Here is a 62,496-nt window from a genome sequence, read left to right as displayed (position 1 = left end):
ATGATGTGAGTTTAACACAGTTTTAATGATATACGTGTAACCAAGTTATAATGATATACGTGTAACAAAGTTATAATGATATACGTGTAATAAAATTATAATGATATACGTGTAACACAGATTTAATGATATACGTGTAACAGAGTTTTATTGATATACTTGTAACAAAGTTGTAATGATATACGTGTAACAAAGTTTTAATGATATACGTGTAACACAGTTTTAATGATATACGTGTAAAAACGTTATAATGATATACGTGTAACAAAGTTATAATGAAAAACGTGTAACACAGTTTTAATGATATACGTGTAATAAAGTTTTAATGATATATGTGTAGCATAGTTTTAATGATATACGTGTAACTAAGTGAAAATGATATACGTGTAACACAGTTTAAATGATATATACGTGCACATACAACTAAGTCATTGGTCCAAATGTAATATCAATATAATGCTAATGTTATATAAACACCCTTGTCAGTTATTTTACCTTAATATCCATACAGTGTTGTTTTCACATTAGCTCATCTTCTTTTCATATCTTTTGAAAAATATGGTGTAATAAGAATATGTTGTGTATTTAATTATTATAATAATATTTTATAATATTAATGTGATAACGTGTATGGTTACTTTGTAATGCGTGATATATTAAACTCCGTATTTTTTTAGATATGATTGAACAGAACATGTTTGTGTAGTCATTTAAAGGATTGATTTAATCCTTATTGTCATTAGCATTTGTTTATGCGAATGAATTGTATCTTAATGTCATCCAATAATGAATTGTCGTCGTTGATAAGGACTTTGTAACAGTCAGATTTTTTTTAGGTGCATGCCTAACAAACTGTGATCACATTCAATCATTCATATATAATTGGTCTTTAGAAACGAGTGTTTAATTTATAAGGTGCAAACATTTTATTAAATTATGAAACTTAGTAAAAACAAAAACTTCTGCAACATGTTACATGCAGGACTGGTGCCTTTATCAGAAATTTTTGCATTGACTTAATCGATAATTATTGATGCATTAAATTCCATTAAAATAGTTATTTTCTTTATGTATTAAGCAATATAACTTTGCTTGACGTCTACAAATATTTATGCAACAAGCCACGCGACGAAAAGTACTATGATATGCAATTGTAATCATTGCGTAACGTGGTCTAATGCAAATACGTAATATAAAAAGAGCGCATGACTGTTTCATGTACACTTGTAACTTAAACGTAGAATCATCGTAAGTTTCATGATCGTTTGTTCGCAGTTTAGCAGGATAAAAAACGTGGGTGTCCCCTGTGTTCAAATTCACGATGTATGACCAGTTTTTATTTGACGGGTATTGGAATGCTTTTTCTGCGTTTATAAGAACTGTATACGATTTTCGTGTGATGCTTTTGTTGATGTTTATGACTTATGTTGGCAAGTGAATGCACATTCGTACGGAGACTGCGGTCGCTTCATGGTTATAAAAAAGGTTGAACCGTTTTATGATTTACCGTATGGAGAATTGTTGAGGCCGACTTGATTCCGAGTGGAGACATTTTCTGCAAGGTTATCACACTACATTCCTATGATACGCAAGCAGACAACGTTCGGGGCACCATATAATATATTTACCGGCTCTACTGGCTAACGATGTTATAAAATACATATAAATAACAAACTATCAGAGACTTATGTACCCGTTTAAACCGTTAGATCTGATTGTAAAATAGAAACTTGAAACTTGAAACTTATTTATGTGATTAAACGCCTATTTTTATGCGTGCATATTCAATAACGTTGTACATGTAAATATAACATAAAATTCATAAAAGTTATGATGTAAAAAGCTGACACCATATAAATATAGGCAGTAACTAAAATCTGATAAACACTTTGAAATAACCAAACTAAATAAATAAAACAAAACACTACTTAAATTAAGTAAATAAATGACTGGAACTATCATATTTTTTCCGATTTAGAACTAGCTTTGCACACATATTTTGAATTCTCTGCATCACGCCGGGTATGCGAATACTTCGTTGACGGATGGCACTTCATTAACAGAGAACAACAAAAGCCACGCGCGAGAGGTGAGTTCTTCAGCTTTTTTGTATTTATGTTCTGTTTATTTGGTTTTTAGACACAGAACATTGTTTGGGTGATTAATGGTATAGCACTTCGTATTGCGAAGAAAGAAATTCGCGGAAAAACGGTGAATTATTAAAAAACGATAAAATTCCATCGATAATCAGCATGAATTGAATGATCAGTACATATTTCAACAAAATAAACATACTTGGAAATAAATCAAGAACGTGCTTACTATTCGAAATAAAAGATCAATATATCCAGTAATGTTACAACATGTTACATTTTAGTTTACTAATGTATTTGAGAAAATTCAAATGTTTTAAGAGTCGCATGCACATTTTTCATCTGCACTTCGTTTACCGATCATCTAAAAAACAATGGCACTTCGTTTCCCGACATCTAGACACTTTTTTTACAGATATAACACACTCGTTTTTTGTGAATCGCTGTGGAATACTGATAAAGTAAGCAGGCAATAAATAAAAATGTATGTACTTAGTACGCAAATAAATCAAAGCGCCCTAGGCGCTGAAGGCCTGGGGCTAGATTTAGGATGCTTGGTAAGAAGTGTAGTGACTAAACTGAAGTAAATGAGTTTTGGACGAAAATAAAGTAAATCCAATCATGAACCACAAAGTTAGAGCATGGTCCAGCCTTGTCAGTATGGACTAAACAGGCGAAATTGAGCAAGTATTGTAAGTTTGAAGAGGATATCTTTGATAGTCTTTGCGGAAATTGACATTACAGACAACTAAACAAACGCGGACGCCGTCTACCTTTGTTCTATAAGTCGAGCTAAAAAGGGAGATATTAATTAAGTTGTGTGACTGGTAGACTATTTTCAGTCAATATAATGACAATGATGGCATTTTGAAAGGTAAGTGCTAATGATAATGAAATGTTTGAAAATGGTTTTGAGATCAATCTGAAGGCAGGGCAAAGTTACCAATACCATCGTAATATATGAACAAGTACTTAGTGCTGAGATCAATTTAATGAACACAATGTTTCAACAACCTGTAGAACATGGAAGATAATTGTTTTTAGCATCAAAGCTTAATATAACTTGACATAATGAACTAACTAATAATCTAGCTCTACAAAATGATTTTAAAATGTTTGGAACAAGAATGGTATCATGCAATTTTCGTTCTTTTGTGTGAGTATTAACATATTTGCTGTAAATGTACAAGGGCTAAAAAACAAAGATAACTGCACAAAAAGTTTCAAATGGTTGGACAAAAAAAGGTTATATAAGTCTTTTTTATACAGGAAAGTCACCTAAAACATACCTAAGAAAAAACATTGAAAAGTGGTTGGGACGGAGATATTTATCTTAGCGGACAACATACCAATAAACAATGCATCGCTTGTCTGAGTAAAAGTAAAAGTCATAGAGGAATAACAGTGGATTACTTGAACGTAATAATGATGGGCAGACAAGCAAGTATAGATATAACAAGGGCTGTTTGTAAAACATGTATGCCCCCCATATGGGCTGTCCGTTGTAGTGGCAGCCATTGTGTGAATACGTTTTTTGTCACTGTTACCTTGACCTTTGACCTAGTTACCTGAAAATCAATAGGGGTCATCTGCGAGTCGCGATCAATGTACCTATGAAGTGTCATGATCCTGACAAAAGCGTTCTTGAGTTATCATTTGAAAATCATTTCACTATTTCGGGTCACCGTGACCTTGACCTTGTGACCTCGAAATCAATAGGGGTCATCTGGGAGTCATGATCAATCTACCTGTGAAGTTTCATGATCCTAGGCATATGCGTTCTTGAGTTATCATCCAAAAAACATTTTAGTATTTCGGGTGACCTTGACCTTGTGACCTCAAAATCAATAGGGGTCGTCTTCAAGTCATGATCAATCTACCCATGAAGTTTCATGATCCTAGGCATATGCATTCTTGAGTTATCATTCAAAAACCATTTTACTCTTTCGGGTCACCGTGACCTTTGACTGACCTAGTGACCTCAAAATCAATAGGGGTCATCTGCGAGTCATGATCTATGTACCTATGAAGTTTCATGATCCTAGGCCCAAGCGTTTTTGAGTTATCGTCTAAGACAACCACCTGGTGGACGGACGGACTGACCGACATGAGGAAAGCAATATACCCTCTCTTCTTCGAAGAGGGGAATAAAAATACACGGAACACAATTAACATTAATGAACGTTTATGGTCCGAACATAGATAGTCGGAGAGGATTTCAATATTGTTTTTAACCCATTATTAGAGATAGAAGAAATGGAAATCTTTAAAGTACCTTGGGCTATTTCAGGTTGTATTTCATGCAGTTAAAGTTCAACTACAGAGTGATCAGTCATAAATCCTGGTTTTATGTTGCATGTGTCGATAATGTTGCAAATAGACTCGCATATTAAAAAAAATCTTACTCCAAAATATTGCTGGTTTTGTGTTTGAGTGGCAGGTGAATTTTCTTTCATTATGATTAACTGTATGCCATATGTTTATGAAATTGTAGTTTTCAATTATGCTATTCAAAATGTTCCTTTTTTTTATAAAAGTAAATAATAGCTTTTGAAAAATGCACAATATGAAACACAAATATAACAGGTAATAACCAATACAATTTAAGATAACAAAGACGCAAATCCAAACACCTTATAGGAAATAATTAAAGGCAAGATACTTAACACAACAATAAGATGCACGTCATTTAAAACAAGAGGGCCGTTAGGCCCTAAGGCATAGTACTTCGAGCACGGGCACAGCATGTTGAACACAATAAAAACAATACAAAATACTGTGCAAACATTTTAAAACGTAGAAACAAACACAAAACTATACACTGACTAGTAGTTAATGGCAAAGACGTAACAAATCAAAGTCAAATGATAGAAGAAGCTTATTTTTCGAAACACTAAACGAAAGAAACTGCCACGACCAATGGCGGCCATGTTTTTTATTCAACTGGAACCATTTTCGAACTCATTTAAGATTTTATAGGGAAACATGTTGTGAGGATCTAAAAATGTGACTTCTAGAGTGTTATGAAGGTTTTACTGTAGCCATTTAAGGAAAAACTGCCACGCCACCTGGCAGCCATGTTTTTCAACCAATTAGTCCATATTCGAACTCGATCAAAATATCATTAGAAAAAATGTTATGACTAAGTCATGAAGATTGGACAATAAATTTGACTTCTACAGTGTGAACAAGTTTTACTATAGCCTTAATAGGTAAACTGCCCCGCCCCCTGGCGGCCATGTTTTTCTTCCAACGGAATCATTTTTGAAATTGTCAAAGATTTTATTGGAACACATGTTCTGACCAAGTTTCATGATGATTGGACAAAAAATGTAACTTCTACAGTCTTAAACAAGGTTTTACAATAGCCATATTAGGAAAACTGCCACGCCCCTTGGCACCCAGGTTTTTCAACAATAAGAAGCATTTTCGAACTTGTCCAAGATATTAATGGGACACATGTTCTGACCAAGTTTCACGAAGATTGGACAATAAATATGACCTCTTAAGTGTTAACAAGGTAAATGTTGACGCTGCACGACAGACGACACACAAAAGGCAATCACAAAAGCTCACCATGAGCACGTTGTGCTCAGGTAAGCTAAAAAAAAAAAGAAACACACAAACTTGAAAATGAAGCCATAAAAGTCATTGAAGCACTTGAAATACTGTGCAAACATTTTAAAACGTAGTAGCAAACTCAAAACTATACACAGACTAGTAGTTAATGGCAAAGACATAACATATAAAAGTCAAATTATAGGAGAAGCCTATTTTGCGGAAAACTATAAACGAAAGAATGTTGAAAAAAACAACCTGTTTAATATAACACATTATGCTTTAAAGGAAAAGATAACAATGATGTGAAGGATTACAAACTGAATATGAATATTGACAAGCTCGTTTAAAAATGCCAAATAACAAAAGTCCGGAATCTGATGGCATCACTATTGAGTGTTATAAAATATTTTGGAACAATATTTAAACACATTTAACATTTTCACTAAATTATTCATATAACAACGGAGGAGTAACCACTCAAAAAGCAAAGTGCTATTGATAATGAAATGTTTATAAATTGTACCGAGATCAATCTAAATAAAGGCAGGGCAGAGTTACCAATACCATCGAAAAAAATGAACAAGTATTTAGTGCTGAGATCAATTTAATGAATACAATGCATTAACAACTTGTAGAACATGGAAGTTGATGGTTTTAAACATCAAAGCTTAATATAACTTTGCATAATGAAGTATTAACTAACAAGGGCTGTTTGTAAAACATGCATCCCCCCATACGGGCTTTCCGTTGTAGTGGCAGCCATTGTGTGAATACGATTTTTGTCACTGTGACCTTGACCTTTGACCTGAAAATCAATACGGGTCATCTGCGGGTCACGATTAATGTACCTATGAAGTGTCATGATTCTAGGCAAAAGCGTTCTCGAGTTATCATACGAAAATCATTTTCCTATTTCGGGTGACCGTGACCTTGGACCTTGTGACCTCAAAATCAATAGGGGTCATCTGCAAGTCATGATCAATCTACCTGTGAAGTTTCATGATCCTAGGCGTAAACGTTCTTGAGTTATCATCCTAAACCATTTTACTATTTCGGGTCACCGTGACCTTGACCTTTGACCTAGTGACCTCAAAATCAATAGGGGTCATCTGCGAGTCATGATCAATCTACCCATGAAGTTTCATGATCCTAGGCGTATGCGTTCTTGAGTTATCATCCGGAAACCATTTTACTATTTCGGGTCACCGTGACCTTGACCTTCGACCTAGTGACCTCAAAATCAATAGGGGTCATCTGCAAGTCATGATCAATCTACCCATGAAGTTTCATGATCCTAGGCGTATGCGTTCTTGAGTTATCATTCAAAAACCATTTTACTATTTCTGGTCACCGTGACCTTGACCTTTGACCTAGTGACCTCAAAATCAATAGGGGTCATCTGCAAGTCATGATCAATGTACCTATGAAGTTTCATGATCCTAGGCCCAAGGGTTCTCGAGTTATCGTCTGACAACCACGTGGTGGACAGACAGACCGACCGACCGACATGAGCAAAGCAATATACCCCCTCTTCTTCGAAGGGGGGCATAATAATCTAGTTCTACAAAATGATTTTTAAATGTTTGGAACAAGAATAGCATCATGTAATTCTCTGTCTTTTGTATGAGTATTAACATATGTACTGTAAATGTAAAAGGGCTAAATAACAAAGGAAAACGCACTTAAATTTTCGAATGGTTAAGATGTAAAATAGTCTTTTATAGGAAAATCACCTTTTACATATTAGCAGTTGGAAATAACACCCTCTTAATAAATAGACATCATGCTTTAATTGAGGAGGAACACAAATTAATTTGATGTGCCTGCACTTCAAGCTTGTTAAGTGAACAATCAATCGTGTCACATGTTATCTCACATGATGACTCGAATAAAAAGCCTCAGACAATGAACAGGAGCAAAATACAAGTGTACAATTTCGAGTATTTATAGTCTCATTCTTTAATCAACCATAATCTAATCGAGTAGTAAAAGTGCACTTTTGCTTTTCATAGATAAACTTTCAACAGGACTTTTCGGCACTACAACAATGGATCATGTAAATTTTCTTGCTGATCACATGAATAAACTAACCATTTATAAGAATGGACAACTGTATGTCAGGTATTAAATATAACATGCTACCAAACAAATTTATTGACTGTGGATTGCAGTCAACATCCTAAAATATGCACCAAGTTATTTAATATGTTACAAGTATTCTTATGGATCAAATAAGAGAAACCAATAGCATACATGATGAATTAGAAGAATTTAAGTTAGGAGTTCCTGATTTAATCAATGGAAAGTCGTGTACTCAATGAATGATTTTCTGTTTACAAGATCAAGCTTGTTTTTAATTTTAAAACTTCTAATTTTATAACTGAAAGATCCTTTGCATTTATACAAGGTCGAGTCTTTTCCTGTACCTATAAATGCTACATCTCATGATCTGTAGATGAAACTCAAATATTAAATCTCCCTGCTTTCTTATTGATAACTAATGAGTGGTATAGACCCAATTAAACTGAATGTGTAGGGTTCAGCCTCAAGTATTGTAAAAATAATTTTGCCTAATTACTTCTTCATGTTGTATGTTGGCAATCTTTGCAAATGACAAAATCAAGCAAGTATATGCGTAATTTCAGGTATGTTAAAAATGCCATTATACCTACAGCAAACACACGTTCACTATATTTAAAACACTATGAATACATGTATGCATATTCAGGTGACATTAAATTAACAAAACCAAATTATTTTTTGGCCCATTAAAAGTTTTTAAGACTGGTTACTTGAAAAAGAACAAGGGCTGTTTGTAAAAATGCATGCCCCCCATATGGGCTGTCAGTTGTAACGGCAGCCATTGTGTGAATACGTTTTTTGTCATTGTGGTGGTGGTGGAGGTGGTGATGGTTTCATGATACCAGGCGTAAGCCTTCTTGAGTTATCATCTGGAAAGCATTTTCCTATTTCCAGTAAACCACTTTACTGCCTCGTTTCACTGTGACCTTTGACCTAGTGACCTGAAAATCAATGAGTCATCTGCCAGTTATGATCAATGCCCCTATGAAGTTTCATGATCCCAGGGGTAAGCGTTCTTGAGTTATCATTCGGAAAACATTTTGCTATTTCCAGTTAACCATTTTACTGTTTCAGGTCACTGTGACCTTGACCTTTGACCTATAGACCTGAAAATCAGTAGGGGTCAGATGCTGGTCATGATCAATGTCTCTATTAAGTTTCATGATCCTAGTGTAAGCATTCTGGAGTCACATTTAGAAACCATTTTCTTATTTCAAGTCACTATGACCTTCACCGGTGTCCATTGACCTCAAAATCAATAGTTGGTCATCTGCCAGTCATGATCAATGTACGTATGAAGTTTCATGATCCTAGGCCTAAGCGTTCTTGAGTTATCATCAGACAATCATGTGGTGGACGGACGGACAGACCAACACACCAACATGTGCAAAGCAATATCCCCCTTCTTTTGAGGGGGGCATAACTAGGAGAAGTAGGAGCTTGTTGTAAAAAGTATGAAAAAGTAGTAGATTTATATAAAAAAAACACTATGAAAAACAAGGTAAACTAGGAATGCTGAATAATGTCATGTATATGTATAACAGATTACTGAAGTATCACTGAAAGTACTTCTGATCCTTTTAATTGCAGCCTTAAGTTTGTTTTTCTCTCTGCAAAGAAAGATTCTGGATCCAAGTCTTCATCAAGTTCTTGTGGAAGGGCAGCCATTAATAATTGTGAAGGTATTGCCCTCACAGAGTCATCACTGAGGAGAAGTTCTGTAACGTCATCTTGTACACAGGCACCTATTACTGTAACCGTCACATGTACAGTTGGTTGTTCGACTTTCTGGAAAAATAAGGAAATACTTCATATGGCAATACAAACATTACCTTTCAGGGAAAAGGCAGCATAAGACATTAATCCTAACCATAAGCGTTCTTGAGTTATCATTCGGAAACAATTTTAGTATTTCGGGTCACCTTGACCTTTGAACTAGTGACCTAAAAATCAATAGGGGTCATCTGCAAGTCATAATCTATCTACCTATGAAGTTTCATGATCCTAGGAATAAGCGTTCTTCAGTTATCATTTGGAAACCATTTTACTATTCGGGTCACCGTGACCTTGACCTTTGACCTAGTGACCTGCAAATCAATAAGGGTCATCTGCGAGTCATGATCAATGTACCTATGAAGTTTCATGATCCTAGGCATAAGCGTTCTTGAGATATCATTTGAAAATCATTTTACTATTTCAGGTCACCGTGACCTTTGACCTAGTGACCTGAAAATCAATAGGGGTCATCTGCCAGCCATTATCAATCTACCTACGAAGTTTCATGATTCTATGCATAAGCGTTCTTGAGTTATCATCTGGAAAGCATTTTACTATTTTGGGTCACCGGACCTTGACCTTTGACCTGGTGACCTGAAAATCAATAGGGGTCATCTGCGAGTCATGATCAATCTACCTTTCATGTTTCATGATCCTAGGCCTACGCGTTTTTTAGTTATCATCCGGAAACCATTTTACTATTTCGGGTCACCGTGACCTTGACCTTTGACCTAGTGACCTCAAAAACAATAGGGGTCATCTGCGAGTCATGATCAATGTACCTATGAAGTTTCATGATCCTAGGCCCAAGCGTTCTTGAGTTATCGTCTGACAACCACCTGGTGGACGGACCGACAGACCGACCGACATGAGCAAAGCAATATACCCCCTCTTCTTCGAAGGGGGGCATAAAAAAAACTCAGATGCACAACTTCACATAGTGAGCAATAATGCTAAAAAGATTCAAGACAGTGACTGTAGGTCTTTTCTTTCTTGAAGTGTCAAGACTGTAGGTCTTATACTTTAATAGATATGAGCAAACTTTTTTAAAGTATAATTTTACTAAGTTGAGAGCCATTACTCTGCTTTAAGATATTGAAAGCAAATGGAAAACCACAGGTGCACAAATTTACGTGTTAAGCAATAATCTTATTAAGTTTCAAGGGTGAAGGTCTTATACTTGTGTAGATATGCATATCACAAACTTTACTCAGACGCACAGAAGAACAGCAAACAGACGGACAAGGGTTTTTCTTATGGGGGGGGGGCACAAAAATAGGCAACTTGTCATGGTGTTCTGCCCACCATAAGTGCATCTTAGCTAAATTATTTGAAAAATCCTTAAAGTATGCAGTCACAATATTTACTTACAGTAACTGAAGTTGTGTAGGTAGAATTGAAGCTGGTTTCAGTTGTGTACTTTGTTTGGTAAGTGTGTATTGTCAAATCAGTGATTTTGACGTAATCCCCAGTTCTGACGTCTTTGTTGGTGTTTCTCCACAAAGCCACTTTTACTCTGTCCACCGTTGCATCCTGTATGTAAATTGATCTCATCTTTGTCGGACTTTTCGACTTTCCTACCAGGATGTCACGCTCTTCTTCATCCTGTATAACATGATTACATACATATTGAGTTAATGGCAAAATGACAACAGCTGTCAGTAATGGTGTGCATGACTTGAAGGATATACAACATGCTGACCAATATTCCTGTTAAGTTGCATGTCTTTAGCTCAAGCATTTTGGAGGTTCACGCGACGCAGCATATTCGGACAGACACACCCACAGACAAGTTTCATTAAGAATGGACAATAAATGTAGCCACTAGAGTGTAAACAAGGTAAATGTTGACGCTGCATGATGCACGACAAACAAATGGCGATCACAATAGCTCACCATGAGTATGTTGTGCTCAGATGAGCTAAAAATGGAGTGTAAAAGGGTTAAGATTAGTCATTACGAGCTCTTTTAATGGAGAGTTAATTGTATAAGGCCTAACAAAAATTATGTTTATTTCCTGTTACCGATCGACCGTCAGAGTTTACCCGTGACTGCAATTCTTTTATAAAAAAATCGCGAGTGGACAACAACGATATTGTTTGACACTATTTGGTCCCTATGTAGATCTTAAAAGGCCTGAAGTTTAAACCACGCCGCTATCTTTGAAAATGGCCGTCTGCTCAAGCGTAGTGGCTTAACAAGAAGGCAGAGCTGCCATTATCTTCCACCATTTTTGAATTAAGGGTAGGGGAAAAAATCCAATGACAAGGCAGAGTCATGTTTATATCTAATACAACCAGACTTGTTATAAAATGTTAATACATTTTAAACATTATTTCAAATTATTGTGATTTAATTTCCGGTAGTATTTTTTATTATTTAATTATAAAAACCAATCGTTCCCTCGATGCGAAGCTTGACAGCTCTGCATTCATTTAAATGTAAATATTTCTGTGTTTTATTAAATGAAATCGTAACCTCCAGTGTGAAACAGTACTTTATTATCTCAAGAAGGTCAGTATGTGTTATATCTTGATTTGTTTTGTGCGGTAACCTCCAGTGTGAAACAGTACTTGATTATCACAAGATGGTCAGTATCTGTAATATCTGTAATATCTTGATTTGTTTTGTTTGTAACTTTCATTTAAATTATTTGAATCTTGTTGGTACAATATGAGTACGAACATCAAAAAATTCCGAACATTTTCGAACCAAATATAAAAAAATATCCAAACTTACTGACCCTCATTGTTTTAAGCGTGTAACCGGAAACATACATGTTTTTGTGTTCGGTGTAAGGTTAATGTGCTAGTTGCAAATACATAAAATCACCATCCAAAATATGGCAGATGACTATTTTGTAACCATGTTTAAACAGGTTTAACATGTTGGTGCATATTCCAGAAAACTTTTCAGCAGGTGCACGTTTCGTTGCTAAGAAAATGATAAACAAAATTCGTCCGCTATGTTTATTCATTTAGTCCATCAAAACGCGGGGTTTTTGGGGGCGGAAGCCCCCGATACCAAGGAAATCGGAAAGAAAGGATTTTACTTACTTCTCACCAAAATGATCAAGATACAAGAGGTTTTACGCCTTTGTACAGCTGATCAACCGTGTCTTTGATTGTCGCAGTCGGCAGTCCATCGAGCCAGTGTCAACTTCTTATAAAATTATAATCGAAAAGTGGACACTAGTCACACTCTTTTTACACATTTCGCCGTAATCCAATACATTCAAATTACACAACCAAAAACCCCAACCGTCGTCACGTTTGCAGACATTTAAAAGAAAAAAAATACAAAAATTGCTAACAGTTGTATGTTGTTTTGTGTTTCATTAAAAGTAAACCAATCAAATGCCACTAATTGGTCACGTGATTAGAAACGCAGAACTTCGTCATCAAAATGGAATTTCATTCATAAAACGGAAGTGAGATTCTCGCATGAATATGCAAACAATAATAAAAACTATGCCGTATCCAATGCTTAGGAATTTTGCTTCAATAATATTTTTTACACGTTTTATGACACTGTCATGTTATATAGTGATGTTATGTATTCATAATACGAGTAATTGAGAACTTCTTTGCAGGGACCTATTTGTTTGTATAGGTCCCTCTTCTTTGATTGCGTATGAATGACCGCCAAGTGGTAAATCGGACTTTTCCAAATTCATTCATTCGCGGTTGTTTTGGCAGCCAGCCAAGTCAGCTCACTTCAAAAAACGGTTTAACTACTTTGGCCTAGGGGCTTCGCCCCAGGCCAAAAACGAATTACCGAAGCATGTTCTTATCCCTTTGAAATATGATTATGATTTGGTATAAATGTGAAAGATAAATGTTAAACAAATTGGATATGTCTAATGAGTAAAATCTATATGACCATAAATTTTCGTTCTAAACGGTTAATCTAAAGCATTTATCTTTATGTCCAAATGAAGGTACTAAGGCTATTTACTTATATATTAGATAGCATGTCATGAATAATCACTCTACATAAACTGCCTCTCAGAGATTAACATCAGAAGCGATGCAGGTCCGAAATTCTATTGGAACTTTTTGGCTCAATGCCAGTAAACGAAAATAGCAATAAAAGAACGGGCGGGGTCGATTTAATCACACGACAGTGGTGTAAAAAGTTATGCATATCCGTCTTTGTTTTTAAAATATACACAACTGCATATGAAGTTGCATATAAGTGACACAATTATTTATTACAGGATGAGTGAATCGGATCTTATGAATGTCGCCGACGGTTCGTTGTGGGACATTAGTTTAGAAGAAGAATTGTGTACAAGCGAACGGTTCTCGTGTGGAATTTGTGAGGCCAGTTATGCTAGGAAAGCCTACTTGAAGCGTCATTTGAAGACACATGACTTAGTTTTGACCCCGCATGGCCCATGTTTGAACTTTGCCTATACATCATCAAGATACAACTTCTGACCAAGTTTGGTGAATATCTGATGAATACTACTTGAATTAGAGAGCGGACACCATGCTGAATGTTTAAAACGCACTAAGTGAACCCGTGACCTAGTTTTTGACCCGTCATGACCAATATTCAAACTTGACATAGACATCATCTAGATACCACTTCTGACCAAGTTTGGTGAAGATCGGATGAAAACCGAGAGAGCGGACACTTAATACGGACCGACCGACCGACAGACAGACAAGTTCTATCCTATATAGCACCCTAAACTTCGTTTGCGGGGGTATACTAAGTACTGACTCCATAATATGACATTTACACATTTTATGTACGCATTCCTTTTTTTCCAGAATCAGTTGTTTTTACGATTTAATTTTACCCGTGTTTCTTTAAACTCAACCAATACAGTGATTTAGGGTCAGGTGAATCGCACTTCGAGCAAACGTTAGCGTTGCGTAAAGGGAAGTGCTCCCTATAAGCAGGGCTCAAAATTAAGGGAGTTTTACCATTCTCTTTTTAAATTTGTTGCTACGCATAAGTATCGTCTTGATGATTCGATTCAAATAAGCACAACCGACATAGGATTTTATGAAGAACAAATGTGTCTTTGCCTCATAAAGATCCCTTCACTACCGTTATCCAGAGCCCTGCTATAAGTAAAATGAAACAGGATTGTGTTGATCCGCATTATCCGTTATATTTTCATTTCTCTGAATCTCAAATAACCAATAAAAAACAAGTTCATTATGTACACATTTATTTAATAATAAATATTATCTTATTTGAAAATTGCAATTATAAAAAACATAGTATAAAATAAAAGTAATGTGATTTTTGAAAAATATATTTTCAAAATGTTTCGTATGGATAGCCATAATATAAATAAATGCATTTAAGGTAGAAGATAAAACTCAGTTATTAGAGTGCCCGCTTTGTTGAAAGTCTCCGTAAGCTGAAGTGCCCTTTATCGGTAAACAAAGTGCCTGCAACTTTATGCATGCCACCTATTACAACATGCACTATCTTTGTTAATATTTCATTGAATACCATCCAAATTTCAGTATTTGAAGCACAGTGATTACTCTACATGCTGGAATAGCAAACAATTTCTTGAAATAATTCTAAGTAGTTTTATTTTGTTAAAATGTTTACTGATCATCCAGTTTATGCTGTTTTCAGATCGAATTTTCTATTTTTTGGGCAAAACGGTACCATTCTTCCGTGAAATTGTGTATTCCCAATACAAAAGGATACACCATTTATCAACTCTACCATGTGTTTTGTCTTAAAAACTAATCTTTAGGATATAACTTTAAATAAAACAGAGGAACTTACCTCTCGCGCGTGGCGTTTGTTGTTCTCTGTTAGTGAAGTGCCATCCGTCAACGAAGTATTTGCATACCCGGCGTGTGCATTTTATTAAGATAACACTGGGCGGCTCCATACAATAAAACGTTACAGTAATCTAGATGTGAAACAGCTATTGATAAGACGAGAATCTCTGTGGCTTCACTTGTTAAACATTTTCGAATGCTTTTAATTTTAAAATAATTAAGCATGGCTGTTCTGCATTTTCGCGTTATATGCTCCTTAAAATTAAGTGTTTAATCTAGAAAGGTACCAAGATAGCGTATAAACTTTTGTTTTGGAATTGCATCATTTATAATGACAACCGACCCAGTCACACACTTGTCAAGTTGTTTCCGAATACCAAACATTATAAATTCCGTTTTTGAGTTATTAATTTTGAGCTTATTCCCATTCAGCCAGTTGTTAATGGTTATTGCGCAATCTTGAAGATCTTGTTTTGCTTTGCGTTCCATTGATGGTGTTGGAGTAAAGCGTATATTTGCAGTGTGGTCATCAGCGAATCCATACACAGAAATATGCGGCGGAATGACATCGAGGAGCGTTCCTGCGTATATATATATATAAATATAACCAAGGCCCGAGACAGCTTCCTTGTGGTACAGAACACTGTAACTGGCGTGGAGCTGACATCGTTGATTCGATTTTGACACGGTAACTTCGCGGTCGTATATACGAGTCCAACCAGTTTAATGCGGTGGCACAGACGCCATATTGACTGTTAAGGACGTCCAGTAGAATGTTGTGGTCCACTGTGTCGAAAGCAGCGCTCAAATCGATGGCTATTAAGGCGGCGACTTCCTGTTTCTCCATGCCATCCAGAAGGTCATTGATAAGTCGCAGCAGGGCTGACTCACATGAGTGATGTCGCCGATATGCCGACTGGTTTTTCGGTAAAAGTTTATAACTATCGGTGTGGATAATAAGCCTGAAGAGAGCAGCTTTTTCAATCAATTTGGATAACAATGAGAGATTGTTTACTGGTCTATAGTTCGAGAGTTCATGTTCGAGACCATTTTTCTTGATCAATGGTCGTCTTACCGCTTGCTTCCATTTCAGCGGAAAGACTCCTTGTTGTAATGAAAGATTCACTAACCTGGTCAAAAGAGGGAGTATGTCGTTTAAATGTGATTTAAGAACAAATAGCAAGGCTTCTTAAGATTAAAACGCTTCTGTAAAGACTTACATACATGATATTAGTATTGACTGCTGTGAAATTTGGTCATGTGCATTAAAAAGATAAATTGCCTTTCACCACAACGCACATTTTACGCTATGCTGTTATCGAATCCAGCTGCAATGCATATAAAGTAACATTGATGGAGGAAACTGTTACAAATACAGAGCATTGTTTCAGTCACAAAGTATGATTCAAATCAATATTAACATATTTAAATATACATGTTATAATAGCGTATGGCAAAAATACAGATTTCCAGATTTTAAATGATGTTATCAGTGAATAAAAGTAACTATAATCTGCATACATGTTAATCTGATCTGCTTTAAAACACAATTTACGATATCGCTTTTAGGTCGATTTTGTGAATTAAATAACAAGTTCTATTAAGGCACGTACGTTCTGAAGTAATCAAATGGTGACATTAAGGGGCAGTTATGGCCCCTAATATGTCAACAAAATTTCTAGCGAGGATCGTAGCCATACTTTGTTGTTTTGAATAACAACATTAGCAAGGATTTATCACAAACCAAAAGGACTGCCCAGGTAAGCACGATTGACTGAAGCAAATAGATACATTGGTATGGATGGAGGACAAAATACATCTCTTGTTTTAAGAAATTGCTGAGATATTAATTTTCAATACTTTAGATTGAAAGATTTATAAGTCTGCATCAGTATAAGATGTTCATGAAAATCACGCTTATCGATACAACAAACGTTTCCGTAACGTTGAGTGTTCAGTAGTTAGATACAAAATGTTTTGTAGAAAAACTAACTATAATATGTGCAATAATATTTTGTTTTTACAAAGCAAAACTATTTGTGTTTATATCAGACGCGTTAGCTGCAGTCGTGATTTGGAAATAACTACGACGTAACAAAAGAAACGCCAAGCTCATATATAACAGATTCTGGCTGTAAGCCAAACACATCATGTTGTGCTTAAACGTTTACCTTTAACTTTGTATTGCGCAATATAATGCTTAGCAACATTTAATACATGATACAGCGTTCAAGTAATTTGATATGGACGACCAAGTGTTTGAATTACATGTTTATTCGCTGCTGGCTAGGCTAAAAGGTAGAATGTGAAAGTGGCGTATCGGTAGTAAGTCGACTACAAAATGTGCAATACAATAATGCCAGGGGCGTAGCGCGGCCATATAACGGTTACTCGAAGTATAAAAAATAGTAATTATTATTGAACAGTAATTTTGTAAAAGAAATACATTCCAGACAATTAATGTCGTTTCTAAGAGGACAAAAACAAAGCGCGTAGCCCAACGGCTATACATTATTTTAGTATTAAGTGTCAATATTAAAATAGTTGTTCTCAGTTTTGTTAAATCGTTTATCCCAAATGTAGTATTTAAGACATTATATCCGCATTTGTTTTTGCAACGACATAAAACGTCGAAACTAAGTGCAAAGCGCAAATTTCAACAATCTTTCTATTTTAGTTGGAAACTTAATACTGTTTGATTAATGTGTTCAAATATGGTGGATTTAACAAGCCTCCATATTGTTTGAAACATATAAAAAAAATAACTCATGTACAACTCATAGAGGGCAATCAAAGAATATGCAGACTTCAAAGTGTACTACTACTTTATCTTCAATATTTTTAGATATAGTGTCCTAAGTTATCTTTATATGTGCGAACATAATTTCGCGATTACTTAAAGCATTCATATTCAAGGTAAAATTGAATAAATATAGTTATTGTTGGTTTTTGTTTGTTTTTAATATGTAGATCATAACTAAGCCGTATTAAAGAGCTTCAAATAATATATCATATTACATGTGTTCATAACGCTATATGTCGTGAAGAGAAAATCTTAAAATATATTTTTTATCGGGAAAATTCTTTTTTTGTTAACAGTGTCGCCAAGAGTTAAGCTTTAGATAAGGCCTAGATCTACGGTCAATGTATACATTTCATGACCTCTCTCGTGGCTCGCGTTCAAGGGCTAACACACGATATTTTGCGCGATACACGAAGCGACACACGATATTTTGCGCGATACACGAAGCGACACACGATATTTCGCGCAATACACGAAGCGACACACGATATTTTGCGCGACGCACGAAGCGTAGCGCGATATATACCACGATATGTCGCCTTTGGGCTACCTACACAAGGGCAATATTTCGTGGTACATTCTCGAGCGTTGCTTCGTGTGTCGCGCAAAATATCGTGCGTCGTTTTGAGTATAGCGCAAAATATCGTGCGTCGCTTTGAGTATCGCGCAAAATATCGTGTATCGCTTCGTGTGTCGTGTGTCGCCCTTGATGAAAGAAGAGCGAGATTATAGATGGCACTACCCGGATTCCGTAAATAATAGCAATTATAATATATATAGCATTAATAAATAGTAATGTGATTGTTGAAAACGAACAACGCCATTGTTTATATTTACACATGTTTTTGTAATTAGGTTATACATAGATTCCCAATGTGTCGCATTTGACTATGCATTTCAGATAGAAGATTAAATCGGTTATCAGAGTGCCCAATTTGTTAAAAGTCTCTGTTATTCGAAGTATCCTTTATCGGGAATCAAATTGTCTGCAACTTCATGAATAACATCTATTAAAACATGCTCTATCTTCGTTTATATATCATTAAATACTATCAAAATTTGTGTTGAAATGTTTACTATTCATCAAGTTTATGCTGTTTTCCGACCGAATTTTCTTTTTGTGCGTGCAAAAATCTACCTTTTTTTCCGTTAAATACTTTCTTTCCAATACAAAAGGATACACCATTTATCAACTCGACCACGTGCCTTGTTTAAAAAACTAATTCTTAGGATATAACTTAAATAGACTGAGGAACTTACCTCTTGCGAGTGGATTTTGTTTTTCTCCGTTATCGAAGTGCCATCAGATATCGTAGTATCCACATTACCAGCGTGATTTTAATGATATACAAAATATGTTTGAGACCTTAATACAGGATAAATATTGCATCCCATTTTAGACACAAACAAGAGCTGTGTTTGTGAAACACAGTGCTTCCTACTGCGCTTTGAAGCCATATATTTGACCTTTGACCTTGAAGGATGACATTGACCTTGACCTTTCACCACTCAAAATTGCGCAGCTCCATGAGATACACATGCATGCCAAATATCAAGCTGCTATATTCAATATTGCAAAAGTTATGACCAAGGTTAAAGTTTTGGGACAGACAGACAGACAGACAGACAGACAGACAGAGAGACAGACAGACAGACAGACAGACAGACAGACAGACAGACGGACAGACAGACAGACAGACAGACAGACAGACAGACAGACAGACAGACAGACAGACAGACATACAGACAGACAGACAGACAGACAGACAAACAGACAGACAGACAGACAGACAGACAGACAGACAGACAGACAGACAGGCCAAACACAATATACCCCCGATCATTCGATCCGGGGGCATAACAACTAATGCATTTAAATAACATACTATATTGTATGTGAAAACAAGTCATGATTTGTTAATTATTTTAACGGTGATAATTCATATATTTTTTTTACAGTTATCTTATATAATCAGTATAGCAATTCAGTATAATGAGTTCGTATATTGAAGGAAGTGAAGTGATTTTCATTGCGAAAGGAACACGCCAAAAAGAATCAACATACAATGCACATTTTAAAACGTCGACGTCAACGTTTGACGTTATTGATTGTTCTGTATATTAAATCAGGTATTTTATTATGACAAGAGATGATATATCAGTATTGTTATGTGTGACATGTCAGTGGTTTTATGTGTTACATGTCAATGTTGTTATGTATGACATGTATTTGTTGTCATGTATGACAAGTCAGTGATGTCATGCCTAACATGTCATTGTTGTTATGTGCGACATGTCTGTGTTGTCATGTTTGACATGTCAGTATTGTCATTTATGACCTGTCAGTGTTGTCATGTATTACATATCAGTGTTGTCATGTGGCATGTCCGTGTTGTTCTGTGTGACAAATGGGGTATTTTATTAGGAAATTTAAGTGTTGTCATGTATGACATGTCAGTGTTGTCATGTGTGAAAAGTCAGTGCTTAAGGTTCGTTAATATATTGGTACATAGGATTCTCGATGATTTCAATGTAAGATCATATTTGTTTGCATGATTTAAGCATATTTTATGCAGGGAAATCATGTTGATCTATCAGTTTTCTTTTACAACCGATGAAATTAATAAGTTAATTCATTCATGTTATTTTCAAGCACTTTATTCGCACTTATGAATTCTTTGAGTTTTACAAGTTGATGCTCTTTAAAAGCCTACAAACTATTAAATAACTCCCCAATATCCCGGTGTGAATTAAAAATGGTTATATTCCAGAGGGAGCGAACGAGATTTATTTCACTTATTATTTCAACTTTCATAACAAAACGTGTTAAGTTAAACATGAACGAACTTAAACGCTTTTACGTGCAATTTAATCTATGTAAATAAAGATAGACACATGCCAAAACTCGTGACTGTAATTTTATAATCGCCAGCAAGCCAGCCAGATCTTATCATTTCTCAAGCAGACTTTTCAAGTTCCAGGAAAACACGTGAGTAAACAGCTGCCGTTTCGATAAGAAATGAAGAAACCTTTCATTATGTAATGTTCTCTGTTCGGTGGCTAAACGTTCTAGGAATACCTGGAAATGTGGAAAGCAGCGCAATTGATTGTGTTTGTAAGTATCGTGATTGTTCAAAATATAAAATGCTTCTGAATAACGAAAACAACATACGAAAACAGAAAAGTATTCAATTTAAAAAGACATATTATTCGTTGATTCTTAAATAATTCAAATTGTATGGCTTTTCTTTTCTGAAATAAGATTTGAAAACAATATGAGAGAAACAACAAACTATTTGTATGAATTTTTCGTTTACAGCAACGACTCGATTTTGTTTTTCGTGAACCTTTTAAAGGGATCTTTTAACGCTTTGGTAAATTGACAAAATTGAAAAAAGTTGTTTCAGATTCGTAAGTTTTCGTTTTAGTTATGATATTTGTGAGGAAACAGTAAAACTGAACATTAACCATGCTCTAATATAGCCATTATATGCATCTTTTGACGATTTTAAAACCTAAAAATTATAAAGCGTTGCAACGCGAAACGATTGAATAATTTGCAGAGTTCTGTTCTTGTCGTTAAATTTTGTGAAACTACGAAGATTACTTATATAAGGTATAAAATAAGTCACGAGTGTGTACTCGGCGGAATAGCTCAGTAGGCTAAAGCGTTTTTACTTCAGGACTCTGGCAGGACTCCAGGGGTCACTGGTTCGAAACCTACTCCGGGAAATGTTCTTTTCCTTTTTTTATTTTTTTTCTTGATTTTTTACTGGAGCTTTTACAATCCAATGTTTACATTTATCAATATAAAGCATTTAATGAATAAGTTAAAAAAAATGCCAAAATCTGTGAAAAGGCCCCTTTAAATAACTGCTGAATAAAACTGTAAATGGCATTGGATGCTTTATATATGGCTGATAAATATAATGCTGTGCATGTCACCATATAGAGGGTTCTGTTGAAAGACATGGTGATCAATTTACTCTATTTTTTATTATTTTAATAATTATTATAATATACAGTTAACATACTTGAACATTTTGCAAATGACATAATAGTTATTATCCACACCAATACGCCACACAATTGAAAACACGTATTCAATTAGTTCAAATATATAGTTCAGCGACATTAATGCTTATAGTAAAGAATCGCATAACAGCAGTAATTGACTGCTACGATATCAATATGACGTTATTTTGTTACGCTATGTTTACGAAGTAGACGTTTTACATGCGTTAAGTGTTTTATCATACCACCGCATTGATATCTGCCTGATATAACGTTGCCTGATACATAGAGAAAACTAGGTCGCCGAATAAAGCGAAGTTTATTTTGGGAAGCTCAGAAAATCTGAACAACTAACCTTGGCGAGTGGTTCAGATTTTCGGGCCGAGCTAAATAAAACTTTGCATTATTCGGCACCGACTTATTTTTTGATTTATGCCAGCAATTTTCTTACTCGTCAATTATTTCTTTAAAAATAGAATAGGAAAATAGAACTACACGGAAAATCCCAAAGTTATTTTAAGCAAACATTGTTTTATTATTTTATTTGTGCCGAGCCTGATATATTAAAAAAAGATCAGGCACTAACCTGTGTTTCAGTTTTTCATACCTCTACGTCCCCGATTTTAAAGAAATAACGAAAAAAAAAACTAAAAAAACTGAAGCTTTAGCTAGAAAGAATATGACTTTTGTCGTTTGATGTGTATTTAATGACGTCATGAGCACGCGCACTTACAATTTGTAAAAATGTTTTTTGCTGTTTGTGTTGCATTTTGTGTTTAAAATATATTACATGTAGGTATCCAATTGTTTGTCTTGTTGAATCTGATTCGATTGCACTAAAAATAATTACTTTATTGTTGATTCCGAGTAATACGACCATCGTCCACACATGACTGATATGTATTTTACAACTATGAAGCGCGCGTGCTCATGACGTCATTATAAACACGTCAAACGACAAAAGTCATATGCCTGACCGGTAAAACTTCAGGTTTTTAGCGATATTTTACAGTATTTCTTTAAAATCGGGGACGTTGAGGTATGATAAAGAGGATATTTGTTGGATTCGGTGGATTATCGATTTTAATTCACGAGTGATCATAGAAAATAATATTTTCACGAGTGGCGCAGCCACGAGTGAAAATATATATTTTCTATGATCACGAGTGAATTAAAATCGATAATCCATCGAATCCAACAAATTTTCTTTTTATTTTATGCTTTATTTCACAGTTTATATACATTGTTAAAGAGTTTAACTAAAGAATTTCGTTGGGAACATGACGTCATTTCGTCAAAAAAAATGACGTCATTTAACATAAACAGTGAAAATTATCGATAATTTTCACTGATAATTTTCATTGTTTGAAACAGTGAAATTATCAGTTTTAATTCACTGATATTTCTCTATAAACCACCGGAAAGCATAAAATAAAAACAGATATGCGTACCAGATACTATCATCTCGGCAGAGTACAATAGTATAAAAAACATAATACCTTCTTGTATATATATATATATATATATATATATATATATATATATATATATATATATATATATATATATATATATATATATATATATATATATATATATGTATATATATATAAAGAATATTTTTGAAAGTACTAGTCGCATTATTACAGTTGCTTAAGCTTTTTTACGATAATTATCACAAAAGTAATGAAAAGGAGTACTGTGTTTCAGGCTCTGATATTTGATCAGGGACAATCAGCAATTGACGATGTGTTCCGACAAGTAATGGAGAAAAATGACGGTAAAAAATATTCAGGTACACAATTATATAAATTATATACACAAACATATTGTTCATGTAAATAGTATTGGACAATTTATCAATAATTCACATGATGTTACTTGACTTTGAACTGAGATCAAATGTACTATTTCCTTTCAAATGTAATTAAATTCCTGTCATATCAAATTTTGAATTAGACTACTTAATATTATTATGTTCTTGAACTTTGTAAAATAAATAAATGCTATTGATAAATGTTCACTTATATCAATATGTTTATGATGCGACTGAAATACCGAGACCCGATAGCAACACATTTTGTTTTGTTAGGACACAGATTGAGAACACAAATATACTCATCCCAGTTTTTGTAATATCCAATAATACATGAGGATTAATGTGAAAATGAAAACAAAATTGAATGGGAACAAAGCATCATTAAAATACACAAATATTACATCGAATCCTTTTGAATAATTTATATTGATTTAAAATCAAGCAGTGTAGGTTCTAACGCGCTTATTAATGAAATGTAAAGCTGGAGTTTATTACCGATGCACTACCTTCAGTGCTTGGCTAGTCTTTATGAAAATGTGCACAGATGGTCGTTGAGCGGTTGTGTACCAAACGAGTGAACACCGTTCAGCATAATATTGTTGAAATAGCTGAAATATCAGAAATATGTTTTTAATCAATTTCCTTCTTAACAAACATTTCAACATTTCGTTATATAGTCCCCGTCCAAAATGTATCACAATTCTTGCCCTCTGCACAAAATTAAAGCTTAAGCTAAACAGAAGTTGGGTAACACAATATTTTCTGCTTAAGTGATGGCCAAATATTCAAATAATTGTACATATATGTTCATTATGTGATCCTGAACATGATGATTGTATAAGCTTAAAACACTATTTGTCCATTTTTCAAACTGAATATCAAACTCCCATTCTGTATTCTGATTAGAAACATACACATCCGGCTTTAATTCGATTTCCTTATTGTTCTGCTTTTTTTTGTTATGTTACCTTTATTCTGAAATTGTCTTTAATATATTTCCAGACATTTGCTTGCGTGTTGTTAAAAATATGCCATGTTTTGGTACATCAGCCTAACTGGTTATAGAAGCGATACGAATTAATATTTCAATGCAAAAAATATTTCAAAATGGTACTTTATATTGACAGACATGATGAGGAGTTTACCATCTGGGGCACAAGCACTTATTGATGCAAATGTAGTGCAGTCAGGTAACACAATATAAAAAAAGATTTTCCTTCTTATTGCTCCGATACTTTATATTTTAAAGTTTTCCGACACTTAACTAGAATATTAAGTATTTGATTAATGAAACGGTTTTAAGCGATCTTACTTGTTCTGTTGGCATATAGGTAACACTTATGTTTGTGATTAATGATCGAATCAGTGCGAGATTCCGATAGCCTTTGAACCTTTAAACACCACATGTTGTGCTTTTGTTGTTTCAAAGCAAGGACTTCAAATTTTTAACCAGGTTTTCCGAAGGAAAACACTGGTTATTAGATTGGCGATGTCGGCGGGCGGGCGGGCGGGCTGGCTGGCGGGCTGGCGGGCGGAACATGCTTGTCCGGGCCATAACTTTGTCGTTCATTGTCAGATTTTAAAATCATTTGGCACATTTGTTCACCATCATTAGACGGTGTGTTGCGCGAAAGAATTACGTCAATATCTCCAAGGTCAAGGTCACAATTTGAGTTTGAAGGTCAAAAATGGCCATAAATGAGCTTGTCCGGGCTATAACTTTGTCATTCATTGTGAGATTTTAAAATCATTTGGCACATTTGTTCACCATCAATAGACTGTGTGTCGCACGAAAGAATTGCGTCGATTTCTTCAAGGTCAATGTCACAATTTGAGTTTGAAGGTCAAAAATGGCCATAAATGATCTTTTCCGGGCCATTACTTTGTGATTCATTGTGAGATTTTGAAATCATTTGGCACATTTGTTCACCATCATTCGACGGTGTGTCGCGCGAGAGAATTACGTCAATATCTCCAAGGTCAAGGTCGCCACCACTAAAAATAGATTGATTTTGAAACAACTATGTCACTATGAACAATCTGTAACAATGCACATTTTGATTTTGAGTTGTCTCTCTTTATCAGACTTTTTTTCTAATTGAAATCAAGGTCAATTTTACACAAGGGGGTTAACAATACACATTTTGAATTGTCTCCCTTTATCAGACTTTTTTCAACTGAAAACCTTGTTTTGTGACAATTTTGTCCCTTGTTCATTGTTTGTTTCGTGTTGTGTTGTTCACATGCATATTGTCGTGTTTTATTTAGACAATAACCATAAACATTATCGGATAGTAGCAATACTTTTTCTTCTGATTATGTTTCCGCACATTTTCTATTCCAATACTAGCATTTTATGGTTGTTTAAGCAAATTTACATTTTAGACTGGTGTCGATATAAAATGAAGGACAGCAACAGAAGGCTGGTTAAGCTAAATTACGATATGGTGATTGACGAGAGAACATATTTTCAGGTAACTTATCGAGTTTTCTAGAAGAAAACTGAAATATTTTGTTTGATTAAATGCACGATTAAGCAAGTCATAATTTATTTTTTATTTTTGGTCGTTTAACTATTTTTAGAAAGGATTTCAAGCACCCGGGTGTTTCCTGTGAGACATATAGCGTTGTTAGTCAGACTGCAAATCGTCGAAGAAGAATCGCAAGAGAGGGGAACCGCTGGCCCCTCGAAATACCGTATCAGATAGACACAGAATTTGGCAAGTTCTTATTGAATGATATCGAAGTTATTACATAATACAATGTTTTATACGTTTACTTTAATTGAAACCTATTTATTTTAGTTCGATTGCATCGAACATCTAAGGCTTATTATAAAGCTCTCGTGTCCGTTTCCTGTGTAGAAGCAATGCTTTATGTCTTTCGTGGAGATCTAGACTGGCAGATATGTCCAGAACAACATTCCACGAAATGAACGTTATTGTTTATGTTGTAATGACGTGATTTAGAAGACAAGTATCATTTCATATGTATATGCCGATGTAACACTTATTTAAGAAAAACATGGATAAGCAGTACATTTTGTATTAACCCATCTGTGTATAAATTCCACAAAGTATTAGTTTCTTGTGAAAGATTAGTAATTTCCAATGTATGCATATATATAAAAGAAGCTCTAGTTATACGAATTACGATCCTAAATAATACAGTTTAATATATTTTACCACACCCTAAACCACGGTACCTAACCAATACGGATAATACCGGAAACTTTTGAACGATTCCGGATAATACGCGAAACGGCACCGGATCATATCAGAACATAGACAAGGCGAAATGATGGATGTGCCTAATATTGTGAGCGAAAAAGTCAACAAGACAGCGTAAGTATGCCAAATACTATTGCTCACGGAACATTATGGTATTTCAGCTTATGGTTGAATTCAAATTTCGACATGAAAATAAAATATTTTATCAAAACGAACGAAAACAAATGAACCATACCTATCTCATAGTCATGAAATACTTTTAAAAAACTTGCATTTTTGTAACTGGCGAGAAAAAACATATGCTACTACTACTTTGTAATGTTTTTAAAAATTATTTAGATGTATAATAAAATCGTAGGAATTTACAGGCAACATCAAAAACGTGAGCATTTGCGTTTTAAAAGGGTCGCATATTGATTTCACTGGCACCGGATAACAGACGAAGCCATAAAATACTGGCACCGGATAAAGTCCGGAAACACGGCACTGGATAATACACGAAATCAATTGATACATATACGGATGATTACGTGCTTTTCAGCAGGTTTTATAAACAACATGTGCACATCTTATGTGAAACTTTTTATATAGTACTTGACGTTGGTTTCAAAAATGGATATGAGTTGACGATACGGATTGTATCGATGTATATTCGCACTTTTCAGTTAAATTCTCCCACCTAAAAGAAATAATGCCTACTAAGAGAAACATGAAAAAATGTATAATATGTGTGTCGCGCCCTCTTGCGGCAATCTCGATATAGCTGTAGCAATTGTCTAGTATATGTGCGTGCGTGCGTTCAATCAAGCTTGACCGGACTGGCAAATTGTCATTTATCATGAAATTTAAAAATAAATTACCACAAGTGTTCACAATATACAATTCATGATATGTTGTATAAATGGAAAGGCATGCAAAGCTACTATGCGTTAATACTGTATGGAAACGCAAATAATATGACGTCATTTTCCTTGTATATTTTTCAGACTGAAACGAAAGAGAAAATCGTCTCTGTGGTTACATCAACCAAAAAAAAACTAACTTCCGCGAAGAAAACTAACCTGCAACAGTACCTTCCACATCATCAAGTAAATTTGATTCTGAGGCTGCATTATGTGAGAAACCAGAGTGTGTCCCAGCACTCCTACCTTATTTACTTTACTGGACTCACGAAATTTGGGACACATTTTGCAAAACCGGTATGGCTGCAATTTCCAACTACTAGTATTTGCTTGCAACTGAAAGATATTTCATTTTGGTGTGGTCTTGTGCTGGAGTGGTGGTACAGAAAATGCCCGGGTGAAACCCCGCCAGTCCGGTATGGCGACCACTAATCAAGCTCTCATGTACCGGAAGTGACGATTGAACCCGGGTCGCCTAGGCGAGAAGCGCGAGTACTAACCACTGCGCTAACCAGACAGCCACGATGTTCGAATGTGTTTAATGAAATGCGTATATATGCAAACAAGTGGTAGACAAAAACGAAATCATTAAACGCAGATATGTGTTATGCATATATGTTTTTGTAACAAAAGCGTATAATCTAAACTTGCAGGTATTGCGCAATTGACATTAAAGGACACATGAAATGTCATTACACTAGTTCCACATGCCTTATATTTAAATTCCAATTAATCGCTAGATTGGTTTAAATTTTTCTTTAATTCTTGGGAGATGTCTGCAGTGTTTTATTATATTTGGGCGTATAGTTCTTTGTTTTCAGAAATCATGCATTTGATTCACCTACGAGGCTTGGAAAAAGACAACGAAAATCGAAACGGTCAGATATCAGCAGACCGCATGAGGTCGCAAGGGGCTGTTTGCCAATTCGCAGCCACCACAAATGCGATGAGTCAAAGATTCTGCCAACCACTCGTCTTGGTATAACGTTGGAGGACACTATGAAAGTGTAAATTGTATTATGTCACCACATTAGGAGAACAACGTGTTCATCACGGAACAGAACGAACTACTATGTCACTATTAAAAAATTTGATTAAATCAAGGTCTTAACATGGCAGTACATACCAAACGCGGTGTTCGCATGTGGTGCATTGTTTCTGTTCTATTGCAACGACCATTAGACAGTTGAATTAAACTTTCAATTTTATCAACATGTCCAATGTATTTTATGAAAATTTGAAGAAAGTGAAATCTTATATGGTAATAATAACTACTATTTGTTTCAACTTACCTTTTAGGGGTTTCGAATGTAATTTAGCAAAAAGCATTTAAATGAATATACATTTGTAGTTTTTTTGAACGAGTCCCCCCTTCCAATATCAGCAATGTGATTTGAATGTGCTCGCTACTTAGGCTTGTGTATTGACATAAAACATATTGTTTTGACAAGAGACAGGTTGTTATATGATCTTTGGATGTTTCAATACACAGGATATTGTTTTTTTTAACCCGCTAAAGGATCAGCCACGAAAGTGCTGTAGATCATACAGTGTCTTCTTTGTCTCACCACCTTGCACATCCAATGTGGCTGTAAGCTTGATGGCATTCTGCTTTTTAATGTGTGACTGATGATCACAACACCGTGCATTTTATTTCAAAGTGTGAAAACAAAACATTCTAATGTATTAGAATTTATAGTCTTGTAGCTGTGGCGCCAAATATTCTATTCCAGAGTTATTTATGCTTCAATCATTTATGATTGCATGGTTTTAACAGAAAGATATCCATGTACCAGATTATAAATAAACTCCTGTTTATGAAAAACAAACCTCATAAACAATAATTGAACAAGCATATTTTTCTCATGTCAAATACCATTGTTTGTCTGAAGATAATTCGCATAATAAAACAGTTGAAACTTAACATTAACTTATTTGTTAGTTTTTGACCCGGCATGACCCATATTCACACTTGACCTAGACATCATCTAGATACAACTCCTGACCATGTTTGGTGAAGCTCGGATGAAAACTACTTGAATTAGAGAGCAGACACCATGCTTAATGTTTAAAACGCATTAAGTGACCACGTGACCTAGTTTTTGACCCCGCATGAATCATATCCAAACTTGTCCTAGACATCATCTAGATACAACATCTGACCAGGTTTGGTGAAGATCGGATGAAAACAACTTGAATTAGAGAGCGGACACTTAATACAGACAGACCGACCAACAGACAATCTCACTCATATATACCCCCTAAACTTAGTTTGTTGGGTTATAAACATGTTTTTACAAGCTTAAACAAATATAACAGTGGACTCTAGATTAGTTATTTATTCTTTTCTGTAATACTGAAGCTACAAAGAACACATTTATTGATACTACTCAACATTAAACCAGCAAAAATTAAAACAATAGTCAAACTTAAAATGAACTTGAAGACCAGCGGCTCCTGCCACGATTTTATACATTTATATTATACAGTTAATACTTTTCAGTCAATAGACACTTCAATAAAGAATGAATATAAGAAAGCATGTTTCTTCTGTCTTGTGAAAACTGAATGAAAAATATATATACACATAACACAATTAATATTTTGTTGAAAGAAAAAGTTGCAATTATCATCAAGCATCTTGCTCAAAGAAATAAAACTTCATACAATCAAATGCTGGCTTGTCACCATGGCATCTCGTAAATGGGGTAGAAAATATTATTTAACAACTGCAAGTCAGCCCTAACAAACATATACCATGCATCAAGCATTCAAATGCAAGTAGTTTTAACAGAATAACCTTAATGCAGAGCCATAACACATATATATCCAATATGCAAATACTGTTTAATAACAATCTAAACTATAACAGTTGTAATATTCTCCAAAAATAAATTTCATTACCTGAAATAGCAAGAATATTAAACAAGGGACAAAAGTGTCACAAAACCAGGTTTTCATTGTGTAAGAAAAATCTGATAAAGGGAGAAAACTCAAACTGAACTTTTGAAATGAACAAACAAAATTAACCCCCTTTGTAAGTTTGTTTAAAAAAAATCTATTTTTAGTCGTGGCGACCTTGACATTGGAGATATTGACGTGATTCTTTCGTGCGACACACCGTCCCATGATGGTGAACAAATGTGCCAAATGATTTTAAAATCTCACAATGAATGACATAGTTATGGCCAGGACAAGCTTATTTATGGCCATTTTTGACCTTTGAACTCAAAGTGTGACCTTGACCTTGGAGATATCGACGTAATTATTTCGCGCGACACACCGTCCAATGATGGTGAACAAATGTGCCAAATGATTTTAAAATCTGACAATGAACGACATAGTTATGGCCCGGACAAGCTTGTTCCGCCCGCCCGCCAGCCAGCCCGCCAGCCAGCCAGCCCGCCCGCATTCGCCAATCTAATAACCAGTTTTTTTCCTTCGGAAAACCTGGTTAATAAAACGTATTCAGACAGTTTGTTGCTGTTAATCATCAACCAACCAATCATAATCATCATCATCTTAAGAAGGACACAAAATCAACAATGCTACACTATATTTTAAGGCAGGATTAATATTCAGATGACTGCATTAAAACAATAAATGCCACAATATGAATTAATTTCATGCAGCTGGTATTCGGGGTATTGGTACTTTCTCAAAAGCAATGCTTCTTTATGTCAACAAAATGATTTCCTAATTGCTAAGCAAAGCTTCTGAGCAAACATCATGATGAAGACTTGCTGAAAAACAAGTGCTTATAAGGTTCATGAGGGTTTACTATTGCCATTTAGTTTCTGCTAAGGCCTTACAGTAAACAGATATAACTGTATAATTATATGCCTTTATAACATTATAATATATCCAGAGTTTTATCTGTACTTATTCTGACTAAAGCATTTAAAACACTAATGACCAGTCTTCTTTTTGTGTTTATAAAAAGAAGATCTATATTTGTAAAATGTTCCACACACATAACACGGATGTTGTTCGGGGTCATCATGAGCCTTCATGTGTTCTTGAAGGTAGCGTTTTGTCTTGAAAATGCTTCCACACTTATCACACTTGGGTGATTCCATTTTTCCGCACACATGCCGTGACAGGTTAGGCAAGTACTGATATGCTTTGTTGCACTTAGGACACTTAAATGGTTTGGACCCATCATGTTTTGCCCTGTGTCCATCTAACTCATTTCTATAATTTCAACCCTTCCCACATACTTCACACACAAATTTAAAGTAAGATTTGTGTAGCCTTGTTCTGTGAACATTTAAGTCGCGTTTTGTTTTACAGTTTTTTTCACATTCAATGCACGAGTAAGTGCGTAAGTTACTGTGGTTGCTCATATGATTCTTTAAGTCATAGGTGGAATAGAACACTTTTTCGCAAACAGTGCACTTTTGACAATCATTGGAATTGCTAACTTAATGTCTTTTGTGCTATATTTGTTTTCACACATATTGCATTCATATTTCTTCTTATTGTCAACAACAATTTCAACAGAACATTCTAAGTCTAAAGGTTGCTCTGTGGCTTTTTCATTATTGTTGCAGTCAAACAATAAATTATCCGCTTGGTCTCCAGACTCAACATTGTGTTCATTTCTATCAGTTTCAGATGACACCACAAAACTCTCCTGCTCCTGTTCAGTCACCGCAAACCCGAAAAAACTCGTTTGTGAAATCCTGAAATAAATTATCATATTTTAGCAATTGACATGTGCTATTGCTCCGAAGTCATGAGCCTTTCAACTGGCACACTTTTCTTTCATGGTTACTTTACGAATGCCATGGGCACAGCAGTTGATCAAAGCAGGATAAATTGTTCCATTTTTTTTTTAAGTCAACAAGAGCTCCGTGGTCGGAGACAGAGGCCACCCTAAACAGGACCTTGACAGGGGATTTTTCGCAACAAAAATGATCATATGAGTTAATCTTATCATATAAGTGTGACTTAGCCACTTAAATAAAACTAAATGTCACAGTGATCTTGACATTTGAAGTAGTGACCCCAATTTTGACAGGGGTCTTCCACTGTCCAAGGCCAATGCACATGTGAAGTATCAAACTATTTCACACTTAGTGTGACGGTGACCTTAACCTTTGACCTAGTGATCCTAATTATTATGAGGGCCATCTACTGTCCAATGCCAATGTACATGGGAAATATCAAACCAATCAGTCCGTTTGTTAAAAAGTTATTGATCGGAAACAATTTTCACTCTTAGTGTGACAGTGACCTTGACCTTTGACATAGTGACCCCAATTTAAATAGGGGTCATCTATTGGCAAAGGAAAATGCACATGGGATTTATCAATCAAATTGGTCAATCAGATCACATGTTATTGATCGGAAACAAACTGGTCAACCGACCGACATCCAGCAAAACAATATACCCCCCTCTTCTTCGAAGGGGGGCATAATAATAATCAGTCCACACAGGGCTTACTCTGTCATTTGCCAAATAAGCCAATGGCTACAAATAGTAAAATTTAGCTCCAAAAATCCATTGGGCTACAAGGATTTCTACATAATCACCCATAAAATATCCTAAATAATAAGAATTCAGACATAAAAAGGTAAATTTGGCTACAGAAAAGTTTGGGCCAGAGGGAGAACTGCCACTGCTACATCCAATCAAATAAATATGGAACAGTGGCCCTTATTTATGGAGTAAGCTTATCATCTGAGACTGTACTCACCATATTCTATGTACTCACCATATTCTATCTGACTATCTCGAACTTCAAACTCTAAATCCGAACTCAGATCATGACAGATGTGAGGGCACTGGTATCTGAAACAAATAGCATACAGTAATAAGTGAACTATGAAATGAAAACTATTGTATGTTAAACATAGATTGTTTACAAATAAAACAGTTAATAGCTCTGAATGAGTGAATGTTGATATTGATAATCCCAAAACGACAAACCATGTGTGCATTTAGAGGAAAGTGCATTTGTAAACAAGGGAAGTCACTCTAAATCTAAACCGAAGGTTACAAACAACTCCCTAATATTCAATAAACTAATAAATTACAATTATTATAATCGCACCAAAGTAAACATGAATGGTTAATAAATACGATTAACAATACGCCAACAATTCTATTTTACAATTATTACTGCTGAACTGGTCTAAAAACATTTTTTCAAATCGTGATCAAATCGTTTATATAATTTTAATATTAAAACAATCAAAGGTGATCAAATCGTTTATATAATTTATATATTAAAACAATCAAAGGGTTGTTATATCTTAAAGATATTAACGATTTATCGGTCGTTCTACAATAGCACGCGTTCTACATCCGATTTTGTAAGAATCAATACAGTGTGTAACCTTTAATGTCTAGTTTAAATAAGCTTTTTCAGGGCAGGGTCAAGACATTTTTCATGCGTTTAACTGGCGTTTAGACAGAGTGGTCAGGTCTGAGTGACGAGAAATAACCGACATATTCATTAAACAATCTTAAATCAAGAAATTCTTTAAATGTTAACCATATAAGCAGAGTCCAAAATATTCTTTAAAAGTACTATACTTAAGTTCATTAGTTTGGGCTATTATCCGGTGCCTTAATTCATGCATTATCCGGTGCCAGCAATCGACACATAAAATACGTGTTTTCTCTACAAACTAAACCGTCAATCATCATGGCAATGATTAAACAATAATTATGCTGCCGTTTTCATCAGGAAACTAGCTCAGAAATTTTAATATCATTGTTAATATAGACCAATATCTGCATTTTACTTCCGTTTCCACATGTTTTGCGCATAAACTGTTGGACAATATAGGTTACCTCTGCATATTGACGTTTGTGTTACTGAGCACGAGTATAGAATTTACTTAATGAATGTCTTAGTTGTTCCGTGGAATATTGGTTTGGTTAAAAATGTTAACTTAAAAAAAGAATATTGAAATAAAAGAACACGCTTACCTCAAAACAGTCAATATATTTCTGATATGATCCGGTGCCGTATCGCGTATTATCCGGAATCGTTCAAAAGTTTCCGGTATTATCCGTATTGGTTAGGCACCGTGTAAACAGAACTTACGCGTTCTTACCATATATTATTTGTATTTGTATTTTAATTGACTTTATGTTTTATAATGTTATGTGATTAGTCGCATTCACGTGACAGAATATAATGCGTATTTTTGAGTATGAAGACGATGTACTTTTATATAAGTCTGAAAAAACTGTGTGTGTCTGACCGTCTGTGTCTAAAGAACGACCTCACAGTGCAGATCAAACCCGTGACCTCTCGGTTGCTAGGCGGGCACAATATCGACCATGTCTATGTGACCTTTTAAACGTTAAAAAAAATATTCTTGCACGCTATTTAATTGACAATATTAGCGCCAAAACGATGTTTACAAATAAAACTATAGTTCGTATTGTTAATGAGTAATATTTTTGTCAGGTCATTTTTAGTATTTATGTTGCCATTCCTATTGGCTTGTGCTATCAATAGGGCTCAAGCACTCTCGCGCTTTGGAACTAAAAAGCGTTTTATTAACAGAAAGATATCACGAACAAAATGGAGTTGTTGAAAAAGATATCATACGACATAAACTATTTGAGCTGCAATATATTGCTGATATAGAATAATATGAATATATTCAATTATAAAATACAGAACAGATTTTTTAAAACATCGACCCTTATGGGGCTTTTTTCAACGATATTTTAATTTACTTGAGTGCTTGAATTATTGCAGATACCCGTGAAACCCTCACTATTAGGGAAGCTATGAATCAATGGAGCAGACACACGTGCTTGCACTTCGAACCACTAACAAACCAATACGACCGTATCATATTCAGACCTGACGAGTGTGTAGTTGTATTGCATGATGTTGTTAATCATATACTAATTATTCATGCTATTGGTTTGATGTATGAATTTGTTCTTTCAACAAATTAAATTTACCTTAACCTTTTAAGTAAGTATTTGTGTCTGTATAATTTTAAAAACAAACACAAAAACAAATAATCGACATAAATGTTGTTTGATCTACAGGTTAAAAACTATGAAAAAAATTCAACTTTGTATGCGGTACAATAACAAGACCATACTTTGCGCCTCGTTCTAAAAAATGGGCTAAACGCATTTGCGTAAAGTCATAGATTAGCCTGTGTCTTTCGATGTTTTGGAATATTTCTTGTAAACTAACGGTTTGCACAGGTTTTTCTAGAACGACTCCTTACGCGCATACATTAAGCCCAGTTTTCCCAGATTGAGGATAATATATGTCTATAACTTCGCCTATTTTCCCACCAAGCCGCTGCGAGTCGTTTGTAGGAAGAGCAACAGGGCCCCAATACATTTCCCTGGATCGGCAAAAGTGTATGACGGTAAATATCAATTTAATTGCAGTAAAGTGCTTATTGTAAGTCAAGTACCTGATAAAGTGGTCGAATGATAACCAATATTTCGTTCTTCAAAATGACTGGTCTGCCTTGGGACACATGCACGTTAAACATTGCATTTCTTCATTCATTTTTGCAGCTTTCGTGTTTTTTTTAATTGATCTCAATATCGGCAATAAACGGCTCACGGCACCGAAAACGGTATGATTTTTGTATACTTAATGTTTATGGTAAATGGCAACTGAATCGGCAACCGTGTCGTAAATGTGTATGCAGTTGTAAATAATTCAATTATATATATTAATACTGCGTGTGTGTTGTCCCCTACCACATACAGTTTTGCTAATATTAAATAAGATATATGAATATGTATTGACCTAAACATGTATACGGAAATAATATTTAACACTCAGATGTCCATTTGTTGACACGAGATTGACTTTCTAGTATATATTGCATTCATCATAATGTTTTTGAAAGCAATTTCACATTAGTTTACCATATATTCTTATAATCTATGTCCACTATGAGACACACGCTAATCATTTTAGACCGCCTTTGCTATGTGAAATAAATGCGTCAATTCCAGATTGCTACAACCTATAATGCTCTAAAACATTTGATAAGCAATTGGACTCAGTTATTTGTTCATTCATGAGCTGACATTTCACATTGCAGTTGCCGATCGTTTTACACGAGATTGGTCACGCCATTGGTCTGTACCATGAGCAAATGAGGGCAGACCGGGACAATTACCTCACTGTAAATTATGAATACATTAACCCGGAAAACCACAAGGAATTTGACAAACTCCCCGCGGGCGAATATCTCGATTTTAACAAGTCGTATGACTATCGAAGCATAATGCATTACGGAAAACGTGTAAGTATCCATTTATGATAGAAAATCAACGGCTACTTCTTTTTTAGTTTAAACCTATTTATTTTAGCTCGATTGCATCGAAAGCCTCAGGCTTATTGACTCGCTATCGAGTCCATTTCCTGGGACTAGAACCAGTTCTTGGTGTCTTTGGGGGAGATCTTAAGAACGCTCTGACAGTGGGTATCGAACCAGTGATCTCCCTGTCGCTAGGCGAACACCATTACAATTTCACCACGGCAACCTTACTTCTTTTTTTGTCCGACGTGTTCAAGTGTGAGCTAATCCGGTCTTTAATGTTTATCGAATGTCGTTTTCCTTACACATTATTTAAAGAACATCTTCTCTGAAATATTTGGCATATTTTAAACAAAAACAGCACGAAATGCCATTTAAGGTAGCGCACCCATAAAGTTTCCCTCGATTTCTTCGAAGATTGAAGAGTCTGTGTAAAGTTGCCGTGGCCGAGTGGTTAAGGCGATAGACTTGAAATCTCTTGGGATTTTTTCGCGCCGGTTCGAATCCTGCCGACAACGCATACTTTTTGGGACGCGTTTTATTTCTTTTCTAACGTAATTTGGTTTAATTTAGCATATAAGCTATGTTTATTTTTAAATATGTTGCAATTTTATGCACATTTTTCAATTTTTAGGTTAAAACAATGTTATGGCTACAGTGGGTGATTTACTGCTGAAAATAAATCATGCATGTTTCATTTTTATTTTTATTTCAAAAAGTAAACGGTAAATCTATTTCTTGTTATTGTTGCTGAACAAAGCGTACCTATAAAAACAAAGTTCAAAATATTACTTAAATTATACTATTTTGAATTTTATGACACTTTTTTTAACAATTTCTACTTGGCTGAAACCACTTCCATTTCATGGCGCTCTTCCATAAATAAGAAGTTATAAAAAGTAAAGGTCTGTAAATTATTACTTATTTCATCTTGTTTAAACGTAAAACATCTTTACTGCATCTGTACACACCAACTGCATGCCCATATTAGGAAATCTGGATGAATAATAGAACTTGCATATACCCCAGGGGTGCAAATAAACAGGACACAAGCCGAGCGTGGGGTGGCTTTGACAAAATCGGTATATTGTTTTTAAAAGCACGTAAAGCCGACCTAAAATTTGCATGTGTTCAGTGAAATGATCCTTATTAAGAAAATAATACATTCGATTATATTAGGAAAGGTGCCCATTATGGGTGCGCTACCTTAACAAATATCCTCCGATAATTTGAATATCACAGGAACATTATAGACATCGTCGTAGCATGAACCAATTGCTATGTTTTAAAATATTTTCAGACCAATTTACATTGAATGAACAACGTACAGTTGTTTTAACAGTAATGAGCAGGAATATGCTGTCGATGATTCTCGGTGATTTCATGAAGAAAATAATAAAATATACACATATTATCAAATCTTTGACGACAGCTTATTCATGAAATATATAAACAGCAGATCTATTTTTTCAGTTTTTCGCCAACCCAAGCGATGCTATTTCAATGGAACCGATTGATAAAACGTACTTGGATATTATTGGAGAAGCACAACACCTCAGCTTCCATGATGTGCAAATTGTGAACGCCATGTATAAATGCTCAGGTTGGACTTAATTAGTTTATAGAAGAAATTAAGTATTTCCAATGAAGTCGTGTTGGTAACCATTATTCATGACCCTACTTGGATAAATGTTTCTATAAAGGTCAATTGTCAAGTACAAACGAAACTCTGAACTTCAAATAGACGTTAAAATGATCGGTTCATATAATAAATATTGACAAAGAGGTTACAACAATTTAAAAGTTGCATTTTAAGTAAATATGCTTACCTTTCCGTATCGGAAGTCTTTTGAATGAGTTCTAGAACATCGATCGGCATCAACAATTCACACAAATCAAGTCTTGTTCAATGTGCCGTTGTTGGTATGTTTTTGTGTACAAGTATGTCGACATATTGATATAGGAAAATTAACAAATTAAGTTTAAAATTTGAAAAACAAATACTGTGATAGTGTCTAAACCAGCCATTTTCTTAAAATTAAGCTTCTTGGTTATGTTTATGCACGTAATCCGTGTTTAAAAACAATTTGTTTTTTAGTTTAAAACGAAAAAACAACTATATTTGATGATAGAGAGTGCATGTTACACATAAATTATAATAAATGTAAGCAAAAATAGGAACTCCATAATTTAATATTTCGTATTATAATAATACTTTATGAATAATGTTAACATCGTGTATTTAACCAATGGGACGTCGAACAACGTTGTATGAGCTTTCCTGACATTCTGTGTATACCTTCTATTTTAGAAAAGTGTACTAACGTAGAATGCCCGAAGGATGCATTTGTGGGGAAAAACTGCGAATGCTTCTGTCAAGGACCTCTAAAAGAACCTGTCCGACGATGCAATGACGGTAGGGGCTTACCACTCGAAAAAATATAAATGATCTGACAAAAATTGCAGTTAACAACCTTATTTGACAAATATTTTGATTTTCAAAGATTGTGAGTTACTGTTGAAGAAATTTCAAATCTTCTCCCTTCCCATCAGTAAATACATAACTATCAAATAAATCTGTTAATATTAGTCAATGGCTTCGATTTACATTTGTTCGTTTGCCAATATTTCCCTAGCTGTAGATTTGCTAGTGTGTTAAACGTTTAAGTTTAAGTACAAGTGTGCATGTTAACTGCGAGACAGATGTGTGTTGTTGGCAGCAACACTTACATTTAAATGTTGAGCAAGTGTTGATAATCCAAACCTCACATACCTATTAGAAACCAATTCGACACATAGCCACAAAGTGAGTGTTTAATTGAAATTTTCTTTAAAGATTATTAATATAAATAACATAGCTTACAAAATATTGTTTCCAGGATGCTCACATTCTGGCTATAATCTTACATAAATTATGTAATGGTGTACACACGTGTTGTTTTTATCTTAAAAACGACACGTTTGCAGCCTTTGATCATATGTAAATATGTCACGGTGTATATATTTGATATTTTTTTCTGTTTGAAATGCCATTAGTGTTCTGTAAAGCCCCGGATATTGACTTATCCAAAAACGGGGTTTACTCAAGCGAATATGAAATACTGAAGAATTTGTCTGGTATGCGGTACCCGGACGGAACTGTTCTCAATGTGGAGAATCCCCGTTGCTCCGAAAATGGGACCGACACATATACTTGTCAAAGCGACCAATGGGTTGTGGATGTTAATTGCAAACCAGGTAATACCCGATTAAGAGAATCCTCTCGCTGAATACTGCACAGGTAAACAACCAAAATAAATAGTAATTACAAAACATGATATGGGAAGAATAATTATATATAAAAACCGTAGCAGGCCGTCGTTTATACTATATTAGGTGAAGGTAAACGTATGTTAGACAGGTACATTACTTTAGGTGATGATGGATGATATGGGCTTCCTAATTGAAAAGCACGTTTATCATTAGGAAATAATGTATGACGATAAGATGAAATGAACTATGTGAAGTACTGGGGCTCCTGCACTGTACTCGCACGAGCGCGAGGTCAAGTTTTTCTGCCGACTTGCTTAAGTACCAATGTGTGTAAATAAAAACAAGTTCTGTTTCTATCTAGATCGCTGTGTGTACAACACGTCCCGATATGACTTCAAACCGAACATTACTGCGAACGGATATGACCAAACCCCGGATTACGTAAACTCGGGAACAATCGTAAGCGTTACGTCGGTGTTCGAGTTTTCTCGAAACCCCATTGAGTACCTATGATTCAGTACCTACATATTTTTAGAGTCCCAAACAGATTTGGTTGAGTACCAGTGTTTGGATTCCGACATATTCTAATTTATTTTAGTAATTTAAACATTTCTATACGCAATATAATCATCATTCATTATATGAAATAAATATCAATAGTCATTTCGACAATAAATGTAATATCTGAATGTTAATATCTGAATGTTAATATCTGAATGTTAATTGTGATAATCTCTCAAATAAAATGAAAAGCTCAACTTTTATATACCATAATAAGATGATAAAATGCTATCACAGAATTTTCTCCATTTCTATTTCTCTTTTCTTAGACAGAATACTTGCTACTCGAAGCAAACTCGCACATTGATATAATTTTTTTTTCCGCGCTTCATGGCCGCAACAAGTCATGCTTGTTTGCGTCCCTAGCAAAATGGTAAAATGTCATATATACTTGCGTTAAGACCTATATATTTAGTGAACAGAAATCACCTTATCACCTTTTTATTTTCCTTTCCTAGGTACATGCAGAGTGCATCGAACCAAAAGGTATCCAAGGTTATAATTCTACTTGCACAGATTCCAATTGGGTTCCAGAATTGCCGAATTGCGATGCAGGTAAAGAAATGAAGTCATTTTGATTGACCAAAAACATTTCAATAACAATATAAAGCAACATGGATGTATTTTCAATAATCGTTCCGCCACAAGTCCACTATAGGTTGTAGATTGTAGAATAGCAAATACCAACAAAAAATAAGTAAAACATTAAACGATACATTTTTGCAATTCAACAATAAAGAGTGCCAACAGAAATGATCATGCCTATTCAATCCAAACTTTTTTTTCAGTTTTGGATTGAATCCCACCAAAAGTATTTCCCTTATTAATTGCCTGTTGAATCCATACCTTTTTCAGCAGAAGGTTGAACGTTTAGGAAGTGACTAAAAATATACATAATAGCTATTATCTGCAAGGACCAAACCTTTTTTTAAAGCGGAAGATTACATAATGCCCAAACAAAAACAAACAACTATATGACTGAAATCTTAATCTTCAATGTTGTGGTATTTTGGACGATTGAGATGTTCTTATTCTATGTAAAAAGCTCTACAGTATAAACCTTTTAAGCGAGAAATAGTTAGATTGAGAACTTGCCACAACATGGACAATCTTTTCAAAGCAAGGGTTAACACGGACGGTGATGTTGTCAAAAATGATCTGGCATTCAGTATGTTAAAGATAGTATTAAATACAATGGACATTTTTTGTCACTGTAAGAGCTACAAATCAACATGAATAAACAAGTAAACGTTCTACAGTATCAAGGCAACACTTTTTTAAACATACTTTAGCCCAGTGAAAAAAATTATAATTAAAAGAGTATAATTACAGAATCAATGTCATCAATCCATGCGTTTATATCGTTAATAATACAATCCTGTTTTTTTAAATAGAAGTTCGTGCTGAGTTGGTTGATGGACCCAATAAATATTCTGGGCGTGTAGAAATAATTATTGGGAAACATCGCGGTACCGTATGTGATGATTCGTGGGACAACAAGGATGCATCAGTCATTTGCAGAATGCTTGGATACGGGTAAATATAATATGACAATCCAATACACATAGAAGTAGTATAATATCAAGATATCCATTATTCCATCAGTGCATCCATCTTTCTGTCGATTGATCCATGCGATACGCCATGCTTTCCCGACTTTTGCAAATTTCGTACCATCTACCAAGAATTGTTTTACAGTAATGGGACAGCCTTAAGCCCGGCCTACTTCGGTCAAGGCAGTTCGAGTATCCTTTTTGATGACGTGCAGTGTAATGGTACCGAAACATCTATCATGTCGTGTCGCCATTCCGGTGTTGGAATTCATAACTGTGGTCACCATGAGGATGCCGGAGTTAAATGTACCCCTAAATGTGGTGAGTAGGGACCAATATGCAGACATTAGGAATCATTGGAAAACATCATTCTAGAACCTATGTATAGTGCAGATGCTGGAGTATATGCAGTCTGAAGAAAAAAGTATGTATTGTAATGTGTAATGACCAAAATATAGCCATGATTAATATTTAAAAACATTTTTCTAGAACGTTTACAAAGTGAACATGCTGGAGTTATAAGTAACCCCCCCCCCCCCCCAAAGCAAATAATGGAATGTCAGACTGAATTACAATTTAGGAGTATATTTAGGTATCCGGCCACGTTTTCGTGACCAAAGTAAAGGATATCATGGCCTTCACATGGCCTTCACTATAATCAATACTTCTTGCAGGCAAACATCAATCTACAGGACAATACCCCTGGAAAGTGCGTGTGCAAATACAACGCGAGAAGGCAGTATCGATTTGTGGCGGAACCATCATTGATCAACGTTGGATTCTCAGCACAGCACATTGTTTTGCGTATGTTTGTTCATGGCTGTGACAATTCAATATCTACGTCCGATGTATGCAATAGCTACATAGCTTCTTAATTACGATGCTGTCGTTTTAATAAACAATATGGTTTATTTATCCGGCTATGTGTGAACACATACCATAATTGAAAAAACTTGTCGATAGGAGTTCATATGTGGAGTAAGCTTGGGATTTCGAACAGAAAATAAACGGGACGCTGCTGCAGAGCAATACAATACAGAAAGAACACTCATATATCATTTGTTTGTTAAAACTCAATTCATTTCAGTGACCTAATAAATGAATAAATGTTTGTTTAACTAAAGGTATACATCCGTGTTTACTCTTTATACAGAGACAATGAGACGCTTGGTGCCGTAACAGGCGTCATTGTGCACGTTGGATCTCAAGACTTATCTCGACAGGTGTTAAAATTCAGACCTGATCAGATAATATTCCATCCAAGCTTCAATTGTAAGTGCAGATAATATTTTGATCAAACTTTGTTTGTATAATGAAATGTTAAGATTTTTTTTAATGCTTAAAAAATTGCTTATCATGATTGCATAGGCGGATTGATTTAAAAATTATGTAGTAGATGAAGCCAACATGATTTCAAATCGGCGCACAAAAAAATAAAACAGGAAATGCAAAATTGACATACCCGTAATGGAGAACTGATTTTGGTTCAATTTTGCCTCAACTTATGAAGAATCATTCACACGATTCAAGGTTAATTAAGACGAATTTATTTGGAATAAGTTTCATGTAATCGTGTCGATTCATTTTGCGGAAATTACAGAAATATATAAAAATGAATGGCATGAAGCTTAACTTTGTGGCATGTGTTATTTTAATCATTAACTAGTTTGTCAAATGTATCAAATAATGATTGTCCTGGCCTTATAGCAACCAGTTATGATTATGACCTTGCACTCTTGCTGATGAATGATAAAATTGTCAACGAGGAAGTTCAGCAAGCCTGTTTGCCGGATGAAAGTATTCTTTACAATCTTACGGGGCTTAGATGCCACGTCTCTGGATGGGCATTTGACCAAGGTATGTTTCTCTGTGTATTACTATGCGTCAGTTAAAAAATATCGCTGTATATTTGGGAACGCCTCTTACTGATCAGCGGATATAAGTTAAACATTGTTGCATAAATATAACTTATTGTAAATATTTCAATCATTATATGTTTTTCTGTTACATTTGACAGGAATTGCGACGGTGCCATTAGGAGCTGAGGCAGCCATCATTGAAGATGAACTATGCGTAAATTTTCACAAATGTGCTGCTGAGTTAGAGCATGGTGTTAACGATTGTAAAAGGGACTCTGCTGGATCACTGGTTTGTAACATCGGAGGCCTATTCTACTTAATAGGGGCTGCTTCATTTGGAAATAAATGTGGCGAAAAAGGACATCCGGGTGTTTATACCAGGGTTACGGCGATGCTGCCTTGGATTACAACGATGCAAAGGTAAGCTTAAAATACGAGCGTTTAATGTGAATAAGTCACACGTTTACAAAAATGGGTCATAAAAAAGACCAATACTGTAATATTTATAGTAGCATGCTTTTTATTTACTTTGCAGTTATTTACTCGATAGTTCTTATCCAATTTTGATGATTTTTTTTTCTGTAAGATTAGATATTGAATATAAGCTGGTCGTTGACATATTGAATATTTCATTTCAAAGAACAGTTTCATATTCAATACCTAGTTTAAGTATCAGTAATGTCATGGTATGGGTATGATTCTTTGTGACGATGTGATTGTGTTTAAAAAACAATTGTTATCTAACCTATATTTAAACCATATTGTCCAAAAAGTACACGTAATGTCAATGGCATCTCAATGCACTCACGGCATAGCACCAATATGGTCTTAGAGAACATGTTAGTCGTTAAATAAATACCTTAGGCTAACTATCATTACTGCCTCTTAGTTAATCCAGTCTGAGAAATATTTTACGTACAACCGATAGGTCATCGAACTCTACACAATTGATTTGAACTACTTTTATTGGTATTTCTTAAACAGAGAGCTTATATTGTTTAAGGCTTTGTGCCTTAGATTTGTACCATGAAGGAAAAAGTTATTGGCATGAATATCTCGATGAACACAAAATCAAGAGAATGGTATGGTTCGTGATCGGCTAAGCGTGTGCTGAATGTTATGACGTTGCAACAATAAAATGCTCTCTACCGATCTATTTATCTTTAACAGATGTATGTCACCTGACAAGATTTGTAACCATGTGAAAGACTGCCCCGGCAATGAAGATGAAAAGGGATGTGGTAAGTTGTCATTTTATTTTTTTATAACATAATTATACAAATGCAGTCATAACCGTTTTGGTAAATTACAAATTCATATGGGCAAACAGCACTCGAAAAAGGACCAAATGTTTTTATATACAGCGACATTGATTTTTCGAGACTAATCTTAACGATCTCAACAAAAACAGATCGAAAATGGATTCACGGAAATAGATTATCACGATAAATAAAAGAAACACGATTTGACTTCTTTAAATAGCAGGTGCAAGAAATATATTTGCGAATTTGATTCAAGATTATATGGATTCACAATAATTCTAGAGTAATTAATTAACACGTTTTTATAACATTCAGATAGACTACCTCCATACGAGTTTTGCATTCAAAATATCACCGACTCAATAATTTATCAATGAATCCAGACACTCGCGATGTGCAGTACCTCCGTGTCTGCATATATGCGGTTATTTTCGCTAGTTTTCTATAACAAATAATGACATTTACTCATAAACAGAAATAAGAATACTTAAATCAGTACGATAAGTGCACAATTGTTCATATAAGAAACGATTCAATTTAGACTGATTTTCTTTGCACGACACTCGCAGTCGACGTATTGACTCTAAACCGTTTCTACCACGATATAACATCATACAAAAATAATGCATGATCACTTCGAGACCTGATTGTTTAAAGGCAGGTCCTACTTTTAAAATAAAACGTGACAATTACCGATATTCAGGGGCCAATGTCTCGACATTGATCTCATGAAATATCTTACGGGTATAGCTGCATTTAACTACAGAATATAGTGAAACACAACAATATATCTAAAGAAACAAATGTTCTCCATTAGAAAATAAGTTAAAAATTGTAATTTCGTGTGTACCATATCTATTTATATTGATTTATCTTGTCTGTGTACACAAACACATTAATGTCGCAGAATTACAATAAACAACTATTTTGAGGGTGCGTGGACTCAATTATGTTACTTAGTTTTATGTTTTCACTTTCACGAGTTTCACCTTCTTGGATTGTTCTTTATGATAAATGCAAATTTAGTTTACGCCTTAAATATTTTTAGGTTACACGGGTACTCTATGTGTTTGACGCCTTTTTAATAAACCCTTTTTGTTATCTTTTAGTTTCAGCACATTTTAGCACGAACTAGTAAAGATCAAGTTACAACTAAGACAGAGGTTACTAATGCAGAAATGTTATTCGCTGATACAACACGTTCATAATATGTTTTTTTGTTATATGTTATTTTTATTATAAAGTAATTTATGAAGTTTATTAAATAATTAAAACAACACAACACAGCTTAGTTTATTATTTATTTAATAAACTTCATAAATTACTTTATAAAAAAAAATGACCCATAACACATTTACCTGAAATATATATTTATTAAAGATATTAAAAATCATTAATATATCAAAGATGTGGAATCTTTGAAAATAAAGCATCGAATGACTATAGCAATCATTCGATGCACGAGATCGACATTGAACGTATTTGTGCACGGTTAACGGGGGAGTGATCTGAGTATTAGTCAAATTATTCACGTGCAACTGTATGGATTCGGTGAACTGATCTTATCTTTACATAGAGAAAAACGACTTAAATGACTATATCGAATAAACAACTGACTAAATTTATATTCCCACAGAATACTCGTTTATATTCCCACAGAATACTCGTGATTTACCTTTTAAATTAACTAAATATAAAGACACTGATAAAACAATAAAACAACACAACACAGTTTAGTTTAATATAAATTAAATAAACTTCATAAATTACTTTATAATAAAAATGACCTATAACATATCACCTTCCTCCGATTTTGATTTCGTCCTCGACATATGCTTCAATGAAATTGAAAACAAAACTCACGGAATAATCATTAATAAATTACGAACGAGTGTATTCATCGAAGGAGGATAATGCACATTCGGAGCGTCGAAAATGCAACTCCGACCTTATAAATAACACAGCAACTTGAGACAATAATTCATAATATGTTTATACTTATATCACACCCATAATGTACAATAGCATATTTCAAAATCAGAAAACATACTGAAATACATCTTTCAATGCTATTTAAAATACATTCAACTTATTGTCATGATTGACAGGCGATTATTGATTTTTACACAATTTAATCTTCTGTGCGCATCCACGCTGGCATTTTTGTAGCGCGCTTTGTTCTGCGCGGTAATTATCATGGCTCTTCCGGCTTCCGCTTATGTGGTGGAACATACACCGACCTCGACGTACTGCTTGATGACGACAGTACCGATTTCGAGGTATTGGACTCTGCATCCGATGTCTCATGCGTCTATGAAATTTCCGTTTCAGACGTTGAAGTGACGTCTAGTGGTTGTTGGCGGACAGGTTACAAATGGTTCCGGAAAATTGTTTTGACGATGGCTGTGTCACCCTCACGCTGGATACGGCCATTGTCGCCGGGTGGTGAAAAGTGTGCAGTCAGTCCCGGACTCGAACCCGGGACACCTCGCTTAGAGGGCGAGTGCTCTCCCGATTGAGCTAACCAGGCCGCCACACATCTTTCCACCAATCCCTTTTAAGTTCGGTACCGTGATATTCTTCCCTGCCAAGTTGGAATTCGTCCTCGAATTCGAGTCACAGGGAACAGTGAATTACTGATCCCGACGAACCCACGGGCAGGTTCTATGGAGAACTGCAAGCGTTTGCAAGCGCCACGGGCCCCAAGTTGGGCGCCATTGTCGCCGGGTGGTGCAAAGTGTGAAGCCAGTCCGGGACTCGAACCCGGGACACCTCGCTTACAGGGCGAGTGCACATCTTTCCACCAATCCCGCTTAAGTTCGGTACCGTGACATTTAGCACATACAGGTTTATAGACAAAACATGAATGTCATAGGTTACATTTATTTGATAAAGTTACCCGACCTTTGGTTACCAGAATTCTCATCTAATTGTTTGTGTTTATTCAATAGGTTAACTTAAATGAAATTAGGGGCGATCGTTTAACTTAACATTTATACAATTATGGTATGAAATGTTATGTTTTTCAAATAAACAAATTAGTTATGTCCATAAAAGTCACGCTATCATATGTGGCTTTGTTGCGACAATTTACTGTAGTTTGTATTTTAGCCTGCTTTTACACATTATCCAATTCATAAAATTAAGTACATTTAACTGTGAAACACTTAGCGAACATTATTTTGCTTTAAATTTAATAGAACATTTCACCCACTGAAAAATATAATTCATAGTCAAGCAATCCAAACTTTCACCTCGTCACCATCGTTCTCGCTTCGTTTTATCAAGGGAGAAACCACACACAACTAGATATCGGAAATATGAAAGGGTCTATTAAGATTGACATAAACTTCCGTGTTGTTATATTTGTTATAGACATATGTTATGAAGAACGGATTTCGAGGTTTGAGAAAGACAAAATTTTAATCAAAGCGCGGAGAGGTTTAAAAGATGGTCGTCGCATGAGGAGCTGTAGAAAACTATTCAAGTTAAATCGGTCAATCATTAACGAAACAAAGAATGTTACCAACGCGAAGTATGCTATGACAAACAAGCGTATCTGTATGATGTTACATTTAAACAAATACTTCAGCAATCACTGATAGCTAGTTATACCCTACATACTGCTTTGCAGTCAATCGATTCAGAGTTTTCACTTTTGACTTTCAAGTATCACCTTTAAGTTGGCAGTGTTGTTTGTTTCCGCTATATGTCTTGGCCAGTTTAACATTTGTAATAGAATCTAAAATTATGTGGGTTATTTATTGGGACGACAAATTGTATTTCTAAAGCCGGTCAAGATAATAAGTGAATGCCTGCGAATAATTGTTTTGACTCAAATGTGTATTCGTGACCTTTATAGTTTCAGAAAACCGACACGTTTTTATTTATTGAAAAACAGTCTTATTCTCCATAATGCTTTGCACAAGAAAATTTAACGAAGGGTTAGTACTTAAATAAATGTAAAATTAATAACATGGTTATTGTACTCCGCACATCCGTTAAAGTCCTATAACATAACATGAAATATCACTTGATTACTTTAATATTTTTGCGATTTGATCTTTATAATATAAAACGCTATGTAGTTGAACTCTATAAAAGCAATATACCAAAACAATAACTCCAAACAATACAGAATAGAAAGTTATAGCGCTTGCACTCTGCAGTTACTCAGTATGTTTTCTGTAAATTTATAAAGGCATGTCTATTTTAAAATTTTCAATTATAACGGCAATACAATATTGAAAGAGTTGTATTTACATTTTATTCTACACTTCTTTCTACAACGGTTTGTCAATGTAAGACGCTTATTGTGTTGCATTAAATACTGTTTGAGTTATACTTTGCAAAAGAAAATTGCAGTAATTAATAACGCAACTACTCTAAATGACCTATATCAATACAAGAAGTTTAATTTCGATCATTTTATACTTAAATATGTGTATGATTTGCAGGTAAAACAATCGTAGAGTAGCAACTCCGGAAAATCTGAAACTCCTTCGAAAACTGTTTTTTTTTATCTTGAAGTAATCTACAATTACATGAAAGTTCCTTTGAATACATTGTATGTATGTATTTATTTTGACCTTGCGGTCAAGGATAACCCATGAAAGTGCAAGCACTTATTTCCAATGGGGTCCTTCGGTTTTGCTGAAGAGACAGCAAGCAGAAGAGACAGTATTGGGATACAAGGAATCCGGGTGCGATACCCTAGCTCTTTGCGAATAGATACCTTGGTTCTTTTACGTGCTCAGTGTTTAGCCCCGATACACGCGAGAATTACCTGGGTTTCATACCAGTACATCTCTAGTTGGATGGGAAACACTTGAAGCATTTCTGAAATTTCTAGTGCCCCGGCCGGGATTTGAACCGGGGACCACACGTAAAGTTAAACTCTTGTAGATTTATGCTCAACACAAGAAACGGATTAATACAAAATTCGCAAAGGGCAATATCCCCAAAGATAATGATAACAGAGTTGTTTTCTTGTACTCTGAGCTTCAACTCAATGTCATTGATCAATTTACTAATATAATTTAACATTTTCATACTAAGGGAGTTGTGCTCGTCACGAAAAAAAAAAGATTAAACGACATTAACCTAACTTCGTTACTCTTGCACAGTGGTATGGCTCTTTTCCACTGTCCTCTTTAAACCTTCTATGATTATATAACGTATGAACTCAATCACTTAAATCGCTTCAATAGTACCAGAGGTATGTTATGCTCTAAATGATACGTCATATTGACTGACGATGTGATTACTAAAGACCTACCATTTGGGACCTTATATTCTGTTATAGTTTAACCTGAAACCACTTTGTACGACCTGGACCTAAAGGATAGCTATATGACCTTGTTCGTGACACGGATGATACAGTTCCATATGTGGTGCTTTACCAATTAACTGTCAAGTTATACAGTGGGACGAACCCTATGACGGGAAAAGAAGATTTCATCATAGTATGACTTACATTCTTACTATTGATAAAGACTAAGCTGGTGCATGAAATTTACTTAAACCTGTTTGTTTACAGTAATATTTTCAAAACTGGCTAATATGAGATTGGGCACATTAAAAAACAAATCAATGAATTTCATCAAACATAGTTGATCCTTAATTCTCATGTCACTGTTTTAGATTTGCGAATAACGGTTTTGCAATAATAAACCAGCAGTAAACATCAGCGGTTGTTCAATGGGATTTAAAGCAAATACACATATTATATTTAATAAATACACCTTAAAATTAATTATATATGTATATTAGTTACCTATATGAAAAACTTATATGTATTTTATCCACCCGCCATAGCACACGTGTGTCAATATTTATTTTTCTTGTCAATGTTCTCTCTTAATTATTTTCATTTTTCAAATAAAACATTTATTGCTTTCAATGACATTGTTTTCTGCCATATATCGGCCTCTTAAAGGGATCTTTTCACGCTTTGGTAAATTGACAAAATTGAAAAAAGTTGTTTCAGATTCGCAAATTTTCGTTTTAGTTATGATATTTGTGAGGAAACAGTAATACTGAACATTTACCATGGTCTAATAGAGCCATTATATGCATCTTTTGACGATTTTAAAACCTAAAAATTATAAAGCGTTGCAACGCGAAACGATTGAATAATTTGGAGAGTTCTGTTTTTGTCGTTAAATTTTGTGAAACTACGAAGATTGCTTATATAAGATATAAAATACAAACAGCATGTGTACTCGGCGGAATAGCTCAGTAGGCTAAAGCGTTTTTACTTCAGGACTCTGGCAGGACTCCAGGGGTCACTGGTTCGAAACCTGGTCCGGGCAATGTTCTTTTCCTTTTTTTAATTTTATTCTTGATTTTTTACTGGAGCTTTTACGATCCAATGTTTAGATTTATCGATATAAAGCATTTAATGAATAAGTTAAAAAATGCCAAAATCTGTGAAAAGGCCCCTTTAATCCTGTAGAAAAGAAAAAGAGATGAACATAAGGAAGGACTATCAACAGCTATATGTATAAAGCAATACTAGCAAGTAAACAAATATTTCTTTTCGGTTATTTGTGAGAATGCCCTTTAAAGTTTTTTAAATGTTATTATCAAAAAGAGGAATATAGGGTGAAATCAAATAACAGCTACATATCCATGTATTGGAATATATATAACATACAGACAATTTACAAATCCTATTTTATAACTTTTCAACAATTAAAATCATTGATGCAATTGACTAGTTTGACACAATTGACTTATTGCGGCCACATTGTTTTTTAAATCCATAATCCAACATTTGAGCTACACGATTGAAAAGCAGAATACATTAAGGCTTTGTGAATGCGCCCATTCACAACACAAAACTACCATCAATAGAATAAATGTAATGTAACATGTATTTCCTATACTATATATCCCTGTAAGGGTTCATTTATATGCGATTGACAAAATGTATTTCCGTAGCACAAAAAGCCAAGAAATATCCGAAATCCAAGCACTTCAATGCAAAGTTCTCGAATTTAGCGCTATCATGTATCAATGCGCGTATTGTAAACGTGCTTGTATAAACCTACCGTATTTTACATGTGTTTTTTCAAAAAGGTCTTATGAATAGACAAAAACACATTAATTCAAGCAAGCATTCACCTCTCTAGTTTTGTGTTTGTTTTATGCTTGATGTTTTATTTATGTACGAACCCGGTACCCCGCTTTGTTTATATGTACCTAACGCTAGAAAGAAAGGTACCCTCTGATTGGTCAGTACGCCTTGAACAAGGCTTGTAGTTTGTTTTATTATTATCTATTTCAGTCATCACGCTCAGTATGCACATATGAAGAGGGTCTATTAGCTGATAAAAGTAACTGCATATATATTTATAATAAAAGTGCTAATACAAGACGTATAAAAAGAGTAATGAAAACAAATTAGTAAAATTAACAAAGTTGTGATTTTTTTCTGTAAATTACAGACACTGTGTAATGCTCTTAAATAAGTAAGAGAATTAAGTTTGAAATCAGAATATGTTGTTTTGATGTTACAGCGTTGCATGTGAGACATAGAGATTAATGCAGTAAATAAAGCGCAATTTCAATAGGATTTGTAAGGAAAACATATAGTTGTTCAAAAATCATCATTATATCTAGACATATTGCTCCGTATGTGCGGCTATATTGTTGCTGGAGTCGTTTTATCTGAAGTGCAAGCTTGAGTTAAAGTATGGAGTAAAAAGCCATCTCGTACACTGCTTGCTGAAAATAGGCACGGTAGAACAAGTTCATTATTGATAATTAATTTAGATCTTTTTCCAGATAGCTAAGACGTTCAACGCAGTTGTACAAATTGATTTGATTATTTAAAATATATTTTGCCATTAAATACTAACAATATATTGTGAAATGCATTTTCAAGTAAATACTTGACATGGAGTAGTCAAATATAACATGTTGATCTTCAACAAGTGGATACTTAATTTATAAGGCAAAAAAAAGCCCAATTTGTACTTTGATTCAAGATATAAATGACTGAAGAATAACACATTAAAAGCAATGTCAGAATGTACTAAGAGTCTTTAATAAACAATTTTCAGAGAAATGCATTTGATGTTTGCTAATTATAATAATGTTTTTGTAAATAGATGTGTTGTTGGATATTTAAATGACAGGGTATATAAACTGGTACTCCAGCTTAAGACCCTATTAGTGTGGAACGTTAGCAATTATTTGAGTATTAAAAAAACAATCGTCTCTCCTAAGCAGGCATATGCGAAAACATATACCCTTGTATATGTATTGGGAATAGGACAATTTTACCATAACAATAACCACAACAATAACAACATTGGGATTTGGGTTTTATACTGATGTGTAGTGTCAAGTTACATAGAAACCTTGTTTGGGATTACATAACTACTAAAATTATAATTGAGCGTGGTTTATGGCGTTTTCCTGTTTGTTTGTTTGTTGTTTTGAAGTATCTTTTAGTTTCGAGGTATGAACTTAACAATTGTGTTTAAATAAAACAAGTACACACTCTGTCTTAAAATGTGACCTTGGTATTTACCATGAATCATAAAAGTCGTTTACGATATATATTAAATATGTTCATTATTGGAAAAATTATTTAAATAATAAATGATTTTTTAATGTAGAATTATATTTAAACATCATATTAAATCCACTGTCATGTAAAAATTACACAGAAGAAACACAAATTTATCAACTTTAACCTTAAATTTGATATGGACTGATCATTAATGAGCATTCCATTTCTATGCGACATTATAGTCTGGACTATGGAACGCAAATCTGAAGTTATATCACAATACCTTCTTCAAAGCACGTCAAAGTTACAATGTGCCTCTTTCGACTTGATATGGTAACCTGACCCATGACTTGGAAGCATTGTTGACACATCTTTTTGTTAAGTGAATAATAATACGAATTTGCATTTTAATCTTCCCATGAATGTAAAAGTAACGGAGTATATGAAAAATACGAACATAAAAGTAAAGTTTTTTGTTTCTTGAAGATAATTATCAGTTATTGAATTTAAAATTGGCTCAAGAAAACAGTATCATCTGCTATGGGGTCAATCATAAATATTATTGTTTTGCCCTATACACATTCACAATTTGTAGAACAAACAGTTAGAGAGACGGCGGCATCAATATTTGTATGGGCCTGCTACTTATCCGACCGATGGATAACCTAATTCCTTTCTAATCCGCGATGAAATAATAATGAATAAACTGCCTGTTTTGTGTTTTTGACTGATGTAAACTTAAATTTAATTAGCCATTATATACGTCCGTGATAACGACACAGTTATGCTCTAAAATAATATTTAACTAGCAAAATAATAATGTCAATCCTAGCTTTGTTGTCAAAAGTCGCAAGTTTATTTATGTTGAATTATAACTAAAGAATGGACAAAACTCAAAGTAAACAATCAAGTCGATACATTTATGACACGTTTAATGACACAAAATCATTTTTTTTATTTATTTAAGCATTTCTAACCACTGAACATCATTATGCCTGTATAGGCAATCCCAGTTTTCACATCGTCAGCCTCGTTCTTGAGTAGTTGTATGAAGGGAGTCAATTTTAACAGTATCGATAATGTAAATCGGTCGTATCAAGTTATATAACTAAACCATTTGCGTTTCTCAGAGTAACCTGTTTCAGGTTTTTATTTTTCAAAATTTTAATTAGGACAAACCAGAAATGAATACATGTAAAATTATTCTCCTGAGCAAGAGTAAGAGCTATTGATGAACCATTCTTATAAAGATATAACGATGATGATCTGAAATATTAACTATACTATGCTCTATTCTTTTTGTAAAAAGAAGGGATTTAGTTGACACGGGCGTTTTAATTATCTTTTATAATTGTTTAATTTGAATTTTAATGCTATTATTTAAATTTGATTTACACTATGTTTTATGAATACTGCTTGACCAAGTGTGAGGTTGATAGCCCTAAAACCGGTTTAAACACCCAGTACTTTGCATTGAACGTTCCAAGGCGGTGACCCTAACTTTATTCTAATATGTGTGTTATGTTGCTCTAATATGTGTGTTATGTTGATTCGTATTGTGCCGTTCTGTTTTAGCAATTGGTTACTTGCATTAAATCAAGGACCACAAACTTATGTATATAGGAATAGGAATACAATACTGCTGGGGCAGCTGTAGTTTCTCTTTGTTAGATTTTAGTCATCTTATTGTCTTTAATACATTGAAAGTGGCCAAGTGCGTACACACAACGAATCGGTACGAAGATACAACACTTAACTTAAAAACATTATTAAAGCTACATTATCGCCCTCGACGCTCCGAACATCTAAGATTTGATCATTAAAAAGACAATGTAAAACTATTATTAACCTTAAAGATTTGCCGATCAAACAACAATATGAAAGACTGAATTCAGTCGGTTGCAAATTAATAACTCAATGATTTAATATTCAGCATATCATAAGAAGTAAAATATTGAAAAGGAACGACGAAATAACTATACGGTATATACTGCTAACGTTTTGAATTCATGTTTTAGTAAAAGAGGCAAGAGTACAGTTGGTTAATGGTCCTAATAAAAGATCTGGACGTGTAGAAATTATTATCGGTACTGAACGAGGTACTGTGTGTGACGATAATTGGGACGACAACGACGCCAAAGTCATCTGCAAAATGCTCGGATATGAGTGAGTTTAATGTATATAATTCAGCAGATTGTTGGCTGGATATGTGTAATTCCTTCTAACTGAAAATGATCAGTAACGTACAATTATATAAACATTGGATGTTTAGTACTTCGATAATGATACAATTATAATAATGCATACCCTTTTTGCAGTGGTGGGAAAGCGCTGAATGAATCCCACTTTGGTCAAGGCAGTTCGAGTATACTTCTGGATGAGGTACATTGTGACGGAACCGAATCATCCATCATGGCATGTCGCCATTCGGGTATTGGGTTTCATAACTGTGGGCACCATGAAGATGCATCAGTTGTATGCAGCACAAAATGTGGTAAGTAGCTGTCAAGCGATTGCCACGATGAATCGTTGTAAAATGTTATTCAAGTTCATATGTAATGAAGATGCTGGCGTTTTATGCAGCTAGAATGAGGCAATTATGAAATGTTGTCAGTCATCACCTCGCTAAACCAATTTACTGGTTATACATTTCCAGCTAGCATATCAATGCAATAAGCAATGGTTTGTTAAAGACAATCGGCGTTAAGGTGTTGATTGTAGCTCATAAATATTATGCAATGGACCATTATTGTCGATATTGTGACTACTCGGGCCTAGAATGTTTAATCCATACTAAGGTAAAATCAATTTCTTTCGTATTGTACACGTTTTGGACTGGATAAAACACTATAATAAGATACTCTTTATCAGTAGTATTATCTGTAGTGTGAAGAAACGTTACATGAAACCATGTTTGCAAAAGTAAAACATTAATATCCAAAAAAAACAATTAGATAGTATTAACGTAAATGATGCAAATATTATAACTAAATTATAAATTCAAAATGCATTCGCATTCTCGTTAACAGTATCCTCCTGATGCTAAATTACCATCATTAGTAGACACTTAGGAGAGTGTTATACTTGGGCGCACATTTTATTTACTGGAATATATATAAATATTGTTATGTTTTTTTTTGTCTAGTTAAACAAACAAGACAACATGGCACAATTCCACTGCAAATAATTTTTTAAGCTGCACCATTACCGCAGGAAATCTGGCTCGATAGAAGAATAAAGATAAACAACGTTTTGTTCGTCTAAAACATAAATTAATATTGGTGTTTTAGGTCGTCGACCTCTGGAACATTATTCAAGAAAGAAACGTATAGCTGGAGGGGAAAATGCAGAAAAGGGCTTCTATCCATGGCATGCTGGAGTTCGCATGGAGATCATCAGCAGGAGATCATCGCATTTGTGTGGAGGAATAATTTTGAACGACCGTTGGATCCTTAGCGCAGCAAACTGTTTTCGGTATGTTTGCATTAGCATTGATACATATGTTATTGTTACGTTGAAGATCGTTTTGCATAAATGTGACATCATGGTAGTGTTCTTTCCACATTGCCAGAACAGCTAAATGTCTTAATTTAAAATGTCATAAAAAATATGAAAACGTTATTTGTGTTAACATGTTCATCAATAAAATTTCATTTAAGAATATATTAATATTAACAAACAAAAACATTTAAGGAACATACGCAAAGATGACATTATGGTTTATACCGGTGACCACGACCTTTTGGAAAAGGATACCTTTGAAGAACAGTTTGAGTTGGAGCACCTTATTAAACATCCTAATTATAACGGTGAGTATGGTGTTTCGTAGTGACACGAATTGCGCAGTTAAATTCTTGCTATATTTGTATGTTATTATGCATAATGTTATATCAAAATATGAAATGGCTGGTAATTATAAACATTTTTCGGAATCGTTTGAATGGCGCGTTTAAAGATTAAGTGTTGCAAGCCATATGCGTATGTCCGCTTAAACATAAATATGATTGAATTGAATATTTCATTGACATTAATCTTTAAAAGGTCTTTTTTTTCGCCACCGCATCAATACACCGTATCGAAATTAGCATGGCGAGTTGTAACTTATTCAGTAATATTTATATAATATGTAACCTACATTTGATCATTAAGGTGTGCAATTGTCTGGTTTGTTTCGATGTAACTAGTTTTTTTTTACCATATTTAGATTCTTCTTATGATTTTGACATTGCCCTGATGAAGGTGAAACTAAACAATGGGTATGGCATACAGTTTAATGATGAAGTACAGCCAGCGTGTCTGCCGGATGCTAGCATGTATTACGAGACTGGGCTCACATGCCACATCTCTGGATGGGGTACGTCCATTCAAGATTACAAAGGTACATCTACGATGAAATATAGTTGTCTAGTGATCGTATAGGAATGAGACTAATGCGTTAATAGATTCTTGATATCTTTACTTAAAGTATATACTGTAAACGTATAGAAATTCGTCGGTATGAAATTTCGTGGTTTAATGAAAAACAACTAATTCGTTGACACGTAATTTCGTGGATTTCAAATAAAAAAACAACTAATTTGTTGATACGTAATTTTGTGGATATCAAATTTTCGGGGAAGACTGACGGTCATAATAATAAAACTTTTATTAAAACAAGCAGAGTAATAACGAAGCAGAATATGCTAATCTGTGTTGACAGCAATACTTGAGGTTAATGTGCACTGAAGCATGAAAGTGTTGCCGATAATTGTCGATAAGAGCGATAAAGCGGCGGACTTGTGGGTCCCTGCTCGCTAATTGCCATTAATGTTGTTTTGACAATATTTGCAATTCTCAGCGCAATCGGTCCCATAATAGTAACAATTGAGTAATACTAGTACATGGTTCATCTCCCGTTACATGACTACTTGAAGACATACATTTTGGTATTCCTTTGCACAAGCCTTATTTGTTCACTATGTCGAATCATTTATACTGTCTTTTTATGATACTACCTGTCCAAAAAGCTTTTATATGGAAATGGCGTGCTATCTCACTAATCACAAGTCTGCATTGATATGTTACATGTACGTGAATATCGTTTGCACGATTCTCTAGAGTCATACCTAACCGTCTCCATTTGCAAACGCATGCCATTCACGTACACTTGTTGTTATCTCCTGTTTCAGGTGTATGCGAGGACAAAATCAGAAATTGTGCTGCTTATAAAGAGTCCATTTGCCCAGAACCGTACTGTGCAAAGACTTGCGGGCTATGTTCAGGTAAGAATGTGTGCGGTCCGTTTCGGGGTTTTACATAGACATTAAAAGAGACTTTTTCGTGTAAAAGGGCCACACATGGGGTCAATTTTAAAATTATCTGAATTTGACCAAACACATGGCAAAGAATAACGGATACTACTCTGCATACTGTAAACGTATAGAAATTCGTCGATATGAAATTTCGTGGTTTAATAAAAAAAAAAACTAATTCGTTGACACGTAATTTCTTGGATTTCAAATAAAAAATAACTAATTCATTGATACGTTGTGTCATGGATTTCAAATTTTCGGGGAAGACTGACTGTCATAATAATTAAACTTTTATTTAAACAACCAGAGTAATAACGAAGCATAATCTGCTTATCTGTGTTGACAGTAAGACTTGAGGTTAATGTGCACTGAAGCATGAAAGTGTTGCCGATAATTGTCTATAAGAGCGATAAAGCGGCGCACTTGTGGGTCCCCGCTCGCTAATTGCCACCAATGTTGTTTTGACAATATTTGCAATTCTCAGCGTAATAGGTCCCCTAGTAGTAACATTTGAGAAATAAGGTCCCCAAAATACACATGTGATAACCGTTATGTCTCTTTTAACTTTAGTTGGCACGAATTGACATATGTGATCAATCTGCAAACTTAATTTGATGACGTCACGTAAAAGAGAACAATCGTTGATGTACAGTTTAAATACCGTGCTTGATTTAAAAAGTATTATTACCATTTTCAATTCGGAAATATTTTAAATAGTCAAGATATAGTGTAATGTGATCTACTGGAGTGAAGTACTTATTACAAAAAGCAAATATCTCGGATAACCGACAACAAAAGAAATTTCGGAAATGACATTCGGAAATGACCGATTTCGGATTAAAAATGTATAAATAATCGTTGGTACTTGAATTCGTGGTTTAGCTCACCAACGAAATCCACGAAAATTCGTACCACACGAAATTTAATGGTTTTACAGTATCAATGACAACTAACGACAACATAATGATAACGTTGGGCTCATGAGACGTTTGCGTAAATATTAATGTTTCTTACAATATAATTTAGAATTATGAAGGTACGCGGTTCATTAAGATTTTGATGGTTTTGTTGAGTAAATGTCTGCCTTAAAATTCTTTAATGCAAACAGCAATACAAAACTGCAACAAAAATGCATATAACGCATCATGAATTAAAAACATTAGATTGATATTTTATTATATTGAGATACCTTTCTGAATGATTTTCTAAACGTATGATCAGATTTTATATGATTAGTTTATTAAGTGATTTAGATATTTAATAAACATACCCATATCCAACTAATGGGCATCGCAAAAACATTATAAGGCATATATTAATCAAGGTATCGCGAAATATATTTATTTTTTCATTTCATCCATATACAAAACAAAAGCCCCCGCCGTTTGTGGCATGCTGTCAACGGAATGAGAATATTTTTTGCCGGCACAAAAAACCTCTAAATATCTATCTAATGTACATTTACATTGTTTTATGTATCGGTAATAGTATACTATACTTGATGACTTGCCTTCGTACACCACAGGACACACAATATGTCTATTAACAAAAAGCATTTTACTGATAAAAACGCAGAATATTATTTTTTATTTTCTTATCTTTTAAGTGTTCTGTGAACATTTGTAACGCCATTGTTTACTTTTGTGTAATCGTCTCCATTGTTATAAAAAATGGATGTGAAGTCACGTATCTATTGACATAACAATAAACCCTGAATGTGCGTCCATCTTTGAAACACATGCATAATTATTGTGTCGTTTGATTGTTGTTGTTGTTTCTTTTGTTTAGTTTTGTTCACGCCTGCATTGACCCAATAAATGTTCTGATAGTCTTATTATTCATATACACGTGCAATTATTTATTTGGATTTTTTTTTTCTATTTTCAACGCCATTTATATGTAGCAAATATATAATGGTTAATATACAATAACGAGTTAGGAGCATTTAATCAAGCCAGAAATAAAAGAAAAAACTATTGAGGCATGCGTTGTATAGCAAATGTTTAGAATAATATTACAAATATAATATAAATTAAATAAATATATTCTTATATACATATAAATATACGTTATAAATTTCAAAAATTCGATGCGCAGGTCAGACTGTGCTTAGCGCAGCAGAAGGTCGTTTAATTGATGATGATGACTGCAAAAGAACACACGGTACAGGGATAACTCCGAACATGGTGTGTGCCGGTTATATGGAAGGAGGCATCGATGCATGTGCTGGAGACTCAGGCGGACCTCTGGTGTGCAGCGTTGAGGGTCTTTACTACGTGATGGGCGTAATATCATGGGGATCAGAATGTGCTTTACCAGGATACCCAACTGTCTATGCAAAGGTGGCGGCTTTTCAGTCCTGGATTGAGACCACGATTGCGTCGTATCCATAAATAAAAAACGTCTTCTGCAAAGTGGCTGTACAGCATTAGTTCTATTTGAAGACAGAATGTTCATATTGTAACAAATATGAATTAGGTGATTGCAGAAGCTTATTTCAGTGTTTTCTTAATTGTGTCCATTGCCGAAAGTACTCGTAGTACAGATATATGTTCATATGTTCCAGATAGGAAGCCATTGGCTTATTTTCTTGTGGCATACACATTATTCTTTACATGTTTGTAAATGTAAGGGCTATTAAAACATTTATTATCATCCTCACGCTTTTTAAAGCGTGGGGATATTGCGGTTATCTCCGCCGTCCGTCCGTCCGTCCTGGCCACTTTCTTCTCCTACACTATTACGACTAGAACCTTGAAACTTACACACATGGTAGCTATGAGCATATATGCGACCCTGCACTATTTGCAATTTTGATCTGACCCCTGGGTCAAAAGTTATGGGGGTTGCGGTGGGGCCGGTTCAGAGATTTT

At 34.6% G+C, this 62,496-nt stretch overlaps 2 protein-coding genes and 1 non-coding gene across 7 annotated transcripts; 2 read left to right on the top strand and 1 right to left on the bottom strand.

Annotated features, from left to right (window-relative positions):
• Positions 1 to 9,266: 9,266 nt before the first annotated feature.
• On the bottom strand, positions 9,267 to 12,800 carry LOC127837407 (uncharacterized). 5 transcript variants are annotated; one of them, XM_052364470.1, is made up of 3 exons: positions 12,569 to 12,800; positions 10,884 to 11,117; positions 9,267 to 9,524 (listed from the first exon to the last, which is right to left on the bottom strand). In XM_052364470.1, the coding sequence occupies exons 2-3, from the start codon at positions 11,064 to 11,066 to the stop codon at positions 9,282 to 9,284; spliced, it is 426 nt and encodes a 141-aa protein (XP_052220430.1). In that variant the 5' UTR covers positions 11,067 to 11,117; positions 12,569 to 12,800; the 3' UTR covers positions 9,267 to 9,281. The 5 variants fall into 5 exon arrangements, with proteins under 5 accessions (XP_052220430.1, XP_052220427.1, XP_052220431.1 ...); XM_052364467.1 differs by lacking the exon at positions 12,569 to 12,800 and adding an exon at positions 12,256 to 12,322; XM_052364471.1 differs by lacking the exon at positions 12,569 to 12,800 and adding an exon at positions 11,537 to 11,726.
• Positions 12,801 to 21,068: 8,268 nt separating this feature from the next.
• On the top strand, positions 21,069 to 62,128 carry LOC127839657 (uncharacterized). Its single transcript, XM_052368039.1, has 24 exons — positions 21,069 to 21,195; positions 23,805 to 23,889; positions 25,041 to 25,103; positions 26,299 to 26,387; positions 37,103 to 37,306; positions 38,795 to 38,924; positions 39,633 to 39,737; positions 40,358 to 40,558; positions 40,935 to 41,032; positions 41,593 to 41,689; positions 42,529 to 42,670; positions 42,833 to 43,008; positions 43,362 to 43,491; positions 43,841 to 43,959; positions 44,395 to 44,544; positions 44,705 to 44,966; positions 45,717 to 45,787; positions 56,357 to 56,498; positions 56,651 to 56,826; positions 57,623 to 57,806; positions 58,026 to 58,141; positions 58,537 to 58,686; positions 59,501 to 59,593; positions 61,721 to 62,128. The coding sequence occupies exons 1-24, from the start codon at positions 21,166 to 21,168 to the stop codon at positions 62,014 to 62,016; spliced, it is 3,309 nt and encodes a 1,102-aa protein (XP_052223999.1). The 5' UTR covers positions 21,069 to 21,165; the 3' UTR covers positions 62,017 to 62,128.
• Trnas-uga (transfer RNA serine (anticodon UGA)) lies at positions 37,758 to 37,839 on the top strand. The gene has a single exon. It is a non-coding gene; the product is annotated as a tRNA-Ser (tRNA).
• Positions 62,129 to 62,496: the final 368 nt, after the last annotated feature.

Source organism: Dreissena polymorpha, chromosome 7 (genome assembly GCF_020536995.1).
Source record: "Dreissena polymorpha isolate Duluth1 chromosome 7, UMN_Dpol_1.0, whole genome shotgun sequence".
In the NCBI taxonomy this organism is placed as follows: Eukaryota; Metazoa; Mollusca; class Bivalvia; order Myida; family Dreissenidae; genus Dreissena; species Dreissena polymorpha.
Note: the sequence above shows the minus strand (reverse complement) of the source record. Positions and strands in the feature narration are given on the sequence as shown.

Coding starts and splice junctions, on each gene's coding strand:
- LOC127837407 (XM_052364466.1), bottom strand. CDS start 11,253: ATGCTTGAGCTAAAGACATGCAACTTAACAGGAATATTG. Junction 11,118..11,214: donor GCAACTTAACAGGAATATTG/GTCAGCATGTTG, acceptor CATGTTATACAG/GATGAAGAAGAGCGTGACAT. Junction 9,525..10,883: donor CCTACACAACTTCAGTTACT/GTAAGTAAATAT, acceptor TTATTTTTCCAG/AAAGTCGAACAACCAACTGT.
- LOC127839657 (XM_052368039.1), top strand. CDS start 21,166: ATGTGGAAAGCAGCGCAATTGATTGTGTTT. Junction 23,890..25,040: donor TGACGGTAAAAAATATTCAG/GTACACAATTAT, acceptor TTATATTGACAG/ACATGATGAGGAGTTTACCA. Junction 58,142..58,536: donor TAAACATCCTAATTATAACG/GTGAGTATGGTG, acceptor TACCATATTTAG/ATTCTTCTTATGATTTTGAC.